Source organism: Mustela nivalis (assembly GCF_964662115.1).
Source record: "Mustela nivalis genome assembly, chromosome: 8".
NCBI classification, from domain to species: domain Eukaryota; kingdom Metazoa; phylum Chordata; class Mammalia; order Carnivora; family Mustelidae; genus Mustela; species Mustela nivalis.
In genome coordinates, this window is record NC_139027.1 from 5,349,493 (window position 1) to 5,419,679 (window position 70,187).

Genomic DNA, 70,187 nt, shown 5'->3' on the forward strand with positions numbered 1-70,187 from the left:
AACGCGGACCCCTGACAACACCAAGTGCTGGCGAGAACGGGGAGCCGCAGGAACGTCCCACGTCACTGGCAGCAACGCAGAAAGGGGCAGCCCCTTCGGAAGACAGTTTGGTGATTTCGTATAAAACTAAACGCACTGTTGCCATACGAGCCAGCAGTCGTGCTCCTCGGTGCTTCCCCCAAGGAGCTGAAAACTTACCTCCCCATGAAAACCTGCACTCGGATGTGTACGGCAGCTTTATTCCTAATTGCTTAACGGATGCTCCCAACATGCCCTTCAGCGGGCAAGTGGCTAAACGGCGAAACACCCAGACAACAGAATATTACTCAGCGCTGAAAAGAAACGAGCTACAAGTCCTACATGGGTACCTACATGGGTATTTCTAGGTAAATTAATCCAATCCGGAATGACCATATACCACATGATTCCAACTCTCTGACATTCTAGAAAAGGCAAAACTCTAGAGCGGGGCTTTAGCCAACCACAGCACGGGGGCCTGGGCCGGTCATGCCAGCAGGCTACACCCCACTGGGGACCTCAAGAGACAGCTGTTGAGAGCCCTGGGCCACGGCATGCACAGCCTGGGGAGGGACGCTGGCCGGCAGCCTCCGACGGTGGGGTCATCCTGGACGGGACGAGGACTGGGGACAGCGCAGGCCCCGGTGTCCGGCTGCCTGGGTACAGATGTGGCCTTCTGCCTCTTACAAGTTCGGTGACCTTGGGCACCTTATTTCACGCCTCCCTGCCTCAGTTTCTCCATCAGGAAAATGGGGAATCACACTTTCTATGCTGTAAGACTGCTGTGCCATCCACGGGGGTGACAACTGCAAGCACCCCACAGAGCTGGGACATACTAAGCCACCCATGGGGGGCTGGTGTTCTCACTATCAGCTGTCACTTCTCAAGCCCTGTGTCCCGCGTGCCGTGTACCTCGGCGCGCCTCGTCATCCCACCAGCATGATGGTCTCCACGCTCAGAGGATTTCCCAAGGCCACCGACGTAACGAGAGGGATCTGGACCGAGGACCCAAGGACTCTTGCCTTCAAAACTGCCGTGTGGCCCTGCGTTTGGGGGTGAACAGTCTTTGCGGCGGCAGCATCCGCCCAATGGGGAGCCGCCCGGCCTCGCAGACCGGCGCGTTTCTCAGGTGCCTGTGACCTGGGAACAGTGAAGTCTCGGCTGCAGGGGGCGGGTGGGGGAGGCTGGGCAGAAAAGCCCCAGGTAAAGTCAGTGGAAACTCCGACCGACAGGCCTGCACCTGGTGTTTTTGCATTTCCCAAAACAGCTGAAGGGATTGTGTCTGAAGCTTCACACCCCAGAGGAAACCAGGGTGTAGCCATCGGGGTGGCTAGACTGGGTCCCAATGCCACCTCACACCCCAGCCTGGACATTCAGAGCAGGAGCTGATTTATACGCAGCCCCTCGGGTCACTGGGAACCCGTCTTGGTCAGGGGCGGGGGGACCTGACCCAAATTCCAGCTGGGGAGGACGGGGGTGTTCTTGGTTCCAGGGAGGAAGCAGCAATGCTCTGTTCTCCCACAGGTTCCTGCAGCATTAAAGGGAGACCCCAAGGCCACTTGTCCAGGCTGCACGTGAGCTGTGCTGGGGAGGCCACCCCCAGGGAACCCCAAGGGTCTGGCTCCTTCAGGTGCCAACTGCGCACACAGCCTACAGCAAAGACGGGCGTCATGCGGGAACAGAGGACGGAAGTGGCCCCAGGTCACACCTAACTGGAAGAACCAGGACTCTGAGCTGGGCCCAACTCCAAGGCCCTGGCACCCTCCCTGGGCCAGTGGGAACAGGAACCTTGAGAAACTGGCCCGAATGTGTCCCCAGGCAGCGGCCACCCTCTAGCACAGAGCACAAGCCGCGGCCCTCGGGGAAACCCCGGAAGACACCAGAAGACAAGGTCTGTGGCCTTGAACTACAGTAAGCTATGGGACTGCGCGAGGGACCAGAGACAAATTCCTGCATCAGCAAGGCTGGCCCAGCTGTGTCGGACAGACAGACAGACAGGCACGTGCATAGCGGTCAGGGGCCTGGCGAGGCTGAAGGAGGCCTCTGCAGCTGGGTGGCTGGGGGATGTGGTCGGCCAGAGGGCACCCGTCTCTAAGGGCTGCTGCCCGCCCCAGGTGGCCACAGAGGACGAGGAAGTCCGGTGGCAGGCCAGGCCAAGACCAGCCCCCTCCCCCCATACACAGGAAGAAGGTGGCCCGGAGGCCTTCCAACCCTGGTCAGAAATTTTCATTTGAAACCAGAGACAGGCAGAGAAAGCCCTGCAGGGACACAGACCGTGACAGTGCTGGACAGACGGCCAGGGTCTCACGGAGCCCTGTGGGTCCCTGCGGGCAGCAGGCACACAGAGAGCTCCGAGGAAGCCCCACCACTGCCCCATTCTGGTAAGCTGGGCTGCAGGGCCCTGATCTGGGTCCAGCTCCCCACAGCCCGAGTCCCCCCAGTACACACACTCACCAGGCCCCAGAAAAGGTAGAGAAATATTTGTTCGACTTACCTATTTACCACTTCCTCAGAACAGACTCATGCCCGTCAGGCGTCCCAATTCCAGAGGCAGCTCTGACCTGAGTGGCAAACCTTGTCCTGCCTCCCAGAACCCTTTCTGAGAGGTGCCTCTCTGAACAGGAGCGGCCATGACAGCTAGTGCCCCAGGAACAAAAGGTTCGAGAGCTTTTTTAAAAAGGTGAATCAAGGCCTGATGCTGACTAAGGAGCTTCAAGGCTAAGAACCATCTCCAGGTCAACTCACAGCTGAGCTCAGGCAGAGAGGACCTCTGGCTGTCTCTTCCAACCTGTCCCCCTGAACTGTGCACCCCTTGGCCTCCCAACCCCCCTAGCCTATGCCTGTCCTATCACCAAGCACGCTGCCCCTGCACTCAGGGTCCAGGGTCACCTGGTGCATTCGGAGGGCACAGCTTCCAAGGTGGGGGGGATCCCAGCTCAGCAAGCCGCCTGGAACTTTCGCTCTGACACCAGCCCTACACCATCAGGCAAAATGCCAGGCGCAGCACCCACAGGGGAAACAGGCCAGGCGACATGAAAGCAAGAATAAAACCAGAATCGGGCGCGTTATTTTTATCATGGTACAGACTCGCAGCAGAGATCTAACAGCTAAAGGGGCACCCCAGGTGGCAGGCAGGTTTCTCTCCCCCTCTGCCTCTTCCCTGCTTCCGTGCCCCGAGCCCCCTCCCTCGGGAAACCGAGAAAGTGGATCGGGTCAGAGCGAAACATTCCTCATTCTGCCTTCGCCACAGGAAAAACTAATTAGTCGCCAAATATTCGGAATGGGTAATTGCTACCTGAATTAATAAGGGCGAACAGCCGGCGAGAAAACGGTGGTTTACTATTTCTGAGAGCTTGCCGCTCTGAACCCGGAGTCCCAGGCTCGGCGGGGAGGGACGGGCTCTGGGGACACACGTCTCCCTCTGGCAGCCAGCAGAATGGGGACACGGCAGCCTAGGGCTGTCCCTGCGTCTGGGGCAGTTCAAACACTCCTGTGGCTGGGGGTCACCCCTGTCTCCTCCAGCACACAGCGCGCGTGTGCTCACACACACGTGCACACTCACGCACCATCACTGCACACATGCACACAGCACACACAGGGACGTCCAAGGGGTCCAAGGGGAACGCACCAAACCAGATCCTCACCCGGGGGCTCACCAAGTTGCCCCAAGTTCCTCTGCTCTGACGGGGGTTATGTAGACCAAACTGAGGGGGTTGCCGGCAGTAGGAGGAGGAAGAGAGAGGAAAAGGGCAGTGGAGATGACCCTAAGGAGAAGAAAACAGGCGCTCGGGAAGGCGGGTGCAGCCCCGGTCCACTCCCACCCAGCACAGGCTCCGGGGTCCCACCCAGAGGGTCCTGGGGAGCCTGCTGAGCCCCACCATGACCTTGCTGTGTGACCTCGGACACATCGCTTTCCCTCTCTGGGCCTGGTTTCTCCCCCTGTAGAAATGAAGGGACTCCGTGCAATTATTTGAACAGTTCTGAGGTGCTGCCCCCCCAGGAAGTCTTCAGTTCAAATTTGGGGTCATCCCGGTCTCCCCTGCCCGCAGCCCCTCCCCCCACCGTGCCGGAGCACTTACTATAGGACTTCCCCTGCACAGGGCCGCACGCAACTTCCTCCGGGGCGGCCGTGGCTCTCCGGAGGCGTCCCAAGGTCACAGGGAGCTTAGGCCCGAGACATCAGCCACCAAAGCTGCTGTCAAAGCTGCACAGGGAATTCGGGGCTGCACCTCCAGGGGCTGCGCGAGTCCGGCGTGCGTCCGTGTGAAGCCATCACAGAAATCAAATGTGTCCACACGGTGCACAATGTGTCCTTCACTTTTCTTTATTTAATGTCATGTAAGCACCTGTCATGGCTGTACGTGGACGGCTCTTTTTCTAACAAACACCCGATAATGCTACTGAAGACTGTATCATAGATCCGACTGAGCCCTACTCGGGGACTTCAGAGCCAGGCTTTGGCTTTTATAAACGTTGCTCTAAGAAGTCGGCTCATATGTACTCGTTCTGTAGAAATAGAAAGTTCTCTGTATGTCGCTATCCACAGATATCTTTTTTTTTTTTTTTTTTTTTTGCATTTCAATGACTTTATTGAGAGGTATATCCCTTAGTACCAAAACATAATGGTAGTTGGTTAGGCCACCTCTGCCAACTCAAAATGAACACTGATGTAGTCAATTATTGAAATATATCAGCCTTTTGGGAAAATTGAAGTTATCCACAAAACACAGTTCACAAAAGTATAAGATATATTGTGGTTCTTTGGTTTATTTTCTAGTGCACATTTACCCACAACATGATGTCAGAACTGGGTCCAGCCATTATGGATGGACTCAGGCTACGTGCTGCACTGAGTAAGTGTCTGCAACACTTTTCATGCTGTAGATCTCCTTACAGTCACTGACTTAATAGAAAATCTTGAATATTATCCACCGGTATCTTTAAAGGTTCCTACTCGCCTAGAAACAACGTCTGGTGCTCCGCACACCGTGTCATCAGCTGTGGTCACTGCTGGCACATGGGATTGGGGAAGAAAACTCGAGCTTTGTGTAAGCAATACTTTATACTGTTCTGGAAATGCCATCAGTAAAGGGGAAAATAAACGAAATGCAGTCCATGTTGAAGCGCCTTCAGAAGGGGTTTTCTTAGTGGGCGTGGATCCGGCAGGAGCAGAGCCACAGAACCAGAGAACAAATGGAGGAAGACGGCAGAAGGAGCCGCCGGGAGCCCATCTTGTTCTACTGGGGCGGCTCTCCCCTGTGCCGACGAGGACAGGACCTGGGTTCAAACCCTGCTCCGTGCACTCACCCGGCCCCTGGGTGTTGTTTTTGTCTCTGAGGACTTCCCTTTCCCCACGTGCCGAATGGGACCCCCAGCCAGCCGGTCCCACGAGACCACCAGAGAGCACCAGGCACGGGGGGACCCACCATCAGCTCTGTCCTGCCATCTTCCTCCTCCCTGCTCCACGTCGTGAGAAAAAGAAACACCGAATCTCACGGCTGCTCCTCAAGTCCCCGTGCCTCTCCAGCCTCCCCCAGGGCCCCAGCCCAGTCTCAGACCACTGACCAATCCCAGCTCACCTAAGACCAGGGGACCTCGGGAATCAATAACTTGAGCCGAAAGCCCCGGCTTCAGAGGCTCCCATGAGATAAAAGTCAACTGGCCAGTGGGGTAACTGCTGACGTCACCCCCTTCCCACAGATCTCAGGGGGCTGTTCTTGTGGCCAGATGGGCTCATGTCTGTGAAATCATGTGAGGTCATGTGAAGTGGGGACTGTAGTCACCCCTACTCCCAGGAGCCAGCCCTGGGTCCCCAACTAGCCAGACTCCCCAGGCCTGGGAAGGGTTGCTGTTAGTCACCAAAGATCCTGCCCCCACCTCCCCAGAGGCTGCCCTCCTACCCCAAAAGCAGTCCGGGTTCCCAGCCCAGGAATCAGCCTTTGGCCCGCTCCCTAGAGACACTCTGAACACTGCAAGTGCCTTCGCTCCAGAGAACATCAAAGCCCACAGCATTTCCTACCGTGTCCTTCAACCCAGTGAGCTGTGAACGTCTGTCCCCGTGGCCCGGGTGCTTGGCTTTGACCAGGAGCCAGACCCCATGCCCAAATCCATTGCAGAGGTGGGTGATGCGGCTCCCCCAGTGGAAAGGCTGAGGTGGGTGCCTGGGATTTGCACCTTTAAGCCACTCCGTAAAGAGCTTGTCTCCATAAGCCTCTCCTCCACTTTCTTATGGGCTAATGGGTTAAACATCTTTAATTTTAGAAATAATTGCAAACAACTGTAAAGCACACACTGGTCCGAAATCTGTCCATGCATAGGGGACAACAACATTTTTATCCTACCGCAGTTACCCACCTTGGCTGCAGATGAAATGTTAATGAAAGGTTATGCTCGCAGCCTTCCAAAAATGATTACTCGAGACAGCAATTATATTTTCCCCCTTTCTGTGCAATAAAACTGTACCTCACTGTGCACTGAGAATTAATAATTTCAAACCCTGTTGTTACAGAGGCGGCATCAAAGCGGAAGGGAAGGCATGCCCATGAGGGAAAACACACACACGTTGAGACCCACAAAGAAAAGTGGGTGACTTCAAAAGAGTAGCATTCTATATTCAGGGCTGGGATCTTTTCTCAAGGTCATTAACGACTCTAGCTGACTGAAAGAGTGGCCCAATTACAAAGCACACAGAGAAACAGAAATTAGAACAGGACATAGTGACAGCTCCAGCCCTGGGTCACTCTGCACAGCCTGGCAAAGACCTGGAACCCATTGGCCAATTCCCCCAGAATCCTTCATGACTCAAAAACTCAGGACAGCCGGCTGAGTCCAGAGCCAAAGTTCAGGAGCTTCCTGGGTAATTTCCACGTGAGAAGAAAGAAGACACCCCGTAGCCCGGAAGAAGAACAGCAGCCATTTATTGAGCATGTACTATACTGCAGGCAAGAGCAGCGAGGCAGGAATGCCCAGCCTCCCTGGATGGCTAACAGAACGGAAGCTCAGAAAGATTCAATGATCTGCCCGAGCTTGCACAGTAAATGCAAGAACTGGGATTTGAACTGACGTCAAAGAGGGTAAGGGCGGTCTGTGTGTCTTCCCCGTTCACTTGGGTCCCCTCAGACCTACCTAGCAGGGTGCACAGCACAGAGCAGGTGCTCAATGAATTGTACTTATTTAATGAGGGCGATTACTCTGGCTTGAGCCTCTGTGCTCGGAAGGCAAAACTCTGCCCCTTCTCCACAGACTCCAAGAGAAAAACCAGTTGCAACTTTCAATGAGTCTCAGCATTGAGGGAACTGGGGTGGGTGGGGGAAAGAGCAGGCACGGGATTTGGCACACCCCGTGACAGCAGGCCCCCGGCATGCCCCCCCACCAATGCATGCTCGAACTTCACCCCTGGAGGTCCAATATTTTTCCTAAGATACATTATAATCATCCGCTACATTAGTGGGCTACGGTGTGAGGCAATTGGGGTTCCTTTTGTTCTGTGACCATGCGAAAATCAGAAATTTTTCATGACTCTCCCTTGAGGAACCTTGGGTGACCAGATAGTGCCCTGGTCCTTGGGGGTGGGGGGCCCGCCCACTGCCCTTCAGCCCTTTAGGTAACTCTGGGGCAAATGAGAAAACCTTAAGGCCTTAGAGAACAAGGTCACAGGTTGCAGGCGAACCAAGAATTGGGGAGCTGTGACGGAGCTTGGGATCATGTGACCCGGAGCCGGACCCAAAAGGCAAAGGAGAAAATCTGCTGACCCTACCGGAGGTGGGGAGAGCTGCTGAGGCAGGGGGAACAGAGCTGTCCTGGGGTCACCGAGGTGGGGGTGAGTGAGGCCTTCCCCTTGGACAGGGAAGAGCAGGGGTTCCGGAGAGTGGGTGGTGCATGTGGAGAGAAGGGCCCAGGGAGGCCAGAAAGTGGCCAGCGGTGGGGAGGGGGGAGACTGCCTGCCGGGTGGGTTCCTCGAGCCCCAGGATTCTTCTGGAAACTGCAGCAGTTCTGGGTACATGTGAGGAGCTGGGGCGGCCCTTTATGATGGGAAAGGCAGGAGGGGGCAGGAGAGGAGGTGATAGGAGAGTGTGAGAGACACTCGGGGACTCAGCTCCTCAAGCAGAGGCAGCGAGCTGGGCCGACCGAGGATGCCTTAAAGCAGATGGGCGGACTAACGGGAGCCCGGTCACTGCCCAGAGCCCAGGCTGGTGACAGGGCCGGCAAGCAGCAGCCAGAGGAAGGGACACCCATGCTGAGTGTCCTGTGCATGTGGCATGGCGCTCGGTGCGAGATTCAAGGTCAGAAAACATGAACGCAGCCCATGAGGGTCATGCAGCCGTGTGACAAGGCCAGCTCAGCCTGAGTGCAGCCGGATGCAGAAGTGAGGGCCCGAGGCTTGCTGGGGAATCGTGACGGAGCCCGGGTACCGCGGCAGCTCCTCGGGGGGCATGGCCTGCCAGGGGCAGTGTTTGCACAAAGGGCTCAGATGAAGAGTACCACAGTCCCCGAGACACCTGCCGACCGGGGTTCCATGAGACCCCCAGAAAGCCCTCTAGTATGGGGACACCCTGGTGGGAAGCCCGAAGAACACGACGGCCAGGGGCACTGCTGGAGGGAAAGACGGAAAGAGGGTCCCACCACCTCCGGAAAAGGACCAGAGCGCCTGCATTTTCTGAGCGGGAATGAATCCACTGGCACCATCCCTCTTAGTCACACGTGGTCCCAGAGCCTGGAGAGTCACTGCCCAGAGGTAGCAAGGCCCCAGCTTCCTCCTGCCCTTGACCTATGGGTCCTTCCCTGCTCAGCAGGGCTTGGCCAGAGAGGCCACCCAGAGAAAAGGCACAGGGGAGAAAAAAGAGAGGTGGCAAAGGGAGCTGGGTCCTGGGACGGAGCAGCCCCGGGATGTGGGATTCCATTTACAGCCTCAGAGAGCTCCTCAGGGAGCCTCGGGCGGGGCCTCACAGGCCTTCCTGACCTGCCTATGAGTGGGGGCAGGGGTCAAGGAGGCAGAACACAGGCATGAGAGAGTAGCCAGGGCCACCAGAACCGCTGCCGGGAGCTGCGCCAGGGCTGGGGTGCCTGTCGGGGGACCCACTCAACCCCGGCCTCGGCCAGTGTGGGTCACAGATGCTCCAGCCTTCGTGTGCAACTGAGCGAGGAGCACCTGCGAGAAGAAGAAGCGGGAATGTTCGGAGAACCAGATCCTCCTTCCCTCTTCCAGAAAATTGGGGCCATTTTCCAAGAAAGTCAAAGAAGAAGAAGTCAAAGAATCTGCTTTCCAGAGCCTGAGAGACAAGGCACTTTCCCAGTCACAGTTTCCAGCAGCGCCTACCTACTCCCATCCAGAGGGCGGGAAGCGGGTCGCCCAGGCCAGGAACACAGAGAAGCTGGGGGCTCAGAGCAAGCCCCCAACTCCCCCACCCCACCCCCAGCCCCGCCCAGATCTGTAGGAAGAGCCTCTCCTCAGCAGTGTTCCAGATTCTTCCTCCACCCAGGTCTCACCCAGCATGGGGACAGGAATGCCTGAGGATCCCTGGGACGCACACCTGAGAGGTGGCCCCCTTGAGCCCAGGGTCTACGGGCAGAGAAGCAGTAACGGCCCCCAGCGGGACTGAGGTGGTGCGGCCACCTGGTCTTAGTCATGGGGAGCGGGGGCGTTGAGAGGAGGGGGCGCTCTGCCTGGCTCGGGGAGGCACGGGGGCATCACAGGCTCACGCATTCATTCCGTGACACTTACTGGACGCCTCGCGATGCGCAATCTTAAAACAGAAGCGGTCTCAGAGGGGAGGGAGGCTTGTGATTCTCCGACCCAGCGCAGGGAGACGGCCCGCCCGGGTCGGGACAGGGACATGCGCGGGCACAGAGCGCGGGCTGGGGCGCAGAGAGGGAAAGGGAGAGAGGGTGCGCGGCCCCCGGGACCCGAGACTCGGCTGCGGGCGCCTCTCTAGCGCCTGGATGGAGAAGTTGGGGTCAGAGCTCCAGACGGGAGTCCCGGCTGCTGAATTCCCCTCCCAGACATCAGAGGCGAAGAGGAACACGCATTCGAGACCACCTGCGCCAGCACTTCCCGCTGGGTCAGAACGTCGGGTCGTCTCGTCTCCAGCGGGGCGCAGGGACCGATTCGCTTCGGTGGCGGCCCCGAAAACCACCGCTCCAGCGCGAAGGCGGCTGCCCCCGGGGACGGGCCCGGGGCGGAGCTCCTGGAGGCCCCGCCCACCGCGCGCACCCGGCGCAGCCCCGCCCGGGGCCTCCTCGCCGTGACCTTCCCAGCCGGGTGCGGGAGTCCCCGGCGCTCGGTCCCCGGCTCCGTGCCGCTTCCCGCTCCTGCCTCCCGGCATCTCTGCGAACTGTCAAAATCACCACTTTTTAAGTCCGTTTCATTGCTCAAGACTTTTTTTGGATGAAGCCTTTCCTTATTCCTGGGCCCAGATACAACCTTTCTTTCTTTTCACCACTCCACCTCCGGACCCCCCAAAACCCCATCCCCACCCTCCGTAATGTGGGCACACCTCTAGCCCCGCTGATCGTATCGTAGGGCCTGCTTGCCCCGGGCACCGCGAGGTCCTTCAGGACTCTGTGCATGGGAGGAGAGAGGACTTGCTTCCCTCACCCTGCGAGCAATCCCAGCTTCACCCTACGCCGGCGCCTGTGCACTGTCCGGGCTCAGAAGTGGAACCAGGGCCCTGCCTTTACGATGAAGTTTCCTCTGCCCTGACACGAGTTGTCCATCTGCAGGACTCGCCTGTGCCCCCTGGAAACCGCCAGGCTCCGCTCCCCACTGCAGCTGACGGCTCAGCGGGCTCAGTGCCCCTAATGTGCGCTGCGCGCCAGGCTGAGCGGCCGGACAGCGGCAAGACGCTGTGCAGGGGTGTGCTGCAAGGTGAGAAGAGTGTGAACCTCGAGGTCAGGGGGACCCACTTTCCAACTCCGCCTGCCTTACACGGTGGCTGTGCTTAGGCAAACTCCCCGTGGCTCCGTTTCTTCCGCTGCAAAGCAGGGGCAGTGACCACTGTCCGGCAGACCTCCTGTAAGCTCTGCAGAAAAGCAGGAGCACCTGTGGGCTCGCAGTACACATCAGTCGCTATTGGGCACCGAGGGGATGCTGGAGATGAAGAACGCGCGCTCCGGACCCAAGTCCCCTGGGTCAAACCCTGGCTCTGCCACGGGTTTGTTGTGCAACCTCGGACGAGTTTCCTCGTTTTTCTGTGCCTCGGTTTTCCCATCTATGAAATGGGGATAATATGCTTAACAGTGACTCCATCTCTGGGAGGGGGAAGAAAAGTTTGGGAAAGAGTGGTGGCCGCAGCACAACGCTGTAAATGTAATGAAAGTCGTTGAATTGTATGCGTAAAATGGGTGAAAGGGACACTTTTATATTATGTATGTTTTATCACAGTTTTACAAAGTTAATAATAATGGCACATACTAAGAAGCTGTGGATTATTGCCTGTGAATCATCCCTCAATAAAACTGCTAGTAAAAAATAAAAATAAATGAGGATAATAGTTTAACCTGCCCGGTAGGGTTGTTGGAGGGGATTAAGTGAGTATATAGGGTCCTGAGAACAGTGTCCAGGGCTGCTGGGGAGCCGCCAGCCGGTGCTGGCTAGCATATTAAATATACACCATCTGTATCATTTAATTTAATCTTTACAAGCACCCTACAAATTAAAAGGTATTTTTACTCATTTGATGGGTAAGAAAATTGATGATATATTAAAGCATGCACATCCTATCAGCTATTGGTTCTGTTTCTCTAGGGGACCCTGAGCGATACAAGCTGCAAATTCCCAGGTGCATTTGGAACCAGAATGACCCACTCACTGCGGCCACGAGCTCCCGCCACAGCCGGAGTACCTAAGACGTGCCGACGGCCATGGCCACACCTCAGTAGCAAGAACTAGAAATTCCAGCACTTTCCCGAGGAAGGAGAAGCACAACTCTGTTTGGGGATCTGTGAAAGTTTGGGTTTTCTGGGGCCTTTTGTATTTTGTTTTAGGATCCTTTTTTATTAGTATTATACAAACCACACAGAAATGTCTGAAATTTCCACTTCTAAGCTGGCTGTACGTCACCTGACAGGCACAGTGCTAGGTGACAATGGAAGACGCTGACACTTGAGAAGCCATCCTGCTCAGAAACGGAAGGAAAGGTCACTGTGTTGAAGGTGCCTGGTAAGTGGTTACACTCCTGGCTACTGAGTGTAGAACTTGGTCCCCCAGAGATAGCACTGGACACTTCTAGAAGCTTCTCCTCACGATGGCTGCTCCCCCCGCCCCTTCTCGTTTTTCCCTCTCTTTTGTTTTTTTTTCTTTTTTTGTGGGAGGAATTAGATTTCATTTTCTTGTAAGCATAACGTCTTTATTTTTCGACAGTGTTCTGTTAGTGTCAGGTGTACAGTGTCGTGACTCGACACTTCCATCCATCACCCAGAGCTTGTCACCTCCTTCATCCCCAACCCCCGAGTGACCCAAACCTCCACTCACCTCCCCTCTGGTAACCATCAGACTGTTCTCTGTAATTAAGAGTCTGTTCCTTGGTTTGTCTCTCTCCCTTTTTCCCTTTGCTTGTTTGTTTTGCTTCTTAAACTCCACATCTGAGTGAGATCATATGGTGTTCCCACACCCCTTCTTCCACGCAGCTCTGGGCTCACAACAGGAGCATAGCCTTCCACTGCTGCCAGAGCAGGAGAGGTGCTGGGCTCCAGGGAAAGGGCTGGCAGCTCTCAGAGGCCAGTGACCAGAGGCAAAGCTGGGAAAAATGGCTCATCTCGAAAATGGATGTCAGGCTCAGTCAGCTTTGCCTGCCTCTTCCTAAAGTTGAACTCACATTTGCCCCCTGATAGAGAAGGGCTTGCCGCAACGGGGTGGAGGTGGGGGGGGGGGGTGCCCGCAGGGCAGAGATAGACCTGGGCATGGTGGGGGCAGGGGGAGCCGTCAGTCACTTCCAGACAGAACTGGGTGGTGCCAACCAGGGGCCGGACCCCACAAAGTCAGCGAGGGTGGTCCTGGGTCAGGTCACCTCTCTGGAGCCTGAACAGCTCATTTCGAACCCAGACAGGGCATAGAAGAGCTCAAGCCAGCAGGCCACAAACCTTAGACTCACCCCAGATCTGGGATAGGTTTGCAATTAAACCCAAAGACTGGAACTTGGAAGATCAAAACACTTGTCAAGTTTACCCCAATTTGCTTTAAAGTGAGAACAATGACATTTGAGAGCAGATGGTGGGCTTAGGATGTTGCTGTGTGTATCGCGGGATTCTAAAGAGGGATGCACTTGAGTTCCAGGTTCCCTCCTCTCCCTGGCCACCCCAAGGCTCCCAAAGCACTGTCTCCTCCCAGGGCTGGGGGCCCAGGTGTGAACCCCAGACAAGCCCAGACATCTGCCCAGCCCAGCTGGAAGGGCACATTCACCCTCTGGGTCTGTTGGCTTTCCTCTGGGCTGACCCCAAGCAAGACCAGAGGAGTGTGGCGTGCTGAGTGAGCACCAGGCAGGGGAGGAAGTGAGCTGTCACTTCTGCTTCCCCTCCCCCACGGGCCTTCCTGGGGGGTGGGCCTTCCTCCTTGTGGGGGCTGGGGAACCTGGCTTTCCTCTAAAACCTCTGCCCTTGAGAAGGATGCCAGGCGGGGTGCAAGCAGTGGCAGCCCCAGGGCACAAGCCACCTGTACCCCCAGCCGGCACGTCCCGTGGCTCCAGGCTCCTTCTCTCCTTCCGAGTGGGCTGCAGGGACCACTGGCAGGAAAGTGGCCGGCGCTCCCTCACAGACCCCACTCAGGAGGCCACGGAACTGGGGCAGGGCTTTGCAGCAAGCCTGAGGGCTGCGGGGCCCTGGTGCAATCGCGGAAGCCCTCTGGCCCCTGGTTCCCCCCGCAAGCCAGGCTTTAGCCCTGAGCTCTGCCCTCTCTCCCAGTTCCAGTAGTGCGACCAGCAGCTCCCCGATAAATTCCAGTCGGGCACTGGGCACTAAGTGCCTAATCCCTCTGACCCTTGAGCCCACTCGGTGTAAGTGCAGCCGCACTTTACAGATTTGGAAACCAGAGCCCAGAAGGCAGCTAGTGAACAGCATAGCCTGTCAGAAGCCAGGTGCCCTTGCCCACAGCCTTATGCCCTCTCCCCTCGGGGTCCCTGGCTTTGACCCAGCCACCTCACCCTCCTCTGCTCGGGCCCACACTACCCCACTGGCTTTCCCAGAGCCTCCACGAAGTCCCACAGGCCCTCAGGTTAAAACCCTCCAAAACGGCTCAGCCAGAACAAACTTGCAACCCGAAACAGGACTCTAGAAGGAGAGAGGCAGAAAGGCGTGCGGGCCTCCCGCTACCTCCAGGCTCCCTTCACCCTCTCTCCCATCTAACCACCGCGTCCTGGGTGCGGGTGCAGGGGTGAGCCCTGTCTGCCTAGCCGCTGGGCGATCATTCCCCTTTCGCAGATGGAAAACTAAGGCACAGAGAGGCCCCATGGACCACCCAGGGTATTAGCACTAATAACTCAAATCCCAAGGGCTGGGACTTGAGCCCAGACCACGCACCTCTAGGCCTGTCTCCCCACAGGGAGCACTGGCTGGTGACACGGATCTCAGTAGAGATCCGGGCCGCACACACTGCTTCTCACAGGGAAGGGGAGGACCGTGGTGCAAAATCCGGAAAGGCCATGTAGTGCCTTGTGGATGCTAAGAAGTCTCCTCCTGTCCTGCCTTCTCGGCACAGCCCCGGCGAGCTGGCTCGTTGGTCTGTTGACTCACTGCTCTGGGAGACGAGGCTGGAGTAAGCACGTCACAACCTCATAGGGTCCGTTGGACACATGCTGCAGCCCGTTTCCTACAACCAAGAAGAAGCTCTCATATGAAGCCATCAGAGCAGACAAATCCAAACTAAGGAGACGTGCCTAGTAGCATCGGTACACGGGGAGAGCTCAGGGAGATGTAAGACATCGCTGCCCTGGGAGTGCAGTCGGAGGTGGCCAGTGCCCAGAGAGACGTTACCTAATGGGATAACAGAACACTTACAACATCTTTAAACATCTGCACGCCAAGAGGTCACAGTAAGGATGTGTCAAAGACTGAAAGTGGTAGGATGGCTCCCTGAGAAAGTGCTCTTCAGATGGTGGCCTCATAGCCTTCTCTCTCCCTCGCCTGCTCCCATCACAAGCCTGTGACAAGCACCATCTCTCCCAGCATCTAAAGCTTCCTGCCACCATTCTCTGGCGCTCTGGAAGGATTTCGAGGGGGTTGTTACATGTGTACTTCTGAACGTTGCAATTCTGTATCGTTAAAGTCTAGCACTTAATAAAATAACCATGACTGCTTATTTGCAAAGAGTCTTGATGTTCTGGAAGGTTCCTTCTTATAAATGGAAGTTGGTTCTTATAAATATTTGGTTAATTAGCCATGCTATCTGAAATAAATCATTTGTTCTCAGTTTTTACGGTGGTTAACAGTTTGTGAAGTAATTTTTATATACATTAGCCAGTGGCTAGACTGTTATCAGTGCATATAAAAGTTTATGGAATTGAGAATTGAGTTATCCCATCTGATTTTCTCAAAGGCCTATGAGGGGGTAGATTTTTGTTGGCAGAAGGGGCTGCCTTTTTTTTTTTTAAGTATTTATTATCTGAGAGAGAGCATGAAAGAAAGAGAGCAGGGGGGACAGAGGGAGAGGGAGAAGCAGTCTCCCCACAGAGCAGGGACTCGATCCCAGGACCCTGAGATCATGACCTGAGCTGAAATCAGATATTCAACTGACTGAGTCACCCAGGCTCCTGGGGCTCCCTTTTTAAAAGGAAAAACTCAAGTGCCCATAGTGAACAAATTTGCTCTCTATGAAAGATTATCCAATCTCTGGGGGTCCCCCCCACCTTTCACAGAGCCCCACACTCTCAGGATGTAACCACTGTCTACAGTTTTCTGTACATCCTTCCAGAAATTTTCCATCTACACGAACACATACTAATACCTCTTCGCAAACAATAGATGTATATCATCATCATGATGTTTTACCTTTCTGTTTAAATCAAATAACATACCACAGTCACATTTTCCATACAAAATGTGCCTACTCGTTTCAAGGGCAGTATAATATTCTGTTATAGGATGTATCATAATTTACCTAAACCAGCTTCTACTTTATCATGGAATGAATCTTGCTGTAAGTGAACAACCTTGCTCACCCATCTTTGCTCACATTGCCAGAGTCTATCTGCAGGATAAATCCCCAGAATTAGAAATGGAAACTTCAAAATACATGCACTTGTGATGTTGATATTTATTCAAATAAAATGAAATCTGGACCAATTTACACAAGTCTAGGCACCACCTCATGACTGTTCGAGAACCCTATTTCTCCACAACCTTGTCAATCCTGCAGATGGCTGGCCAAACTGGCTCACCCTGGCCGGTATAATTGGTAAAGAAAGGGCATCTCGATCTGATTGACATTTATGAATCGGTGAAGAGGAGCATTTTTTCATGTGTTCCCAAGTTACTGGTTTTTCATTTTGTAAAGTACACAGATTCGGAGAAGTTGAGAAGTGCAGTTTCCCAATGTTTCTCTCCATAGCTGAGGACCAGACACCCATACCTGATGTCGGGTCCAAGGTTATAACTCACGGAACTCGGATGGAGGGGTTCACAAACATCCCCAACTTCACCTTCGTGACGAAACACTTTCTACTAAATCCCTCTGCACGTGGGACAGCTGAAAGGAGAAGAAACGGCGTTGACTTGCCTGAGAACTGGACTTTGAACACCACCTTTCTGGGCTTCTGTTCTTCCCCAAAAGAGAGAAGGGGCCAGTCACCCAAATGTCCGCTAATCTTCATCAAAAGGCATCCACTTTGGGCAAGCAGAAGAAATTGGGTGGGAGATGGCCTTTAGAATCCTTGTGTCTTCTCAACCTGACAGTACAGGATTTGTTTTGTTTGTCCTGCTTCTCCTTTTAACATTTAGTCTTCACTCCACCTAGATGATAACATTCACGTGGTTTGAAACCACGTGTTCTCATGAACAACATAAGCTATAAAGTTTGAGAAATCTGTTTCCACCTCACCACCTCCTCCCCGCCACCTCATTCCTTCCCTCATAATTTCTCATCCCTTTATGGTTCATAGTTTATGTCATTATATAAGAGGGTTTTCTCTCATTTTCCAAATTTCAAAATATATACTGGTGCATTGGGTTTTTCAAATGATTTTGACTGCTCCACCCCACTGCCCCACCTAGAAGGCACTTTCTTTCTTGCTTCTGGAAAACCCTAGATGACACCCCACCAAAGTCCTGCCTAGAACAATGAGCATGGGATAAAAGAGAAGGATCCAGAGTCCAGCAGCTTTAAAACATTGGTTTAAGGGACGCCTGGGTGGTGGCACAGCTGGTTGGGCATCTGACTCTTTGTTTCGGCTGGGGTCATGGTCTGAGGTCATGGGATTGAGCCCCGCATCGGCTCCAGCTCAGCTCAGAGCCTGCTTAAGATTCTCTTCTCTCTCTGCCCCTCTCCCTTGCTCTTTGTCTGTCTGTCTCTCTCTCTCTCTCTCTCTCTCTCTCTCAATGGGTAAATAAGTTTTTAAAAAATTTGTTTAAGTGCCTGTATTTCCCAGTAGGGAAATTCTTCCTTGGTGAGTGGGAGCCTCATCTCTGACAGTCTTCAGAGAGATGCAGTCAAGGACATTGTAGAGATGTCCGTGCTTGCCTTCCATGTCCACGATTTCACGCTGAAATTAGTTCATCCATGTATTCAACAAACATATAGAAAGCTTCCTTTGTGCCTAGCCACACGCTAGGAATCAATGCACGGAAAACGGAATCCCAGCTCCTTTCCCACATTCGGGGGGTTACAGTCCGGTAGATAATACTTACCGAGTCCAGGGTTGTCCTCTCAGCTGGGCAGGTGTTGCGATGCGCAAATTTCCCAGCTATACGGAGCTACACGGAGGCCCTGCGGTAGACAGATAGCCAGTTAGAAGACCCCTGGTCCCTCTTCACCTTGTGCAGGTGTCCAAAATAGGCACAGGGCTCTAAAGGCCCAGTAAAAATCCAACCTCGGCTGATGGGTCATCACCCAGGCCCTGTTGAAGGAGAAAAAAAAAAGCAATAATTCTATAGGAATCATTGGAAAGTCAGAGGGGAGAAATCCCAAACCACTACAGGGCCTGCAGTCTGTCAGGACTCGCCGCATACTGAGAATTTATCCCAGGAGTCAGGAGAAGGCCCAGAGTGGACAGCCATGCAAGCAGCACCGGAACCATGCTGGACATTCTAGGCCCATGATTCTAAGGTAGAGGTTGAAAATAACAGTTCCGGGCTGCACTGTGTCAAATTCCTAACCCCCACCACCTCGGAATGGGACCATATTTGGAGAGGGAAGCTTTCAAGAGGTAATTCAGGTAAAATGAGGTCATCAGAGTAGACCCTTGTCCAATATGACTGATGTCCTTACAGTAAGGAGGTCAGGACGCAGACTCGCACAGGCCACGTGAGGACACAGAGAGAAGGTGGCTGTCCACACGACAAGGAGAGAGGCCACAGGAGAGACCAGCCCTGGTGACACCTTGATCGTGGAACTCCAGCCTTCCAGAAGGGTGAGACAGTCCTCCTTTGTGCTTAAGGCCGGCGTCTGTAGCTCTCAGTTGCAGCAGTGCTCGCAGAGTAGTAAACCATCATGTCTCACCTCTGAGTTTTGAATCTCCTTATTGAGCCATCGGTGTCTGTCCCCGTTGTAAGAGGAGATCAAAAGTCCTTAGAGGAGGAAGCCACAGGCTATGTGTCTCACACGCGTGTGCAAGCACCAACACACACACACGTCCATCCGTCAGTAAAGTTCGCTCCTACCCGTTGAAGCGCCGGTTCCAGCCCACAGGGAATCCCAATTGAGGCACCACCTTGAGAAGGGAGAGCAATCTCCGTGCCTTCCTCCTTCCCGCCTCGGTGCCCGCTTCCACCCGCCCTGCCACCCCAGCCCCGGGAAAGCTGGGCCCCAGGTCATGGCACACTTGACCAAAAACGGCCGTGGCTGCGCATTGGGAGGAGATAATAAATTTCCGTTTCCTTCTCAGTAACTAACGAAGTGGATACGACTTCAGGAGCCGGGTCCTGCCATGCACAGAATGTGTCCACGCTTCTGTTTCCGTCAACTCCGAGGACACGTGTCTGGGAGGCTGTGCTCACTGGGCAGCCCCCACGAGGGCTGAGGCCCTGACAGGGAGCTTGGACAAGGCCCGACGGAGTGGGGCGCCAAGCTGGGCCAGCACCGCCTCTGCAGCAGGGCGGAGAGCCCGTGGTTCTTCCCAAAACATGCTTCACTTCCTTTCCCTCACAGAAGAATACCTCAGCTGAGCCAGGCGGTCAGAAGGGTCATGAGGCCTTGGACGCCACGGTAGTTCACAGAAAAAGGCCACTGCCCCGCGAACAAGCGTTGAGATGAGGTAAAAGTGGGTCTACCTGCCAAAAACATTAAGACTTCTCATGCTGGCTTTTCTCCCTTTTTAAGGTTTCAAAAGATGTCATTTAGTCCCAGCGCTAACGTGGACTGCTTCCTCTCTGCACAGCTGTACCTGACGAAGACTGTTTCTCCATCCAGTGAAGACCCTTGAAAAAACCCTCCATAAACATAAATCTTTAATTTTCATGATGTTATCTTATCATAAAAACAACACCACAATAAAAAAATAAAATGAGAATCCAATCCAATAACGTTGCCCTGCGGTCCATACCTTAATAAAAATTAATGTTTCTCTTCATTCAAATGATTCATGTCCATATGCACCCTGAGTTTTTGCATATAAAAGATAAAACATTAAATAGTAAATAACAAGTCGTTTGTTTTTTTCTCTTTGTAACAAATGTGTTTGCCTGGGAAGGGCGTGCGGGGACGGATGTGAGAACGAGTGGAAAGCACGAAGGGTGAGGGTCATGGAGTCATCAGCTGTCATCAGACGGCCGGGACTGCAAAAGGGTCCCTGCTCTGCCCACCGGTCACACTTGAGGGACCCCCACCGGCAGCTCCAGGACCGGTCACCAGAGTCCCTTGCAATGGGGCCAGCAGCCCGCCGTCTGGGACACCGTGCCCTCCGTGCTCCCGCTGGATTACAGACTTGGGTGGGTGACGCGTGGTCCTATCTGAGAAAAGTTCACCGCCCACATCTGAAACGTCCCCCTGCATGCACTCCTTCTCTCCTCACCCGTATCCGCTCCGGACCGGTCATTCGGCCAGCAGGCCATTCAAGGGGACTAGAGGCTAATTCTCATCCTTTGCAGGAAAAGCGGTTTCCAAGTCCCCTTTTCTCCAGCCCGCGGTAGCCGGCAGCAGCTCAAGGCCCGGGATGGAGGGGCCCCGCGGATCCCGCAGCCTCTCCCTACGCTGCTTCTGGGCTGGAGCTTCCCTGGGAGAGGCTCCCTCTGGCCCTGTGCTGTGGTGTAGACAGCAGCCTGGCAGTGCGGATGCCGCCCGACACCCACTTACCCACTTACCGCTCCTCCCCGCTTCACCCCAGAGCCCAGCCTGGCTCCGTGAACGGTCCCCCATGCAGAGGGCGGTGGCCCGAAGCCTGGATCCACGCCCCACTCGCGGACCTGCTCCGGCCTCCTCCCCAGGGACTGGCCCTCGTCTCCTCTCCAGGCCAAGTCTTCAGCATGACTCACCCCCTCGCTCGACAGGGGCTCCCAAAGGAGCCCCCAGACTCCTCGGAGATGCGGGGAGAGGCAGGAGGGGGTGCAAAACAGGGAAGCGGTATAACAGTGGCCCTCAACCATCTCCGAGGCCCCATGACCAATTCCAGATCATCACAGACCAAGTCAGAACAGTGAAGCATTAGCCTCAAGAAAGGAGTAAACTTTCCACACGGCTCCAGAACCCAGAAATATCGCAGAGTGTTCTACAAGGACCTTTTCATTAGGCTCCCGGCACTCTAGAATCTCCCAAATAATGCTGACACAAGACACAAGACACTCAGAGACACACAGAGACACACACACTAACACTTTCGCCGGATTCCATGCAGTTATGTGTCTAGAAATTGCAATATTCCCTAAGCAATAAGAAAGTAAATGCTTCTGACTGAATGGAGGAGGCCTGAAGGGGTGGGGGGCATTCGCCCACATACGAGACTAAGTGTTAATTTTGCTCAAGGGAACCTCAGGCCCTGCCGTCCGCATCGCCCCGGGCGGCCCGCCGTCCTGCTTTCTGTCCCCTGCCATCCTCCGTCCTTCTCTCCTTCTCTCCCTCACCTGGAAGACAAGGGTGTCTCGGGCACGCGGCCATCAGTCTCCTCGGAAAACTACCCGACCGTCTTGAGACACAGCTGGCACTTGGGATCATGGGCCACAGAGGAGAGGAAATAAATCACAGGTGCTCACAGACACAGTTCAAAGCCCTGGGGGGCTGGATGCGGGGATGAGGAGTGTGGGTCCCCGGGAAGGTGCTCGGCTGGACCCCTCGCCCTGCTCTTCTGATTTCTTTCAGTTAATGAGAAAAAGTACTAATGTCCCTCCTTCATTAAGCAGGGAACCTCTGCACACTCTCCGACGAAAGTCTGCACCTGGAGGGCAGGAGCAGAAATGCGAGGGGTGTCGGAGAGACACGGCCAGGACAGGGCCACCGGCAGGACGTGGGGCTTCAGCGGTCTCAGATCTGAGAGGCAGCCAGGGTCACGGTGCCATCTGCAAGAATCAAGGGTGTGACTCTAGGAACAAGTCAACTGTCCCGGCAATGTTGAGTCGGCCTCCTCCCCGCAGCCTTCCCAGGAGCCCAGCTCCGTCTTCAGGCCACTGCTCCCACCACTGCCGGTAAGGAAAATCCACGGAGGCCTCACCTGCACACAGGTGAGCCGGGTGGTAGGAAAACACACCCTGCTCTTTTCCACTCCGGAGGAAGTGGAAAATCCCTGCCACCGCAGTGGGGGAGGGCCAGGTTCAGAGAGTCCAGCACTGGGCCCCAAGGGCTCCCCAAGGCAGACCACGTTGTGCAAGCCACAGTTCAAGGAAGCCACAGTTCAAGGAAGCCAGAGTTCAAGGCCATCTGGGGTGGCAGGGAGGGCCTGGGCTCAGACAGACACAGGTGCCCAGGTGGAAGGCGGGATGAGAGACAGGAGGAGCACACGTAGCACCTCAGCCCCGAAACTTGCTGTCTCCCAGACAGATGCCATTCTCACGGGGCCCAATCACGGGGCAAGGCCAGCTTCTGTGTTTCTGGGTGAAAAGCTTTCTTCCTCAATCAGGTCTGCAGGACCTGATCAGAATCCAGACTCCTGGGGCCGGGACCATAGAGGCCGAGGATCGGGGCCGTTTCAACAACAAGAAAAGGCAACATCAGGAACCCAACACGTGCTGGTTATTCTCACCGACTTCCACAGACCAGAGGCTGCCCCTCACTGTTACCAACTTTCCAAGAACACTGATTCCTTTCTCGAAAAGTTCCCCCAGGGTCAAGATTCTCCTTCAAACCCACCCAACCTCCTCACGGCCAAACTACCCTGACTTGGCGGGAGGGTCCCACAGTGACCACAGGAGAGCAGGTTTCCTGCTTCTGAGGTTCAGAGCACAAACACCCTCCTGGGCCAACCCTGCCCCAAGGCCAGCTTAATTGAAAATGACTGACAGAACATTCTAGACGCCCAGAGCTTTCAGGACAGCACTTGATTCTCATCAGGGTCTTGGGTGTTGAGTTCCCCCACCACGGTTGAGGTGGGCACATCATGAACTAGGTAAATCCATTTTCCTCAGGGATGAGAACCCAGGCCCCTGAAGGCATTTACCACAATAACGGAGAAACTGGACACGTTCGTCACACTCAGAAATCCCCAGAGACCCACGTTCGCAGTGGTGGTTCGCCATCAACAGCCATCAGGGTTGGGAGGGTGTGGGCTGGTGGCAAGTTTATGGTTACAGAACCATAAAATGGGTAGAATCTTCATGTCTGGAAGAACATTGCACGGAAAAAAAAAAAAATTGAATGAGTTTTGTTTTTTTTTTGAACTTGGAAACTATGTCATATCTCTCTGTGCTCTTTAAACATTTCACAATTCAGAGACCACGAGCATCAGTCCCTTCAATATAGTATGCCTCGTTATTGTTTTATTAAAGATAATTTTTGAAACTTCATTTTCTGAGAAGAAAGGGATGATGAGAAATATGCAGTCCACGTTGAGAACAAGGAGTCATTCTTCAATTTAATTCTAAAACTCAAACATAGCAATAAAAGAAAGTAACTTTACCCTCCCCTGACTCAGGAACCATTTACCTAGACCCTTTGCTAAGACATTTCAAAACGTCTGTGGGAGTGGAAGCGTGCTTGCCTGGTGACTGGATCTCCACACACTCCTGAAGGCAGTGCCAGTTGTCACAGACTCTTCCAGAAGCAATGGGCCCATGTGTATACCACACAATGTTCTAACTGTTTGACCCAGAAATGAATCTGCTGGGACCCTGCCCTAAGGAAACAGTTTGGAAGAACCAAAATGCTATACGCACGAATCCGTTCACATTGGAGGCACCAGGGTGGCTCAGTGGTTAAGCATCTGCCTTTGGCTCAAGTCATGATCTCAGGGTCCTGGGATCGAGCCTAGTGCTGGGTTCTGTGCTCAGCGGGGAGTCTGCTTCAGATTCTCTCTCTCCCTCTCCTTCTGCCCCTCCCCCTGCTCATACGCATGTGCTCACTCTCTCGCGCTCTCTCCAAATAAAAAACTGTATGTACCCAAACCATGGAACATTGTGCCTCTAATCACAACCGTGATGAAGATAAATGTTTCGAATATATTAGATGACTGAATCAAGTTACAAAATGGATCTTAGTCTGACTCCCGTTTTGTAAAATTAAATATTTTGTCTTTAATTTTAATGTCTTAATTTTTTTCTCTTATATAACAAAAAATATTTGAAAATGGAAGGTGAGCCTAATAATTTAAGGATACAAATATCTAAGTTTTAAGAGCTAGAACTATAAAGCTCTTAGAAGAAAACATAGCTAAACATCTTCGTGACCTTGGATGGGGCAATGGTGTCTCACATGTGACAGCGAGAGCATAAACAAGCAAAAAAAAAAAAGGTAAATTGGACTTCATCAAAATTAAAAATGTGTGTGACAAAAGACACCAACAAGAAAATGAAAAGAGAACCCACGGAACGGGAGAAGATATTTGCAGATGGTGCATCTGACAAGGGGAGAGTAGCAGACTATATGGAAGAACTCTTACAACTCAAAAGTGGGCAGAGGGTCTGAGCAGACATGTCTCCAAAGAAGACAGACAAATAGTCGCTAAGCACATGAAAACGTGCTCATTAACATTTGTCAGGGAAATGCAAATCAGAGTCACAATGATGGGCGGGCAGGTAACTGAGGGGTGGGAATGAGTCTAACAGAATGAATCATTCCTCGCAGGTCATTTTGACCCCAGATAGCAGATGCAAAGACTCCATACCCTCGTACTTTTGAGTTTCTCACTGACAGCCACAGGAAGGCCCGGAGCTGACCTCAGCAGGGAGTGAACAGAATGCCCTCTCCTTGGGTTAACACAAGGCAATGTTCGCACAGAGATTTCAGATCTCTTGACCTGGCGGGGGGAATCCCATTGGTGTAGAGAGAATGGGGACAAACACTAGGTTTAAATACTCTAAACGAATTAAAGACTGAGATATTCAAGTGGGAATTTCCAAATCTGATTTTTTTTTTTTTTATCATAAACCCACACTCTTGACTGGAGTGATTCTTGGGAGGACAGTACAGCTGCTGCGAGTGCGGGTCCTGACCCCCCCAGCCAGGACTCTGCGCGCACATGGTCCCCCGTCTCCCACTTGGAGCCGAAGATCACTTCCTATGGCCCAAGAAAAGGTGCAGGAGGGCTGTCCTCAGCCGCTGACCCGGGCTGAGAGCGCATGAAGCCCCACCTTCGCTCTGGGCTCAGTTCGTGCTCTGAAGCCTCCACTCAAAGCTGTCCTGGCCTAGTGTCGCGTTTAGGGGACGGTGCTGTATACGCAGGCTGCCACAGACCGGGGACAGACTTCACCGTGAACAAGATGGACTTTCCCCCAAGGCGCAGGGTCCTTACCTTCTCCCCAGATTAACCCAGAACTGACTCCAGGAGTGACGTCGGCTTCGGTAACCCAACCCCAGAGAGGACGGCGGGGACAGCCAGCAACTGAGACGGAGGGGACGCACCAGTCACTGATCGGGTCCAGCCTGCCACTCCCGACAGCAGCTGTGGCCCCGACGCGCCCCGCCCCGACAGATCATCCTGCCACCCCTGTGGCGACACCCAGTGTGGAAGGGGCCCACCCAGCACCGCGCAGGTGGTCTTCCTCGCTCCGGGGCCGGGCTAACAGACCAACGGATGGGACTCTTGGGCTGGGCTGAAAGTGACGCTGTGACTTCCCACAGAGGAGCGAGCCTTCTGCTCTGAAGCAGCAGGTACAATGAGTCTCCTCTCATTCCCGTGTAAGTTCTTCCCATACGAACACGTCAACCAGCCCAGCCACGGGTTCAGGGACACCGAGAGCGGATGAAACCGGGGAGGAGGGAGTGAGAGTTGCCAGATTCCAGCCTACATCGCCGTCATGGAGCCAGATGCCGGGATTCCGCGCTGCCCACGCTGGGCTGCACAATGCCCTAAAGAAGCCCCGTAAAGTGCAAAGCCCGTGTTCCTTGGTTTTGTTTGTTTGAGAGGGAAATCCCGATTGCAGACGTCCAGGTTAGCGAAGCTGCCTGTGGCCAAGGGTCCCCATGTTCCTACCCCGGCCCTGCAGATGCGAAGGTGGGGTCCTCTCCCGCGAGCCCTTCCACGTTTCCTGAGAAGGGGCCACCGACGACCGCATCTTGAGTACAAATCATTCATGAAGGACATCGGTGAGGTGTCCACCAGTGGGCCAAGTCCTCCGGCTGGAGTTCCTGTCGCGCCCCGGACAGCGTCAATGGGGGCCCCGGCAAGTCTCTTCTCCCGGAGCCCAGGCCTGGCGCACTCACCTGTAAAAGGGCTGGGATCTGAGACTCCCAAGGCCCCTGCTGTCCTAACGTCCTCCGCCCTCCCTGCCTGCTGACGTGAGGTCCCCAGCCTGGCCTTGGATGTGCCGAACACTTTCAACGATGACCAGTCTCGACGGCAGGGACAGACGGGTTCAGCAGAGCCAAACCCACCACGGGTCAATGAGGAGTTGCCTGGCCAAATGGACAACAATATAAGCATCTTTGTTGATTTAGCAAGACAGTCTTTTCCTTTATCTCTTGTGAAGATAAAATACCATCCTTCTTAAACTCATCTGACAGCCAGTCAAGAATTGTTCATTCCACGCGGGTCCTGCCACAGCGTCATACAACTCTGGAGGGAAACTGAGGTCTGGCGGGGTCAGGCCCCACTACACTTCAGTGTGCTCGCAGGAGATGCCTCGTGGGTCTGTGGGCTCAGGCCTGGGCAGCAGGTGGAGAGTTCTAGCCGGGGGCGCTCGGGGGGCCGGCAGCCCAGGAAGGAGCAACTGGACAGCAAAGCCAGGAGGACAGACTTCCCATCCTGGTCCTGCAACAGTTAGCCCTGTGCTTCTGAGTGTCGGGCACACAAAGTGGGGTGGGGGTGCTGCCGGGAGCCCCGAGGACACCAGCCAGAAACTTCTGCCACTCCTGGGGGCCCTTTCAAAAAACACCTGAAGCCAGTGTCATGATTGACTGAGAGTAATCACACTCTCCCAAAATAACTTCGAGCAGCACAGCCCCAAGATGGACAGCAGGGCAGGTGATCGGTACAGGCTGTTAGGACGGGAACTTGCAGGAAAAGTCTCCGAGTGTGGGTTACAAGGCCTATGGCAGAAAGTCAAGCTGGCCTGGCCCTCGGCAGCCGAGAGGGACCCTGGAACCCAAGGCAAAGCAAGAAGGGACCCAAGAGGAGTCACCATGGGGTCTGGAACACAGCAGGAAAGCTACAGAGTAGCAGGGCTATGGGTCGGGACGCGCGCTGGGGTCAGGCAAGGAAGGGGCCAGAGCGTCCTCACTGGAGGAAGTGGCTAAGCCGTCCAAGCAGAGCTGGACAGGTGGCCGGGAACCGGGAGCCCGGCCTGCCTCCCCTGGGATCAGATTAAATTGTCTGCACCAGCCTGGACAAAGTCACCGGCTCTCCGACACGGAGCAGGGGCTGGAACGGAGAAGGCAGCAGGGACACTTGCAGGAAGGAGGGTGCCAGGGTGGGCAGCGGCCAGAGCCGGCTCGGGACCACATTTCCCCAAAGGTCACTTGTCTCCAGAGTCACCTCTTAGGTTCTCCCTGGCCCTCCCTTTCTCTCTGCAGGCTTCCCAAAGCCTCATTCTGCTTCCCCGCCTCCGAGCTCCTGGAAATCGCCATCAGACACAGACGCACCTCAACCTTTATGCCGATCTCTTTTCTACATCCTCGACTGCATGTCAGCCTCGGAGACCCCCGCGAGGCTGGCCTTGCTCTCTGCATCTTTCCAGTGAGGAGGCTGAGGCTGAGCAACGTCACCAGCCTGCCCGAGGCCACCAGCCTCCCCGAGGTCACCAGCCTGCCCGAGGTCACCAGCCTGCCCGAGGCCACCAGCTTGCCCGAGGCCACCAGCCTGCCCGAGGTCACCAACCTGCCCGAGGTCACCAGCCTGCCCGAGGCCACCAGCCTGCCTGAGGCCACCAGCCTGCCCGAGGTCACCAGCCTGCCCGAGGCCACCAGCCTGCCCAGGGCCACCAGCCAGTAAGTGGCAGTGGTGCTAATGTAATGAGCACCTTACAGATGCCGTGTCATCAAATCCCGTCTCGTTCCCTTTGAGGCCAGCGTTTATCTTCCTCATTCAGCCTCGGGAAACTTGGAGAGACTGAATAACTTGTCTATACTCCTCCAGGTAGATTCAAGCAAGAATCCATTCAGGTCACGTCTGAATCCGAAGCCAGTGTTCTCCCACTCGACTATGATCACCTCTAGCCACCGTCTCCCTCCCTGCTCCCTGTAAGTTGTAGGACTCCCCACCCTCAGCCCCCGAACAGTTTCAGGGAACATTCTGGGTCTGCAGGCTTAGGCTGGGTACCACTGGCTCTTTGAGCCAACACTACAGGAGCCGAGTGCGCCCCCTTCGCTCATGATGATGGGGTCATCGACCCGCTAACTCTGCCACGCCCCCCACCGTGTGCCACCACCCCAGCAAGAACCCTAAACTGGGCCCTGCATGGTGACATGCATGCTGGAGCTTCTGTTTACCGGCCCTTTGTCATGGGAAGGGAAGATCAAGGGACAAATCCCTCGATGGCCTCTCCTTGGGACAAAACCGAGCACGAAATCCCTACTGATATGATAACTTTGGTGTGCGCACGAGAGAGAGAGAGAGAGAGAAGTCTGCGGAGAAAGAAGCTACCAGCCCTCCCTGACGAGGGCCCGTTGGAGGCCCTCAGACCACGTGTCTGCGGCTGCCTGAGCAAAAGACCGGCAGACCCCTCAGGCCCGGTCCCTTGGTCAACTCCGCATAACCCAGAATGTTCCACTCAGGATCACTACAGTAGGAGAAGGATACTGGACCTTTCCACATTTTGAAAATATGCCAGAACGTCAGATAATCGGGCCTGCTTGAATAACAATGAGGCTCCATTTTTCCATTTTAACCAGTTTCTTTCAGGCAGATGATGCAAACACGGTCTCACTCATGTGGTGAAGAAGAAGGTCAATAAAGCCACGTTTTTGCCCTAGCTTGAGATCCCTACCCAGCCGGTCCGTGAGGACCACATGCTGACGCACTCAGGTAAACTGAGGCCCTGTGGGTTTCCGCTCTGGCCATGGCAGCGCTCCAGTGTCTGAGGAGCGGATGCAGGGCTGGAGGTAGGGTTTCTGCAAGACCATCGTGAGCGCCAAGAGCAGGGAAGGAGCCTGGGCCCTGGGCTGCAGACACCCAGAGCTGCACAAAGGGGGCAGGCCAGGCACTTCCCGTGTCCTCTTGCCACCTGCGTGACCTTGGATGGGCTGGACTTCGCCTCTGTCCAGGATCCCGCAAGTAAACGTAGAGGAGGGAGAACATGCATGATGGACTGTGTGTCCCCCCCAGGTGCCATGCCCATGTGCACCGTGACGGTGACCGTGCTGAGCTGAGGGTAGCTACACACAGCATTTCCCACCGGAAGCTGCACCCTGATGTCTGGACTCACCCAACCTCTCCCCAACTCAACAGAGGCGCGCACAAAATCGATCAGCAGATTACTCCCGCGTCCTGGGCACTGGCTGTGTTCGTTCAAGGCTCTGGGGTGTCCCTCACGATGACTCTCCTGCGTCTCTGGGTTGCAAAGTCATGGGGAAGGAAACAGAATCTGGAAAGTTGGGTCACTTGCATAAATAGGCTATGCTTGAAGACCCACTTTTTCTAGTGAAGAGAGGAACGAAGGTCCCATTCAAGGTTGGAGAAGCAGGACCCGCTCAGAGAGCCCCAGTTCCTGCTTTTCTTCCCTTCAGCCCCAGCAGACGAGGCCAGCTGGTCCCACACGGCCACCACCCGAGGAGGCAGGCTCGGGTCTGGCACACACCATAGGACTCTGCCACATCGGCGCTCAGTAAAGAGTAGGCTGCAAGCTTCAGGCTTGTTCTGGAAGCACCGCCCATGCCAGCCAACTCCAGGGACCTGGGAAGTTAGGGACGAGCTCCGAGCTGGCCAAAGCCAGCCGTGACTGAGTGGGTCTGCCTCAGGCCCACAAGAAGGCTTGGGCTGTCCTGCTGTTTTTCATTCACCGGTTGGTTTGCTTTGGCTTTGATCTCTAACAGAGCATGTCTATAGTGTTACTCTGAAGAGAAAGTGTCCTTTTTCTGCTTAGAAGGCCCCAGACATCTTCCTTTTTGCCTCCAGTGCACGACCAGGAGGTCCCACCTCAGGACTCAGAAGACAGGAAAAGACCAGCGTTTCACTGAGGATGTTTCCAGCTGAGACGTTGCTCTTGTGGCTCTTTCAGATCCCAGGAGAAACACTCAGCTTGCTGCCGGAGATAATAAAGTCTGTTGTCAAATACTGAGAAATGAGAGCACTTGATCGCCAGAGCCCTGGTGCTGCCCACCGCCCAGAAGCAGTGCATTCTCCCAGCATGATTCTGTTACTGGTTCTCATGGAACCTTGAACTTCTAACGACCCAGGGTGACCCGGTCTGCCCCTCGATGTTGGTGATAACGAAACTGAAACCTGGGAAGCGGGGGCTGGACCAAGGTCACGGAGGTGTTGGACGCAGAGCCGAGAGTGGTTGGGCCTTCAGTCATTGCCTGTTGTGGGCTCCGTGGGGTCACCCCAGAGCTCACAGGTGGAGTCCTAAGCCCCAGTTCCTCTGACTGTGCCTGTATTTGGAGACAGGGCTCTCCAAGAGGCAATTAAGGTAAAATGGGGTCATGTGGGTGGGCCCTAATTCAGTATGACTAGCGTCCTTAAAAGGAGATGAGGACACAGAGCGGGAAGGCCCAGTAAAGACATGGAGAGAAGATGGCCGTCTACAAGCCAAGGAGAGAAGCCTCAGTAGAGCCAGCCCTGCCAACCCCTCAACCTTGGACTTCTGGCTCGTCTTAGTTAGGGCAGCCCCAGGACACAGCTACAGTGCCCTTCTCTGCTTCCCCATGACAAGGCAGCCATTTAGCGAGTGCTAGTTTAAAGTACATCACTTTGCACACTTACTGAAATTAATGAAATGTTGAGGGAAGCAGGTTTCATCAGTAACTTGTTCAGGAGAATCCCTGGGATGTTGCTCGTATGGGGCATGTGGTGGTGATAAAGTCATGGAAATGGCTCTTCTAGGTGACTGGTGAGCTCTCTATGCAATTGGTTCCCAAAGAAGTCATCCAGAACGTTCCAGGCGGCAAGGACAGCCCTGGAGCGACTGTCTAAGGGCAAGAGTGCTCACTGTTAGGACAGGATCATTCAATTGTTTGAACAAAATATAGTGAAAGTTTCATGAGTTTTCTTACCTCTCAAGTTCAGAAATAGAGCAAGAAGTGAAGCCTGGGGGGATTTCGGAAAGACATATGGAGGCAGGCGAGGAGAAGGTTGAAAAAAACCAGAAAACTGCCCCACATGTGTGTCCGACAGAACTTGAATGACCAGTGTTCTGCAGACGAAGACTGCCTTGAAGAAGAACGCCATCGGTGACAGAGGCCGCACACATGGGCTACAGGTCAACCCGCCTCCAACACGTGCAGGCTGTGCGGGTTTGGGCAAGTCCCCTAACCTCGCTGTGCCTCGGTTTCTCCATTATGTTTTTAAAGAAAACCCACAGTAGTGCTTGTCTCACAGGACAGCTGTGAAGACCCAGTGAGTTAAAACATGTAAAGCTCTTCTTAGCGCCGTGGTCGGCACATGGAAGCCGCACTCACCTTCAGTTGCAGGTCGGGTCAGTCTCTCGGAGAAGCAGTTACAGGGAAACGCAGCACGTGTTCTGATGAAGGGCTCTGGAGGCCCGGAGAAGAGAGCTTCCGTCTAGGCCACTACGAGCTGGCTCTGGCGGGCCGATCGGGGGCTGTGTTCTGGAAGAGAGACCATCCAGAAGACGGAGTTGGGGGACTCGAGAAAATATCACGCCGTTTGGGGAACCACAAGGAGTGTGTGGCCTCTAGAGCTGAGGAGGGCGCCGGGAGACGAGACCAGAGAGGCTGAGACGGGTCGGCCACCAAAGCCCACCCCCCCGCCCCGTCGTTGCCCAGAGAATGGACAGAAGGCCCGGGGCACGGGAGTCAGGCCTCAGCAGGTTTTGAAGCAGGACGTGGCAGGGTCCACAGAAGAGGGAGACATTCCCACGGCTCTGAGGAGGCCCAGAGAAGGAAAGGGACTGCCCGCGGGGACAGACGTCCGGGCAGTGGCCACAGGCCCAGGTAGAAATGACAGGGGCTGAGGTGAGGGCCGTGGCCGTGAGGGTGGCGGCCGAGGCAGAAGAACGGGGGCCTGGCAGAGGCGAGGCCGGGGGCAGCAGCTCATCTCCTCCCCCAGAGCACACAAGGCAGGCGGTGAGTGGGAGGGGGCAGAGGGGACATCAGCCTCTCCCAGGCTTCTTGCAGGATCCTCGGGTCCCTTCTCGCCCTTTGGCTACCGTCCGAGAAGGCGTGGGCTCGGGGCAGCACCGCCGTGGCCGGAGCTCCCTGGAGGACAGCTGCAGGCCTCAGGCCCAGCCGCGGCGGACGGCCGGTGGGCAAGACACCCCTGTTTACTGTAGCAGCCCCTGAGACCCGGGGATCTGTCACACCGCAGAGCCCACCCGAGCACGCGGCAGGAAGATCAGAGCAGCGGTTGCGGGGCCGAGGACAGAGGCGAGTCCAGGAGGGGCATGTGGGCCCTGGGGGAAGCTGGTGCCGCCGACTCGGGCAGGAGATGCCGGACACTAGGCCTCCGCTTGGACCGCAGACAGGAGCGTCTGGGAGCTCCCAGCAGGAAGCGGAGGACCACCGCGGTGCGTGTGTGAAACCCGTCGGGGAGATCCGGGTGTGTGTGGCGGACCGTGGGCAGGGAGCGCTAAGAGCTAAAGGGAAGAAGAGTCTGGAAGAAAGGCCATCAGCAGGGACAAGAGGGACCCAGCGAGGTGTCCCTGATGGAAAGACATTGAACACGAAGCAGGACAGAGCACGGCAGGAACGGGGAAGGGAACCAACCGACCCCCAGCACGGCTCCAGGGGGCTCTCGGTGCCCCCAGGTGGAGGCCCGCTGCAGATACTGCCCCCTCCCCAGGGCGCAGAAGGTGCCAGAAATCCAGGAACAGAGGGGCAACGCAGGCCGGGATTGAACCAGCGGATAACGCTCGCGCAGGGAGACGGCAGGTGTTTCCGACAGCCCCGCCCCTGAGGCGCTAGCGGGGGGAGATAAGGCAGGTTCAGAAATAACTCACTGGAGGCAGACAGACGGGAACAAGTGCCCCCGAGCCCGGCAGATAATGAATGCACCAAGGGGCTTCCAAAGGGAGATGACCTCCAGCTGGAAGAGATCGGGAAAGAACCCTTTGAGGCAGGGCCCGTGGGGTCCAGGCCTAATCGCTGGGGGCCAGCGTCGCCTCCAGGTTCAGGAATGACGGTGTCTCTCCGTGGTCTCGCTCTGCTCAGCGGCTGCCACCGCCACAGTGAGAGTTCTGTGGCTGAACACCCTGTGCTCCTTGCGTGAACGACAGCATCGCGCGTGGAGTGCGGTCAGGAGAGCGGACTGGGGGGTTTCCACGGGTACTCCTGGATGGCGGGAGCAAAAGGGGTCCGAGCAGGACCCCAGGGCGAAGTGAATATTTATGCCACATGCAGTGGGCCAGACTGGCAAGGACCACCGTACCGGCTTTGGCGATTACAGGCCACGCCCAACACCACTGCCCAGGCCGCTGTAGCCGGACACCGCGAGCAAGATGGCCTAACCCAACATCTGTCTGCTGCTGGGCCAGGGCGGGAAGAGATGGGGCACCCGCACAGCTGGGTGCGGGTGAAGGCCCCTTCCCGGCTTACACACGCCACTTCCTTGCCCTGTCCTCACAGGGTGCAGGCAGAGATCGCCTCAGTAGGTCTCTTTTTATAAAGGTACTAACCCCATTCACGGGGACCCCACCCTCACAATCTAATCTGCTCCCAAAGACCCCAATCCCACTCCACGAGGGTATGAAATGAGGGGAAGAGCGGGACATAAGCCTTCAGTCCCTGGCACTCCCTGATAAACCCCCTACTGGATAGTGAGGACTCCAAGACATAAGCGTCACTTCCTAGATCTTCTGAATAATCAATCAGTTCAGAGCATGAAGGACATAATTTTTTCTAAAAAAGAGAAACAGTTCACATAATGAACAGATAGCTGTTTATTTAGAAAAAAATATAAACTTTTTAAAATAAAACGGAAATGGGCACAAAAATCAATAACTTTTTTAAAGTCTTTCTTAAAGGTTTATTTATTTTGGGAGAGAGAGAGAGAGCATGTGAGCGGCGGCAGGGAGGGGCAGAGGGGAGAAGTCTCAAGCAGACTTCCGGGGCCTGAGATCACAACCTGAGCCGAAATCAAGAGTTGGACGCTCAACGGACTGAGCCTCACAGGCACCCCAATCTCTAAAGGTATTTCTGCAGGACGCCTGGATGCCTCAGTCCACTATGCATCTGCTCAGGTCATGATCCCAGGGTCCTGGGATCGAGTCCCACATCCAGCTCCCTGCTCAGCGGGGAGTCTGCTTCTCCCTCTCCTTACCCACTGCTCGTGCTCTCTCTCACTCTCCCTCTCTTTCCCAAATAAATAAATAAAATCTTTTTTTAAATTATTTTTGCATCTCTTAGCTTGATTTCTTCACACTACCTTTTGGGGTCTCGGGTGAGAAAATAGAAGCATAAGGTTTGGGATCGACCTGAGGTCACAAAGCCAACTATGGAAGGACAGGCTTGCTTCCGATACAGCGCTGCGGGAAAGATGCCCACCATTCTAGAATCATAGCTCTAGCTGACTCTTGGGGAAGGGCCAGAGGAGACAACTCCTAGGCGTTACTGCTTTGCTACTGTGTGCACTAGCCTCCCAACACAATGACCACGTCCAGGGTTGAATCCTTGAGCCACAGCCTCAACAAGGCCTGCGGGCCAGGAGTGAGGGAGGAGGGAGCCTTGCAGATCGCTCGTCCTCCACCTGCCACCGTGGGAGCCTACCGGGGTGTCACAGAGGGAGCTGAGCTCGGCACAAGGAACTTCTTAGAGTTGGATGCCCCAGTCCCCAGCAGGGGCTGCAGGTCTCCCCAGTAAATCAAACCCCGCTTTCTGCCAACGCAACCTTCCTGCTTTACCCTCCCTCGCCCAATACCGAACTTCTAAACTTAGAACTCCTGTTGGCCTCCTCCTCCCCAAGCACACACACATCACAACCTGTGAGGGCTGCTTCCAGCCCCTATTCCTTCCATCCGCAAGAGCAATTTGCCCAGAGGTTACTCTCTGGAAGCAGAAGCATGTGGCCTGGTGTCTTTTGATTTGGGAGCCGATCAGCTGGAAAAAGGTATTTTGCAAGGCTCAGCGGAAGGAGACCCTCCCCTCCGCTAGCCACTTCGCAGACATATGGCCTGCTTTCCCACCAGTTAGGAAGTGATTATTGGAGCAGCACAAACAGATTTCTTTGTCAACGTGGAGGTGTGATTTTCTCAGGTTTTGTGAGAACACACACGTACATATTTTTACCAACCCAATCTGTTTTCCAGCAACCCAGTGGCCACAGGGTCTGGGAGACCAACATGAATATTTGGGAGGCACAGAGGGTTGCCTGGAGAAGTCTCTAGAAGCTTCAAGCACACCTGAGCTGACAGGAGTCTGAACCGCCACAGAGGAGGCCCTCGGGTCAACAACTCGTGAGCTGGGAGGAAAGGTGGGCTGCCACGAGAAGCACAGGCCTGGACGCAGGCGCCCCACGTCCACTCTGGGTCCGCGGACAGCCTCTTCCCTTCCTACCTGCCCAGGCTCTCACCTGTGACGGGAAGGACCCCACAAAGCTGCCTCGTGCACACAGAACCCTACCACAGGGCTCCTCGGCGACATAGGGCCAGAACTTTTTTTTAATTCACTATTGCTGGTGTAGCACTAAGATCTCTTTGAAATAAAATTTAAGGCTTGCAAGAGACATTAGGGCAAAGAGAGCAGATGTGTTAAAGATACCACATTCCTTTATTTCCATTACATCCCTAATTACCTTGACAATCAAAAACTTTTTTTGTGTTGCTTTACAGTATAGATCTGTGCTATCCGATATGGTAGCCAAATCACATGAGTTACGCTGCATTTTTATTAAACAAATTCAAAAATGTAGTCTGTCCTTTGCACCAGCCACATCACAAGTACTCAGTAGTTGCACATGACCGGCGGCTCTCATACTGAAGAGCGGAGATAAAGAACATTTCCATCATCACCGAAAACTCTACTGGACAGTGCTCGTAGAGACCCCCAAGGAGCAAAAGCTATTGGGGAAAGCGCAGCGGGAAAATGCTGGAACCTGGAGGCGTGGGGTGGGTGGTAACTGGCTGGACCAGTCGTAAAAAGCTAAATCCTAAACCAGAATTGGTAGGCGCTATGGAGGCCGCTGACCCTTGACATCTATCGGGTCTGGGCAGCCGTTCCAAAGCAAGGCACCTGCCCAAACTCTCTGAAAAAAAGGCTAAACCAAGGTAACAAACTCTGTTGAAAGGACTAAAAACTACGTGTCTCCTTTACCTTGACAAACATGCCTTCTTGATAACATAAGAGGACAGTGTATTAGCTTGCTGGGACTGCCCTAGCAAGCTACCAGCAAACAACACAGTTCTGGAAGCTGGAAGTCTGAAGTCAAAGTATGGATGAGACTGGTTCCGTCTGAGGGCTTTGAGGGATAAACAGCCCCATGCCTCTCTCCTAGCTTCTGGTGACAGCCAGCAAGCCTAGCATCCCATAGCTTATAGATGTCCCCTTCACCATGTGGCGTTGTCCTCACATCTCTGTCTTTACATGGCCCTCTTATGAACACACCAGTGGCATTGGCTTGGGGACTCTCTCTACTCCACTATGACTTTATCTTAACTAATGACATTCTACAAGGACCATATTTCTAAAGGTCACAATTTGAAGTGCTGGGCATTAGGACTTCAATACAACTTCCTTGGAGGACAAGGTAAGCCCTAAGAACCAGACTGAAGTTGGAGTTTGCAGACATCTCCGGGTGCTGCATCAGAACGCCACAGCACGAGAAGAGCCCCTGCTCCGGACCCTTCGGTTCCTTCCCACCTCCCCACCCCCCGCTCTTCCATGGTTGAGAGGCCTTGTCATTGTTCCCTCCGGACCTCCCACACACCGACACCTCTCATTAGAAAGACCAGAGATAAAAGAGAGGAAATAGAGCAAAACTCAAAGGCTTAGTTCAAGAAGTCCCATGTTCGGAAAGAGAGTTTCAGAGATAGAGAAAGAAATCAAGGGAAACGGAAGAAAGAAAATCATCAAGATGTAATTTAAGAGGGGCCTGGGATGTTTAGTCATTAAGCATCTGTTTTTGGTTCGGGTCATGAGCCCAGGGCCCTGAGATCGAGCCCTGCATCAGGCTCCCTGCTTCTCCCTCTTCCACTCCCCCTGCTTATGTTCCCTCTCTGGTTGTGTCTTTCTGTCAAATCAATAAATAAATCTAAAAATTTTTTTAAAAAGATATAATTTAAGAACACTTCTGAGACCCGAGAGACACGAGTTTCCAGCCTAGGACCCACTGAGTGCCTGGCATGATAGATGAAACAGACTCACCCCAAGACAGTAGCAGGACATTTAAGAACACTAAGGATAAAAAGAAAATCCTACAAGCTGTCAGGGAGATAAAAATAGGTCCCATACAAAGGATCAGGAATAAAAATGGCTTTGATTCTCAAGAGTAACCCGAATGCTAGATGACAATGCGACATGGTCTTCAAAAATCTGGGAGGAAACTACTTCAAAACCAGAAAGTACCAACTAAGCGTGAGGTACAGTGAAGATAGTGTCAGTCATGCAAGGTGTCAAAGTATTTACCTCCCACACACCTCAAGAAGCTATTAGATTTGTTCCACCAAAGGAAGAGAAAGAACTATGAAAACAGACATGAAACCCATCCCAAGACACAATCTAAGAGTAAACTTGGGACTTCCAAGCTTAGCTCCAACATGTAAATAGCTTGGGAGTTGTCACCCGCCACTCTTACAACAGGAACAATCTGGAAAACTGAAAAACATGACTTTTCTGGGACTCCTCAGAGGCTGGTGTCGCAGGGCAAACCACCACCCCTGAAATGAGAGAGACAAGGTATATCACAGCCAAGATCTTACATAGAGAGCCAAAGCCACAAACTGGAGTCATAAACTGGGAGGAACACGTAAGTGGTCATTTTGACAAATTGCTAGAGGCTGAGTGTGGGCTAGCCTAAAAGAGGGAAACCCCCGGGGGCTACAGGATTGGTGGGCTTTCACATTGTGGGGGAGGGGGAGGCTTAATCTCCAGGAACCCTACCAGGTTCTCATAATGAGGAATTAAGGAAGATCCATGCCATGGTTCTGGCAGGAGGAGGGAAGGTGGTCAAGTGTGATACTCCCCAAGCACTCTCCCTGAGAAATGCCAGTTCTCCAAGGAAGAAGACTGCCAGGGCTCTCCCAGCTGGGGGAGGGGCGCGCCCCCCAGCACAGCACCCTCTACGCTAGTCTCTCCCTACTGCCGGCCAGGGGAATGGTGGGGGAACACTGTTAACAGTGATCCTTGCTTCACAGAAATAGATTGGGGACACAGACGTAGCATGCTAACACTAATCGAAAGAAAGCTGGAACAGCTATCTTAATTTCTGACAAAGCAGCAGACTTCAAAATAGGGAAGATTATCAGGGATAAAGAAGGGCCTTACATAATAATAAAGGGGTCAATTTGCAAGAAGACGAAGAAGGCCCTAACATGTATACCCCTAATAACAGAGCATCAAAATACAAAAACCTACAGAAATGCAAGAAGCAAATACATCAACGGTCACAGCTGGAGATTGAATGACAAATACAACAGCAGAAAATCAGCAAGAGGACAGATGGCCTAAAGGGTGAGTGTGAACTACTTGACATTTATAGAAGACGCCATCCAACAAGAGCAGAATACATTTCCTTCTACAAGAATATAATTCAGTTTCTAGGAAGGTGAAAAACAGCAAAACTGATCTGTGTTATTAGAAGTCAGGACAGTGGTCACCTCTGGAGAGCAGGAGAGGGACAGAATTAGGAGAGATATAAGGGATGCTTCTAGAATACTAGGAAAGCTCCCTTTCTTGACAACTGCATGTACACCTCGTGATAATTCATCAAAATATGTATGTATTACGCTCTGTGTGCTTTTTTCTTCACAGATAATGCTGCCGTCAATTTTTCCAAAGAGAAGCAGAGGACTTCCTGGGGACGATGGAGTTGTCTGGAGGACACACAGTGCAGATGCCCAGAGCGCAGCCAGCCCACTGCTCGGAGACTCCAGAATAAGTTACCCCAGGAGGATGAAATGGACCTGCTTCAAAAACATCTAGACTCGGAAGGAGAGGACAAGTGTCTCAAAGAGATGGAAATGGAGCCGTGTCTCCACAGATCGCAAAAGAGTGCAGATGCTCTCATAGAACTTTCTTCTCTCATCAAGGAGAAAAGAGCAGGGCTAGGGAGATGGTTGATGAGTCTGGCCAGTACTCAGGGGATGCGGCAGACACAGGAAGAACTCCCAGGCTCCCTGGCGTTCTCTCGACCTGTAGAATGGAATCGAAGGAACAGAATTTTTTTTTTTCTTTAACACACTTCCTTTTATTAGGGTGTATTACCGATCGCCGTGTGACTGAGTGGGGCTCCTTTCAGGAGAGAAAACAATGTCTCTACTCAAATTTCTCCAGTTCCTCAAGACAGGAGTTAATTCCAAAGTCGGTTTCAGTACAGAGCTAATCACACCCATAACCCACTCGCTTTCTCTTTGCATTCCTCCCACCTCTGTGATGTTATAAATGGCTTATTTTCCATTTCTATAACGTTTTTTATAATGGGCAGAAGTCAAGAGAGCAGAGAGAAATGAAATTATTAAATGGTCTCGACCCTCTTTCTCCATGTCCACATGTACTCATTCATCCGTCTTTTCACTAAAGGTTTGTTGATGACTGTGAGAACGAACCAGTGAAGAAACAGACGATTTTCCTCGGAGCTGCCAGCTCCTAACAAAACGAAACGCCTTGACCTGCTTGCTGCACCTTTGTCCCTGTCAGCGGCTGATGGCAAAGAACCCTGAAATAGTCTAGCCGCCTACATCCAAAGGACGGGAGAGATACAGGCAAGGGAACTCAGCAACTACAGAAATCAACCATGAAAAATCAGGAGAGTTTTCCTTTTCCTGGAAACATTTTTATAATTAACCTACAAACCTAAATTCTGTGGAAAAGAACCCAGTGCAAAATCCCCAAGTAGTAATAAAATTCCCACTTCTTAGGTTCACATTTCAGGCCCGCCTCAATATTAACTTCTCATTTCCTCCTCTCCTCTGCTCATCAGGAGTGAAATAAATACAATCTTCAAACCCGTGACCTTCAATTTAATCCCAGGTCTCTAGGGGGCTTTCCTGCTTTTGTAGTCTGGCCACCTCATTACACAGATAAGAAAACCCAGGCCCAGGGAGACAGCAAGTTGCCCAAGGTCACCCAAGGTCAGAGGTGCAGCTGGGACCAGAACCCAAGCCTGCCTGTACCTACATTACCTCCATGAGAGGAAACCAAGTGGCTCGTGATGCCCGTGTCCTTGCAGCAACGTGATGACCCGGGACTCTGCGCTCGCCCAGCCCCACTGCCAGCCCCGAGAGCTGCAGCAAACCTCCTCCGCCCCTCCTCAAAGTTCAGAGCTGCCCCTCCCTCTGCCACCTGCATTGGGCTTCACCTCCGGAGGAAACAGAAGCCCCCGCCCTGCTCCACGAGGGCCCACCTCTGTCCTCCTCCCCGTGGCCAATCCCCGGATCCCTCCGGCCCTGACCTCCCCCCTTCCCACTCCTCATGGCCCCCATGGATGAGTCACCTGGGCTTCCACCAGCCTTTTGCAGCTCACCTGCAAGCGCGCTGGCTTCTCATCCTAGAACAGCACACACGTGCTCTAGGGCTCTCTGCCCTTCCGGGTCGGCCTCCGGTGAGAGCTGCCTGCCCCTCCCCGACCTCTCCCCTGCCTTCCCTCCCACCCCACCTCTGCCCACTGCCCCTCCCCACCCCCTTAACTCCAAAAGACACTCCCTAGTTCTTTGCCCCTAACCTGTCAGATGAATCCCACCCTGCGGACCAGGACCACCTCTTCCAGGGAACCCTCTCCCCCCACTGTCGCCGGAAGAGCCCCTCTCGGGGTCTGCTTGCCCCTGGGTCGTGCTCCCTCAGTGCACCCGCCCAGCTTCATCTGCGGTAACCCTGCAGCTGGGTCCGGGCCCTCCTCTCTCGTTTCACTCTCTCCCTGGAGGTGAGCGCCCCCTCCACGGCCCCAGTTACTGTCCCGTACCCCAGCCCCCAACGTCCAGCCTGAATACACCTCCCAGATGCCACACGATCACCCCCCAGAAACTTCACACTCACCTTTTCCATACCCTCCACACACTCTCCACTTCTCCCTTCCCTACAACCTGTCCCTCAATTTCCTCCCCTGCATTGCTCACCCCTCCCTCCCTTGCCCACCAGTCTCCCTTTGTGCCGAACCGTCTGGACTTGGGGCTTCACACACGCTGTTCCCTCTATTGGAAACACGGTTCCTCCTTTGCCATCCCCTCCCCCAACTGTGAAATGATGAGGCCCTAAGTCCCAGGTCTCAGCTGAGATGCTACGTCTTCCACGGACCTCTGCCATCTCCCCCAGGTGAGCAGTAGGAGCGCCTGCCCCGGGTCCGTACCTCCCCCCACGCCCCCCATCCTGGAGCTGACATCTGGGTTATTCAGTGCAGGAGAATGTGAGACCGTGTCTCCCTTGCTTGTCATGACATTCTCAGCTACAAACACAGACCTGGTTCAGAAATGTTCCGGTTGGTTCAACCCTTAGTTGCACAAAACAGATGTTCACTCACTGGGTTGGCCTCTAAACCAGGAGCACCTGGAGGACAGAGACTCGTGTCTCTCCGTGTCCCAGAGCCTAGAACACAGCAAGCCTTAGTGAACACGGCTTCTGGGCCACTACGGCTGGAGGGAGCCGGGGTCTGCTGGGCTAACCAGGGCGCCATGATCCACCTGTGGCCAGGGGAAGAAGAGCAGCGGCGCTGGGTGACGGCGATTTGGGCCAATTTCACATGGGTCCCTGAGCCCCAAAGAAATGAGTTCAGACTGATGACATCAACTCCATTTTCAGCAGAAACGCAGCATCCTGGCTGCAGGGACAGCGAAGTGCCCCAGGGAGGATCTACTGGAATGGAGCCTTCCGTCATCAGACCTTCCCGTGCTGCCGGCAACAGGTCCCTGGTGAACGCCCGATGCTTTCATGAGACCAGAGTAACAGGGGCCCGACTGCCTGCCTGGCTGACCTTCAGAGCAGCCGCCAGCCCGGGCACCGGGGCAGAACCCTGGCCTCGAGCCCCAGCCACACACGCGATGCCGCAAACTGTGAAGAGCTGGGTGATGACCTTCGGGCCCCAGGCTTTGCCGGCAAATTCTGCCACCATGTCCCTGGCCACAAAAGGCTGCCCCGGTGGGGACCCACCTTCAACTAGCTGCCCTGAAATCGAATTAGCCTCTGAGAACACAGCAAGCAAGCCCCTTCGGCAGAGTCAGGACACGGAGAAACCCTAAAAATCGAAGGTGTGATCCAAGCCGCTCAACCCGAATGTGTGCACCTGCTGGAGGGGCCGAGCGCGGGCTGCTGCCCACCAGCCCGTGGATGGCTCCCAGCCCCAGCTGCTGGCTGTCCTTGCTTCCCCTCCCTGTCACCTCCCCTCACAGGCAGCATTAAAGCATAGGGGTGAGAGTCACACTCACCCCAGCGAAACACCATGTCACTCTCCTGGGAGCACGCAGCCCCCTGACGCTCTGGAGGGGGCGACCCTGGCCTGGAGAGAGTGGAGCGCAAGTAGCAATCAGACTTCTGGAGTTGGCAGAGCCTGACCAGTGACCTCGATTTACAAGCTGCTAGTCCCGGCTGAGTTACATAACCTCTCAGATGATCAGGTTCTCATCTTTAAAATGGGGGTAAGGATGGAACCAACTTCACAGGCATAAGAAGGCGGGCACATCGCTTATGCATGGCAGGGGTGACTTTGCTCTTCTCTTGGTATATTGGCCGTATTTTTATTGTCCCAAACAAACAGAATGGGTTGGTTTCGTGTCCTTTTGGCAGACCCAGTATATTTCCATCAGTTGCACGCTATCTCCTGCCCTGGGAGAGGCCAAGGGGAGAGGAGGGCCCCTACCTGCCACAGCCAAGCTTAGCCCCAGCGAGTCCCTCCTATTCACTGAACAGATACTGGTTGAGGTTCTGCAATCTAGTAGAGAGAGGGAGATAATGAACGATAAGCTCAAGACATAAATAAGTTATGTAGTAGGTTAAAGGTCCCGTGTATTCTGGGGGGAAGGAGCGGGGAAGGGGAATGGGAGGAGGAGGTGGTGGGGGCAGGTTGTACATTAAATGGATCAGTCAACATGGACCTCACTGAGAGATGAAGTTAGAGCAAAGCCTGGAGTCAGTCGGAGAGAAACCTGTGCAAAGATCTTTCCAGATGGTGGAGGGAATTGCTGGAACAAGGCTTGGAGAGGAGAGCGTGCCCAGCACGTCTGCAGATGCCTCCTCAATACAGACATCTGGTCTACTCCTTGACCCCTGGTTCTCATTCTAGGCATCTTCTTGCAACCATGATAGGGCTAAGCCCTGTTCACGATAGTCCAAGCCTGGCCATGTATAGTTGCTGAGGCCTTGCCTCCCTGACCTGCCCAGATGTCTCTGTATCACCTACTCCTGCGGGGAGATCCCTCAAAGGGACCTGCACTCCAGGACATGCCTCTTTGCTATCGCCGGCCCCGTGCTTACACCCTGATCAGCCTGCGGTATTAGACCTCCTCCTCCAGCCTCCAGTGGAGTTTTATCCCAATGGCCTCTTCAGGTCCAGCAGGAGGTCCCACTGCAGTGGTCCGTGCACCAACCTCTCCTCAGATGCTGTGGTTAACGAGGTCATGCAGCCAACTGTCCCCCATCACAGCTCACAGCCACCAGGAGTGCTGGGTGCAATGGAGGTAGCCTTAGAAAGGGAGGGCTCATGGGTAGTGAATGGAAGTGGTTGGGTGGGTGGAGAAGGTGTGCATGGACAGATAAAGGACAGATGGATGGCTCACAGATGAGCTGACTCCAGCAAAGAAAAACAGCCCTATACTTCCCCAAAAAGCATTCCGAAGAAGAATGTTCTTTCATCCCCAAAGCGCTTTTTCCAGAAACCCCACCCCCACAAATACAGCCGCCTCGGTTCCCAGCCCTCCACGCCAGACTCACAGCCAAAGTAACTTCACCGACCTCCCTAAGCCATTGGTTGTGGAGCTGGGGACACTTCATATATACTCCTCTAGCGTCTTGGTCCCAACTAAGGTGGGCCAGTCATCTTCAGATCCTTTTTAGTACTAGAATTATTCCTTCAAAGAAAGTTCGTGAAAAACCCCAGAAGACAAAAAAGAAATGTGAAGCTGGTCTAATCAAAGAGTAGATAAGGAACACGGCTAGAGCACCAGCCCTTACTCCATCCAGTCTACCCCTCTGCCCTGGACTCCACAAAGCAGCCTTTACAAGCCAGTCAGGAGACCCAGGGGGCTCCAGGAGAAGCAAGAGCTCATGGTGGCCTGTGGCTCATGGCTAGAGCAGAGTTACAGGAGATGGCTGGAGACTGTGGAGAGTGGAGTCTACGAGGAGTGTGTGTGTGTGTGTGTGTGTGAGAGAGAGAGAGAGAAGGAGAATGTGTGTGTGAGAGACAGAATGTGTGTGTGAGAGACAGAATGTGTGCAAGGGAGATTGTGTGAGTGTGTATGTGAGAGATGTATGTGTATGAGAGACGGAACGTGTGTGAGAGAAAGAATGCATGTGAGAGGGAGAATGTGTGCGTGTATGTGAGGGAGATTGTGTGTGTATGAGAGAGACCTGTGTGTGAGAGAGACCTCTGTGTGACAGAATGTTTGTGTGAGAGAAGAGAGGGGGTGTGTGTGAGAGAGAGAGAATGTGTGTAAGAGAGAGTTTGAGTGTGTATGTGAGAGACATATGTGTGTGAAAGACAGCATGTGTGTATGTGTTAGACTGTGTATGAAACAGTGTGAGTGTGAAAGGGTGTGTGAGAATATTAGTGTGTGAGTTGAAAGGATGTGTATGTATGTGAGAGTGTGAGTGTAAAGTGTGTGAGTGTGAAAGGGTATGTGGAAATGTGAGTGTGAAGGGGTCGTGTGAGTGTGCAGGTTATGTGTGACAATGCGCTTGAGAGAATGTGTGTGTGTGTGTGTGTGTGTGTGTGTGAGAGAGAGAGAGAGGTTGCGAGTCTATGGGTGTGAAAGGCATGCCTGAGTGTGTAAGACCGTGTGTGAGTGTGGACGGGAGCGTGTGCGGGCGTGTGAGAGCGTGGGTGTGCGTGAGAAGGAGGGAGCGGGCCCTTCAGGGTAGAGCTTCGCCGTCCGGCACCCGCGGGCGGCGGCCGTAAACCCGAAGGTAAACAGGCGGCCTCCGTCGCAGGAGCCTTCCGGGCCGGGCGCGGCGCCATAAGCGCTCTCGCAGCGCGCTCGGGCTGCGGCGACCCCAGCGCAGCGGCCGCACACGGAAGGGCTGGTCGTCCCGGCCGCGGCCCCATAAAAGCTTCTCCAAGGCCGAGCGTCCGGCTGCCGGCGCGGGTCACGGCCGGGTCTCGGTGACTGGAGGGCGGGGAGCCGCCCCGGGGGGGGGGGGGTCGCCTCGTGGGGAGGGGTCGCCCCGGGGGGGGGGCATCCGTGGGCTCGGGTCCGGCCAGCGGCCGCGCAGCCTCCCCCGCGGAGCCGAGCCCCCGAGGCCGCTCCCCCCCCCCCCCGGGGCCACTGGCCGGGAGCCCGCGCCTGCCTGGGCCGCCCTCAGGCCGCGCCTCCTGCGCCCTCAGAGCCGTCGGGACTCCGCGGAGCCGCGAGAGTCTGAGCAACTTTCTAGAAACCTCCTCAAGCACGCGGTCGGCCGTGGCCGCGCCCCGGACCAGCGCCCCCGCCCCCGCCCCCGCGTGGGGGGACCCGGGCGCCGGCCTGGACCCGGGGATCCTCCGCCGACGGAGCCGCCGACGGAGAGTCGGAGGGCGGCGGCCGCCACCCGTCCGCGAACACGACGGCTCGGGGCGGGAGCCGGGCCGCGCAGGCAGCCCCCGGGGGCCGGCGCCGGGCTGAGCCGCTCTCCCCGGAGCAGCCGGAGCTGGGGGCGCTCAGCTGTGTCCCGCGGCCGGGACCCACGAGGGGCGCTGGGCGTGGGGCTCCCGCGGGGCTGCGGCAGGGGGGCCTCACCGGATCGAGCCCGGGACAGCAGCCCCAGACAGGAAAGCGGGTGGCGGAGGAGTAACAGTTTCCGTAAAGATAGCAGGAGGGGGTGGAGAAGTGACAAAGTGACATTCTCGCGAGCACCGACAGACGCCAGGCCCCGGGTCAGATGCCTAGCACCTTCCTAAGTGTCTTCTGAGCGAGACCCTTCGCACCCGTTGGACCGATGAGGGAGCGGAGGTCCAGACAGGTTAAGACACTTGCCTGCAGCTACCCAGCTCATACGTCCAACGCTGGGACTGAACCCATCGAGACCATCAGTGGACCAGTTCGGGGCACAGAAGACGGGCACAGAGAGCCACAAGGGCCTGTCCTTTGTGGCCCAGGTGTCCCGCTGAGTATGTGAGGACCTTGTTCCCCATGCGGGAGCTTCCCCAGCAGAGTGGGATGGAAAAGCACAGAGCTCCCTCAAAGGACACCCGAGATCATGCGGCGGGCCAGCACCCAAGGTCTAAGAGTCACGGGGCCAAGTTCCCAGTGTCCAGGACACAGTGGGCCTCCACTCTGATAACATGCTCTGTCCAGCGAAGGACTGCATCTGCCCACAGTTATCCTGTTTTCGTTTTGTGATCATGAACTCACTGAGCTCTCGTCCAGTCGCGCCCGGAGAGCTGAACTTCCAGAGCCCCGCGGCCTCACCCACGTCGCACAGAGTGTGCAGACACTGTCAGCCGCAGAGCGAGGGGACCAGAGAGTGGGCTGGCCAGGGCGAAGTCAAGACTGGAGCCCCAGGAGCTAGCGATCGGCCCCTGGGGCCCAGGAAGTGGACAGGCATCAAGACCCAGTCTAAAATCTCTACGACCGACTCAACATCAGCCCCTCACGAGGGACTCAGAGCGCTTATCAGAGGAACAGGGGACACGGAGGTGGGCGGCTGGACACTCGTCCCGTGGCCAAGCTGGCCACTCAAGGGCGATGAGTAAACCCTCCACAAAACCGTTATCTCTCATAGGGAATGACGTTTGGGAGACAAGCTCTTTTTGAAAAAGCCCTAGGGCTGATGCTTTGCATCTGATTTGAGAGAAAGACATTTTCCCCAAAGTGTTTCTGAAATAGAGACAAGACAAACACCTTCACTGTGATTCAGTCATGTTCTCTGTGCCTAATTAATGAGCACGTACCCCAAGAGGTTGAGAAGTGTCGCCTATCACCTCTAGATTTTTTAAAGTGTGAGAACATCCAGACACCAGCGTGCTTCTAATTTCTGCTTGACACGTCAGGGCAGCAAATTTTTAAAATGAAAAATGTGTCACAGTCAAACTGCCGTTCCCTCCCTCCACACTAAGCACTGGTAGTCTTCATGAATCCGGAGTCCCACTCTCTCCGGGCACACACTGGCAGGTGCTGGGACAGCCCACCCATCAGACCACATTTTGCCACAGGCACAGCCAATGCCCGGCAGGGAGCCGTTTGATAAATGTTGATAGAAAGCCGGCTCTGGCCCAGGGTAAGCCCTTCACTGTCCTTGGCCTCCCTGCCACCTGCAGAAAGGGGACAGCCCAGCACAGGGACGACACAGGCCTGGATTCCTGCCCACCACACACTTGCTGTGTGGGAATAAAGACACCTCGCATAAAATGCTGATTTTATCTCTCTTACCTTAATGGTCATTTTACAGGAATACAAAGGCAGGAGGCAAAACATGTATAATTAGTGTCTCTGAACTTCATACTTCGATCTAGAATTCATGTTAAAGGATGCGGGACTGTCCTTATCACGGATTATGGCCTTATGGCGGGGGGCTATACTCCCCTGTAAGGATCCAGGGAGCAAGACTCGTGACGGAGTAAGTGCAGACGACTGTGCTCTCTCGGGGACGCTGGGATGGGTTTCACTGATTTCTCCACTAAAAAGTCTCAAAAGTTTATTTTCAAAAACGATTTACTTTTAGAAGTCCTCATCTTTGGCTGTACCTAAAAAATGATCAGCTTCATCCAAAATGATGTATTCGTTGTTCTAGAAGCTGCAGGTGCCCAGGGACCCACTGTGAGATGCACGGAATGGCCCCCGAGAAAACAGGTAAAAACCCAGAGCAGGATCAGGGGACACTTGGGAGAAGCTTCCAAGAGTGAAAAGTGTTCTCCCAAGGAAGCCGTGCTGCACCGTGGCCGCTGCTCCGCCTCGCTGGTCCTCGCCCCCATCCCCAACCCCGCCAACTCTGCAGCTGCTCCCTCCACCTCCCGCAGTACTAACCTGTCCTACTCGTGTTCTCCAGCCGCACACAAGGCACCTTCTCAAGACCACGGGGCTCTTTCTAAACCCCGGGTGCTCTACAGCACTGGTGGTCGTGCCCAGATAAGAAGGGAACCCAGGAATCTCGAGGCGTCCCAAACTGAGGCCACACCTCGCTTATACCATGAGTCCACGGGGGGAGGGGCTGGCCACACAGGTTCCAGGTGTGGAACCCAGCCTTGTCAACACGTGGCTTCCAGGGAGTTCTGCTGGACGGTGAGAAGAAAGCAGAGACCACATGTCAGCGCTGCTCACAGCCTGCTTGCTGGCTGCCACTGCCCCATGTCCCGCCTGGGACAGAAGACTTCTCGAGTCCCCAGGGAGAAGAGAGCCGGGAAGCTGGCCCACGCCGCTCTGGTCCTGCCTGTGAAGCTAAAGCTTCTGAGCTTCCCCTTCTAGGTAGGCCCTTCCCTCTGGCTGTCCACCGTCGTGGCCTCTGTGCAGACCTGCCTTCTGCTCCTGCTTGCCCCTCAGCCTCAGTGGGGCTCCTCCTCATCCCAAATGCCCTCTGCCCACAGGCTGGGCTCCATAGCCCACACCCCTGCCGCCAGCACGCCCTGATGTGGGATCCTCTCAGCACCGCCCCGTCCCTGGCTGGACTAAAAACGCTTAGGACAGACATCAGACCTCCCTCCTGCCTCCTCCAGCCCCAAAGCACTCCTCCCAGAGCCTGCAGGCCTATCTGTCCAGCTTCCGGAGCCCCGTAAACACGCACCTGCTGCACTTGTTCCCGAGAGTCTGGAAGGAATTGTCCCTAAGCTGGAGGGTCACGCGTTCACTGGACAGGCAGGTGCAAGAAAGCCATGGCTCTACGTGGAGCTGCTGGAGTCCTGCCACCGGGCACACTGGCATGAAGGCTCCAGGACCTGCCAGGCTACAGATTCTCCACTTCGTGGACACGGGCACGTGGAGAAGCATTCCCTGAGACATGTCACAAGAAAAGATGTCACCCGGTCTATTCATTTTCAGTTGCTGCTCTCACAAATTATCACAGACCAGACGGCGTCAAACAATACAAATTTATCACCTTACAGTTCTGGAGCCAGAAGTAACAAAAGGGTCTCCCTGGGCTAAAAGCAAGATGTTTACAGTCTCGTTCTCTCGAGCACTTCCAGGGCACAATCTGTTTCCTCGTGTTTCCCAGTTTCTGGAGGCTGCCCACGCTCCTTGGCCTCTGGCCCCTTCCACCGTCAAAGCCAGCAGTGGCCATCGGAATCACATGCTCGCTCCCGCAGTGACTGTGACAGGCTTAGGGAACCTTGTGACTACACCAGGCCCATCTGGGTAATCCAGGACAATCTCCTCATCCCAGTATCCCTGACCCAACTGTATCGGGGCCATGTCCGCGGACTCTTAAGTTCACGGAGCTTAGGGTGTGGGTGTCTTCGTGTCTGCCGACCTCGGTCCAAGGAAGGTGTGCCCCTGGGACATGCCGTGAGTCAGGGGACTCCCACCGCTCCCGGCCAATGGGGTGGCCTCTGGGCCCACCCCGTGTCATCTTCGTGATCACTGAGCAGCACCGCCTGGCAGCCGTGGGCTTAAGGACCTTCCCGGGAACTGGGGTCCCATGCGGCACAAGCAGAAAGACGGGACGGTCTGGGGGAGGCAGCATTTCTGCTGCTCTGTGAATCACATGAGGGAAAGAGCTGGAAGGGGTGGGTCTGAGGAGTGGCCACAGCTCCATGAGGGAGAGGAGGCTGGAGGCCCTGCGCGGCTCTGGTGGCGGGAAGCCGCGGGCAGCGAGGACATCCTGGACATAGAGGGTCTCAGAAATGGAGGAGAGGCTCAGAGTGGGGTGCTGAGCCCTGGGGGCCTCCAAGACGCCAGGCCTCTGTCAGATTGATGGTGGGACAGACTCTTGCCGCACACCCTGGAGGGGGGGGTGGGGGGGCACTGTGGGCGAGAAGCAGAGCGGCCCTCTGCAGGGGACGTGGGAACAGCACGGAGCTGGACGCACCATAGTGGCAAGCAAGGGAGGCTCTCGCCTGAGGCTCGGCCTCCGCAGGACCAGCTCCTGGCCCAGAGTCCAGACCCTCTGAACACAGAGACATTCTTTACCATTTCAAGACTCCAGGAATCCAGAGTCAGCAGTGCCGGGATGGGCCGGCATCCTGCAACACCGACCAGGCCGCCCCACCGGCCAGAGGAAAGCGCCGTCCTCTCGTTCACAGAGCCCGCGAGGCCGTCCAAGGCCACACTGCCGGGTCACTGTGGTGTGGGCTGGCTCCCCTGCTCCTGCTTCGTCCCTGATGACCGCCTGAGAGGGGCAGACCCAGAGGCGGGATCTAGGCCCCCTGTTTCGTGCCAGGGCCTGCAAGCCTCCTCTCCAGCAGCTTCAGGAGGCCCCGGGGGAGGCATCAGGAGCCCCATGCCTGGCTCAGCCACTGTTTCTAGCAGCAAAGCGTCTGCCGGCCAGTTAACCTCCCTGAGCTGTGGCTCCCCCCGCCCCCCACCCGGAGACTCGGGTCGGGCAACTCCCACCTCCCAGAGGCGGCAGGATGTCCCTGAGCCCTCCCTTCCCCTCACCTTGCTCCTTCTCCTTACCACCAAGGTCAAATCACGCCAGACTGATCTTCCTGATCAGCCCAACTAATTTCCCGTCCTGGCAGTTTCCAAAGCAAAATGCCTTGTTTCGGGGGCCGCGATCTGAGCTTCCTGTGGTCTTCCCGTGTGGGCCGCACAGCAGCGGGGGCGGGTGAGGAGCGGGGTCAGCCCGAGGACCCTGGCTGGCTCGACCCATTGCAGTGGCACAAACAGCGTAATGATTAACTCCCGTCCAGCGCCGTCAGCCTCCCACACACATTCATGAGATGCTAACCGCTCCGGCTCGCTCCGCAGAGCTGGCCGCTCACATTACAAGAGGACCGACATACTTGGCTTCTGAGTCACTCACGGACACGATCTTTCATGCCTTTGCAGGGCGATCTCTCACCAGGAATCACGGATGATGTATGTGTCAACAACCCCTGTGCCAGCTTGACTTCCCTGGGCCTCCCGTGCACCCCTCCTGCCCCGGGGCTGTCTCTGCTTCTCCCCTCTCCCATCCTTGCCTCTAACCCAGATGCCCTGGTTCTCCTTGGGCACCGCAGCCCCTCCCAGAGAGCAGCCCGCAGCCACAGCCCTTGACGCCAACCTGGTCCTTCCCTTCCCCCACGGACTCCCTCTTAACACCCCTGAGTCCTAAAGGGACTCTGCATTTTCTCCCTCCTCCAGGGCGCCCGGCTGGCTTAACAGGGAAAGGCTGCTCACCCTCATGGATCCCTCAATGAAGCGCAAATACTCTCAACCCTCTCCGCTCGCTCCTGTGCTTTTGCCTGCACTTAGGCTTTGTAAGCTCCCCCTACGGGTGGCCCCAAACCTCAATCCCTCCTCAGGTTCTCAAGACCTTGCAGCATCGGGGTCCAGCGGGATGCGGACAGCAGCCCTCACCTCTTCAGCCTCCCCCGCGAACCTAATACGGAACTGTTCAAGGACACAGCCGAAGCAAGGTGAAAACTTGGTGTGTTCCATTTCCCATGGCTCTCATGGCAAGTTCCTACACACGGGGTGGCCAAAACAAGAGATTTACTTTCTCTACAGTTCTGGTGGCTAGAAACCCGAAATCGAGGTGTCAAGAGGGCTCTGCTCCCTCCAAAGAATCTAAAGCAGGATCCCTCCTTGCCTCTTAGCTTCTCTGGTTGCCAAGAACCTTTGACTTGAAGGCCAATCCCTTCAGCCTCCACCTCATCACCACACGGGGCTCTCCTGACCTTCCCTGTGGACGTGTCCGATGTCCCCTCTTGTCATAAAGACACCCGCGGTTGGATTAGGAACACCACCATGACCTCCTCTTACTTCGGTTATATTTTCAAAAACTCTAGGCCCAAGGAAAGTCACGTTTACAGGTACCAGGGGTTAGGTTCTGAACTTACCTTTTTGAGGGACACAGTTTCTTCCCGCAACACTAGTCCCATATCTGCCTAAGCCTAGTTTTCTTATCTTGAAGATAACAACACCCCCGACATCCCTCCCCGCTCCCCACCAGGAGGGAAGAGTGAAAGCAAGAAGGTAGAGCCCAGATACTTCCTGGCACAGATTTCTCAACCTTTTTCCGGCAAAACCCACAAGACTTTCTGGCAGGAATAACTGCGGGTCCACCAGCTGCTTCTCCTTCTTCCGTCTTTCTCTCTCCTGAAAATGTATCAGAGCGAGAGTACACACTAGACAAAGCCTGGAATTGGTGCTTACTTCTACATTTTTTTAATTAAGGAATCATTGGCAAACTTGGCCACTTTGCAAGGAATAACAATTTTCTTTGAAACATGGATTGTCCTGAAACAATCCAGAACCATCCGTTGGGGTAGAGCACAGAGTTATTCAACAAGCGTCCGGCTGCCCCACCTTCCACAGGGCCCACGGCAGCAGAGCGGTTCCTTGAGGACTCAGGTCTGGGGTTGGACGGTCCGGCCGAATCCCAACTCCCCGTGAGTCGGCCCCACCACGGCAGGCCAGTCCTGTCAGCCATCTGAGCCTCGGTCTCTCGCCCATGAAACACGAGCACCCGCGTCGTGGCGTAGAGTCTGCCTGGGAGACAGGACGCACCTGCAGACACTGAGCGCCGACCCATTTGCTGCTGGAGCTGGGCAGTCCCTTCCCTGCCTGGTGGAGACCCCCGCATGGAACCCGAGGTCAAGGCCAGAGGTCTTCTGTTCAGTACTTGAAGGCCTTGCTCAACTCAACAAGAGGCCATTGGCTGAGTGTTTGCTGGGCCTTGGGGACTCCAAAAAGCCACCTGGGGTCAAGTCTCTGCAGAAGCTGGAGATCAGGGACTGGGATCTCGGAAGACTCTGAGCTGTGGTCAGAGCCGACACCCAGCTAAACAGAGGAAATGGCTCCCTGAGGGCCCCTCCTCTCCCAGACATGCCTCCCTCCCCCACCGCTGCTCAGAGGGTACTGAGATTTCGGGGAGCTCTACAGTAGAAACCCTGTCCTGGGATTCCTAGTGGGGCCATGACTGCAACCATGTTTCTAACTCCAGTGAATTCAAACTGATTTGTTCTGAAAATGCCACGGGAGGATTTGAGAATTCGAAGACTCCGGGTGGTTGGGAATTCAGACCAGCTGCCTTGGGCCCTCTGCGCGCCCCAGGGTCTCTCTGTGCCCAGTTGGCCTCCGAGGGTCCCCGGGCCCCCAGGGTTCCTCTGCCCATATTCCCTGTTTTTAAAGCATGTTAGAGACAAAGCTGCCAACTTCTTCCTTCGCTGCATTCTCCTCCCTCGCATTCCTAAAATGCTCTCTGCGTCTCCGTGGCCCGCACTGCTTCTGTTGACACTGCACGAAACTGGAGGCTTTGGGGAAAACTGGTAAGAACAGACAGACAGACGCACCAAGGAGAGAGGAGCTAAGGTCTTGGTCGGACGCTGGCGCGCGGCCGGGGGGAAATGGTCCCGCAGCACAGGGCGCGTGACCCGGAATCGCGGCCGCGCGGTTGCCGACCTCCTCCTTCGGTACCGCTCGTTCGGCGTCTCCGGGTCCCGATCTTTCCTGCGTGGTCCGGTCCACTTCATTAGCCGCGTGTTGCTTTCTCCATGCGGGCAGGGCTGGGTCTTGTTTTGTTGGTGAGGGAGTTTGTTCCCTTTTATGGAAAAAAAAGTTTTTCTCGCGCGGTAGATGGGAAAGCGAACAGACGCAGTAAAAGCAAGTTTCTGAACACGGAGAGAGGCGGGAGCCCGTTTCAGGTTGGTTTCCACACAGGGACCGCCCACCCCATCATCCCGCACGGGGAGGCACAAGAGGAAACTTGTCCTCGCAGGAGGGGAACAGCTCGGCTGGCGTTTTGCACCTGGGAGCATGGCCACGCTGCTTTCTCCATGGAGGTGTCTGGCCTCCTGAGCCCTGGTCAGTGACCAGGGAACTGACACAGGAGTCCCCCAAAGGTACAGGAAGGGCCTCTGCCTCCGAGTGCCCAAGTGCCCCCTTAGTGGGGTGGTGTCCCTCACAGCCGCGGATTCCTAGCAGTAACAGGCACCTTCTAGGGGCCCAGGCAGGTTCTGGAAATTGATTGCCTTCTGCTCCTCACTGACCAGTGTTAAACCAGAGGTGCTGATTTTTTTTGTCCCGTATTCCTGATTTCAGAATCAAAGAACTGACAGGCTAGATCCTCAGGGTCTGTCAGAAAAGGGATCCTCAGCTCGGGTATCGCCACACGCTACAGCTTCTCTGCCCCACCCCCCAACACCTTGAAGTCCCCTCCTCGGTAAAGACTTTCCAGGGCTCAAGCAATCCTGGGAAAACCTGACCCCTCACCCCCTTTCCCTCCCTCTCTGCACACTCCCCTTCTGTGGGTGCAGACATGCCTCCCTGAAGGGGTCCCCTAGAAAATGTCCCCCGGAAACAGACCCCTCTGAAGCCTCCAGGGGCTCCAAAGCCTGGCTTTTAAAGCTCTCCAAAAACTGGAGGCCCGTAATCTAACACTCCTTTCTGATAAGAGCCCCTGCCCTGTCCTTTGCCCAAATACAATGGTCCTCATTAGCTTTCAGTTGGGGCTTTGAACTCCACACAAAACCCTGGCCTCCCCACCCTGGCCTGCCTGCCCGCTGCAGCCGGCCTGGGGCCCCGCTGCCCAGTCAGCATTTCCTTTGTGGCCGCCTCTGAAGGTGTTTATAATGGAGCCTTTTTCTGCCCCATACGCAGCCCCATAGGTGAAATCTCAGCCGAGTACGATGTTCTGCTTCCCAAACACCAATGTCTGAGACGAGGTTAAGCCGCTTTCAAGCAGGACCAGGTTCTGGCGGTCGGGAGGGGACAGGTGAGCTGGGTGGAGGGCCCATGAGCACTTGGAGAGGCCAGTGGGAAAGAGGCTGGAAAGGGGCCTCCGGCACCGTTTCTCCCTCTGGCCCCAACCTACAAGCTACAGGCCGTGTTCCAAAAAATCACCAGGAAGTTGCATGACTCGCAGGTAAAATACCCTTGTCCCTCAGAAGCCGGGCGTAGATGTCCTGGGGGGTCCCATTCTGCCACAGAATTTGATGTGTCCTTGGACTCACTGGCCTCTCTCACTCATGAAGTCATCGTGCCCGCCAAGTCCCAGAAAGGGGGTGGTGTGGCTCCAGGGGGAAGAGGGGCCAGACAGGGTCGCCCTCCCCTCTAGACTCGGGGCACATGGGAAGGCGTGCAGGGCGGACCGCTTTCAGTTAAGGCTCACCCCTCCCCGCCCGGCCCCCCCACCCGCAGGCCTCCGCTTTCCCTCCCCTGTCCCTGGTGCTCTCTCCTCGCTCCCTGCAGCCTGGCCCCGGGGGGCCGGTTTGCTCAGTGCAGTAGAGGAGCAGCAGGTGCATGGCCCTGCCCCAGGCGGCGGAGGGACAGCAGGCACTAGGAGCGTTGCCTTCGTGGACATTTCTTCCTCGGTGAGACGCAGCACTGAGGCCCTAGGCCAGCTCGAAAGGTCTCCTGTGCACGTGTGCGCATTTTTTAAAAGAAATTCTTGAGAACCCAAATGAATACCTACCTGATAGACTTTCAGGCCGCGCCATGGGGCGTGATGACATCACGTGGGAGCATGATGACATCATGTGGGGCTTGATGGGGTCAGGTAAGGGGTGCGATGTCATCGCACATTTTCCAAGAAGATACCCAAGGCCCGCCGCTCCATAACACGCTCTCCTCAGCTGTCCCCACCGCTCCCCCCTCCCACCACCGCACATCCCCCTACATCCCCACCCCCCACGCCCATCCCCCCGCCACCACAGACATTGCAAAGCCCCAGGCCTTACCTGATGCTTCTTAGGTCGGCGCTACCCCAGCGCTACCCCAGCTTCCTCGGCAGAGGAGGCGAGAGCGTCGGAGTGACTGCCTGTAAGTCCGTGCGCTGTCCCAGCTGGGACTGCCGGGTTCTGCGAACCCCCGGATTCCCAAACCCCAGATCGGCACACAGCTGAGGAGGCACCCCACCCCTCCCCATGTCCTGGGTTGGGGGACACCAAGTACTGGTCTAATCAGTGCAGCCAGCCCCACGAAGAACTCTTCAGAACTCGCGGAGTCCCCCTCCACGCATCGAACCGACCCAGTGCCCTCCCTGAGCTCCCGTCCAAGCCAGTAAGCGTCCTGTAGCGTCACCCCGACAGGACCGTGCTACCTCCGGAGCGCACCTGCTATAGTGACCGCAAACCTGGGCCCGGGAGGAAGACCTGGGCCACGACCCAATTAAATTCTCCACAGCAGATTTTCTCTATTCTTTAGTAGAAAAGTACATACAATGAGTGTGTAACACGTATTTCCTAAGTGAAGGCTTATCCTCCTATATACGGACAACTTTTCAGCAAGTCGTTATCCCAAAACGCAAGGGTCCCTGCAGGGATCATGGAGCATAATTTAAAGCATGGCAGGGCCTCACCAGGACATCTTGCAAGAGGTCAGACCGGGCAGCCGCTGTCCTCTATCAGCAGGGCCCAGTCTGCCCACAGAGCTAAGCACACCCAAGCCTCGCCCTAGAGCCTGGCACGTGGGCATCCGGCACTGAGCTGGTCCCTCCGGCTACAGAGTGTTCCAGCTTTTTCCTCCTCCTCTCCCTGCCCCCTGCGGCCCAATAGCCTGAACTTGAGAACGTCACAGGGAAAGACCCTGAGAGCAACAGCCTTGCCCGTCATCTCCCAAGTCCTCAGCACCATCACCAGAGCAGCAGGCGACCCCCCGAGGCCCCGTGCCCTACCAGCCTGCACCCTGGGCAGCGCCCATCGCCGGGCTGGGGACTCGTCTGGTTCAGTGGTTCTCAGCCAGGGTGATTTGGGCCATCCCAGGGGAAGGAGGCTGCTCTCGGCATGGGAGGGGAGGCAGGGATGCTGCTGAGGGTCCCACAGCGCAGAGGCTCGCCCCCTGCAGCACAAAATGATCTGTTCTGGCGGTGGAGATGAGGCGAGGTGGACACACCCAATCCCAAAGGGAACCATGTCAGGCGTCGGTCGGGCTTGGACCGTGGCTCCGGGACTCTGAGAGCCCCCGTGCCTGGGGGGCTGGGGGCAGACGTCCCAGCCGCTGGTCTGCCGGAGAGGTGAGAAGCGTGGGCTACCGCTGCAGTCGGCAGGGCTCTTTCCACCCCTTCCTCTCTGAGACATAAAACCTCCTGCTTCCACAGCTTTAAATTAGGAATATTTGGTGGCATGATCATGTATGTTTAAAACCAAACAGAAATTTCCTGTTCCCCGGCGCAAAATAAAATTCAACTTTATAAAAGGGCCTGTGAAATCTCATAATCAAGCCCATTAGCCAAGCAAAATGCTTCACTTTGATTCTGTGGTGTTTAGCTTTCTTTTCTTAGCACTGCCTCATTAGCCCGCTTCTCCAGCCTGCTTCTCAAAATTGCTTAAAAAGAAAACACACGACTTGAAAGGACAAGATACGAGGGAAACACCCCTCCCCCTTCCAACGTGGAGGCTTTGGGGGAGCGGGAAGGTGGGGGCACCGGGAAAGGCCACATGGCCCCGGACTCCACGGCTTGCCCCGGCGCTGGGGATCTTCTGCATTTTTGCTCCCTGGCCTCATGGCTGGCCTCGCTAATGTCCAGCTCTTTGCTGCTTCAGAAGACCAGATTTTCTTGATTAATAACAAAAGGTTTTGTTGGGCTCGGAGCTGTTTCCCACCATCTCTATGCAAACCCCGGCAACACAAACTGTGTACATTAGCATTTCAAGGCACTTCCTACTACGGATGGCCAGAAAAGCCCCTCTTGGTGGGTAAAATCCATTTTGTCCTCTCTTGTGACATCTGTTCGAACTTTTAAAGCCAGAAAGGAAACTAGATAATGCCAGAGCCTCTGATTTACAGCCCCGGCCCTTCGCACGCCGCGCGCTCTCCAAGCACCAGCCGTTCCGGCCTCGCGCGTGTTCCCTGCACCTGGGCGGGGGGACACGGACGCGACTCCGGAAGACCTTCTGGGCTTCTTCAGACCTTTCGACGTCTTTTTCCCAATTTCTTAATGACCCCGCCAACGACTCCCAAAACTCCCAAAGCCACCAATCTTAAGGCGCCACGTTTTTTCCCAAGAAAATGTAAATGCTGATGGGTGCCCCTGCCCCTGGGCTGCTTGTCTCTTCCCCCTACCCCCCCCCCCCGACGCTGCGCAGGCTTCAGGGACGCGAGGAAATGGAGCGCACTCGCTCAGGCGGTTGAAATACGTCCACCGAGGTGGAGGAAAAGCCCCACAAGCGATGGGATAAAAAGGGAAAGACAGAAGTCCATCAGATGGCCGCCGCCTCCTCCCATCTGCGCCGTGAGCTCTGGGGTCCCTCACACTGGTCAGCCCCGAAACAAAGCTGAAGGCAGATTCCAGCCGGTTTCCCATTCACTATTCATTCAGGGGTCCGTCCGCTCCACACGCATTCAGCCAACCGCTGGGTTAAATCAGGGCCTTCTCCCAGGATTGGCATGATAATGAAGCCACGGGCGCTGCTCTCTGAAAAGACCGCCTTTTCACCCCGTGGAGGTCCGAAAATCATCTCATAACATCACAACATCTGTGCACAGGGCTCCTGCCTTTTGGAGCCTGGTATCCTCATCCTGCGTTCCAGCCTCCCAGGAGCCGGAAGGGTCCCGCTCCTTCCCCCGGCCTGACCTGCGGTCTGGAGGCTGAGTCTCCCCAAAATTGCTGTTTGGTCATTTCTGGGGTATTCGAGGTGGGCTGTAGAGGTCAAGCCTGGCCCTGAAAGTCGCTCTCCAAGAGCCTTATAATTAACTGGGTAAAAAAGTCACGCCAACAACAGGGGTGCTTGGTGGAGGACGGGGAGGAAGGAGAAGTTGGGATGCATTTTGTTGAGATTCTAGCAAATGACATTTGCTCAACTAATAAGTATATCTGAACTTCATTTAAACTGGCCCAGGTCAATAAAATCTAAGGGGAACTGGTGAGGTTGGGGGGATCATAGACAGACTAGACCATCTGCAACTTATATGTGTTCTGCCTGATACAATGATTTCATTTAATTTGATTTGACATTTAAGAGGCTTTTTGGAAGAGAAAATGAATATTTCTATATTCTATCTGCAATAACCTCACCTGACTCCGCACACAGCCAAGAAGAATAAATGTCACATTCGTGGCAAACAGTCGTGGGCCCTCTTGGAGGCGGCGCCTGGGGGCAGCAAGCCGAGGGCCCTCAGTGAATGTTCCAGGGGCCGATCTGAGGGCCCGCCAGGCTCTGAGTGCTCTGGTTGATTTTTTTTTGTTTTTTCCCTGTGTCCAAATTCAAGTGATGCCTTGGGGAGAATGTTCTTGACCACGTATGAGAGAGACAGAGGGCGGCTTGTGCAAACAGGCAGCCAGGAAGCCAGACTCGCGGAGACACGAGGCCAATGTGACCCCAGCCCCTCACTGATGCCCCGTTCTCTCATCAATACTTTTCAAAAGCCCGTAGATCAAGTTCGAACTGCTCTGACATCACAAGACCTGGAAATGCAACTGCGGCAGATAATATTCCTTCAGCCATCCTTGAAAGAAAAAAGCTATCTGCTTGCTGACCTCTGGGAGTCACAGGCTCAGGAGACAAGAAAACAGGAGGCAGAGGCCCCTCGGGGTGACAATACTCCTCTGGGCCTCTGCCCAGAACACGGGGATGAGATTCACAGGATGCGTCTCAGAAACATCTCCGAACCGGGCCCCTGCTCACCCCTCCAGTCACCAGCTGGGCTCACCTGGGAAACCACACCGACCCCCTAAAACCAGATTTCCTGAACCAGCCGTCCCCCGATTCAGCCTCCACTGGGCAGCCCAGCCAGACCCCCGAAGTCGTGCCCAGAAGACTCGCAGCCTGACAGGGACCTGGATCACACACCTCCTGCCCCGAGAACTGTCCAAGATTCCTCGCTGTTACACAAGCGCAGTCTGTAGTTACAGCAGACCCAGCAACCCCATACAGGGTCTGCGGGGTTGAGGGGATCTGCCTATGGGGGCTCTTGCCCGAACTTCAAAACCATGTTCTGAGCACTTGGGACTCCAGAAATCCCACTGCAAGTGGCCCAGCAGGCTTCCCACTGGGTGTGTCCCAGGCAGGAGGACCCCAAGACTAGAGGATCTGTAGTGGGCTGTGGGTCTGGAGTTTGGTTCAAGGACTGCTTGCCAGGCCCTTCATGACTACACAGACCCAAGGCCAGCAGAAGAAGGGGCAGGGGGCGGCGGGGGGGACTGTGGGCCAAGGGCCTCTGCTACCCCCTTGCCCTGGGCCCCAGGAGCATCAGAGGTGGGTCTGCCCCTGCTAGTGGTTTGTCCTTCTCCTCAGGGCAAGAGCGTCAGGGCCGAGGGAGAGCCCGTGGCGGCCTGTCCTGGGCCTCAGAGGCTCTTCCCAGGGTGACAGGGACCTGCGGATCCAGAGAAATATCCTCATTCCCTGCTTGCCTAACTCTCTCCAGGACTTGCTTTCCCTCACAATAGAGCTGTGCCCTCAGGCAAACAAGCTATTGTGGTCATGGCCTGCCGAAGGCCTCCTGGACACCACCTGAGAGTCAGCAGCCGGGCCGAGCTGCCCTCCTTGAGAAAGGCCGGCAAGCACGAGCCTCGTTGTGGGGACGGGGGCGCCCCCACAGGACCTTCCACACCGCACCCTCCTTGCCCGAGTCCAGTAACTCCTACCACAGCCTCCACAGGCAGCAGCCACCGGAACTGAGATCTGTCTCCTCACCAGCCCACCCCAGCCGGACTCTGCCTGCCGGGGCCGTGCCCATGACGGCCACGTGGCGGGTCCCGCAGGACCGGCGGCAGCCTCCTGTGAGGCCACGAATGGCACGGGCTTTCACCAGAAGCCGCCGCCGCCCTGCCGCATCTTGCCAGCAAGCCCCTCTTCCCCTGCATGCCCCCCGCGGCCTGCCAGGCCCCCAACCCACCTGGCAGGAGCCACAGAACTGACCGGGGCAGGGTCGGGGCCAGGGCTCCACAGGGGGGGCCCCTCCGGTCATCCCAGCGCAACCATGTCACCTTAGGCGGGAGAGCTGGAGCGGCTCAGGCACCAGCTCCGTCCCGCTCCTTCCCGGGCCTGACGGCTCCCGGCGGCGGCCAGCCCTCCTGCAGGAGCCTCACCCGCGACCACCTTCCCCGGTGAGAGAAGCTCACGCCATCCCCAGTTCCAGACTCTGAGCCCCCGGCCCGGAGGAGGGCGTTTGCTGTGGTCGGCATCAGGGGGGAGCACTCTGCGGCCCCGTGCTCCGTAACCAGCGCGGGGCGGCGCCGGCCCCAGTCCTTCTTGGACGCCGACTGACCAGTGTTTTTGTTTTCGTTTTCTGCTTTCCCATTTTATGACCTTCCGAAATCATTGCTCACGACTTCTCCAGAAGTCCAGCTTATAAAAGCCAAATGGTCCGTGCCCTATAGTCTCATTATGAAACCTATTTCTCTTCCTTAAATATCCCAGAGCAGTAAAACTAAAAATATGATCCAGTTATTTTGGCTGGAATTGACAATGGACTTTCCACAGCATTTAACTTCCTCACTCCTCTGACCTGAGTTTAAAGGAAAAAACATATGTACAGATCACCCCGAAGTTGTACTTTCTGGGAAAATGTCACATGATCATTATTTCCCTGCTTTCTGTCGGTATCTTCCCTGGTCCGGGGCATTCTCATTCCCGGGTCCCCTTCCCGAAAGTGCCCTGCCTTTCCTGACCGAGCGCTCCCTCCCAGTGCAACTCTACCTGTGGTTTGCAGCCCCTTATCTCCCCACAGCCAAACCCAGGCATCGGTTGGCAAGTATTGGTTGAGCGGGCCGTCCGCGGTCTGTGCCCTCCAGAACGCCTCCGGCACCCCCGCCCCCGACCCTTTCCATCCAGCCGCAAGACCTCCTGTTAGGACATTCCCAGTTTTCCGAATTCCTGCCCTCCCAGGCACGACCACCTCTCCCAGCCTCGTCTGCTCCACAAGCCGCCCGTCGCTCACCCCCTGCAATGGTCCTCCGGTCACAGGAACAGGGAAAGGACTCCCACGTGGCCAGTTTCTTTTGTCAAACTCACGGTGTGTTAATACTTAGCAAAACCATGTTGGCAACCAACAACTCCATTCTAAGCATCCACTGCGCACCCACCCACCACGCACTAGGAAAACCATGCAAGACAGGAATGGAAAAGCCTGGTGCCCGCCTTCAACGAGCTCCCCACCTGGTGAGGAGGACAGATGTGGGTGTGGGGAGAATTCACACTCGGGGAGAACAGGGTTGAGCACACGTGTTGTGGGGGTGTGGCTGGGAAGAAGATTCTCCAATAGGTGGGAAGAACTATACAGGCTTCATAGTGAAGGACACTTCTGAGCCGGCCCTTGAGGGACAGGGAAATGGCACCAGAGGAGGGAGCAGGGGGACAAGGCAGAGGGGTCAGGGGAGGCCTAAGTGAGGCTATTTCCTTTCCCTCCATCAGGGCATCTTGGCTAAGGTAACAGTAACAGTTAAGGACACAGTGGCTCGGCCTCGGGTCAGGACTAGAGGGAGGGTTTGGGAGGCGTTGAGTCCAAAATTGAAAGGGATGTCCAAAAACTTAGCGGTCAAGAGAAGCCATACTTAATGTAGTATTTAAGAAATCAAAAGTAATACAAAATCCAGGGTGAGCAAAACATTTTTTATGTAAAGACAGGATCAGTACTGCCTAGGTCTCCCCTGGTTCTGGCTACTTTTCACTATAAAAATGCAACTGTGTTAGTGTCCACAGTATGGCTCTCAGTGCACCTGCTTCCACCAAGAATTCCCTTCATTGTATTTCTGGGGAAATAAGAGAAAGGGGGGAAAAAAAAAAACCAAGAAGACAGTTGGAACTAAAAACTCATTCTTTTCTGTCTTGATCTCCAGCAAACTCTTCTGTTCCACAGATTCCCTCCACCTTTCGTAAAATCAAAGTACTTTTAACTGTGTACTTCAGTTCAAGACCTGGGAGCTTTCCTTCACATGGAATATTGTTCAACACCCTCTTCCTCTGTTACCCAAGGAACAACTAAATGCACACGCCAGAGGCTTCAAGCTGGCCTGGGACCCAGCGGATATGTGTGCATCCTGCCAGAAGCTGCCAAGCTGGGCAGGAAACTGCAATCACCAAGATGACTGGGCTTCTGTAGAAGCTTCTAGAAGCAAACCAGGCCTTATCAAAGGAAGGTGCATGGGGGTGAATCTCGTAATTAATTGCATTGTAGGTTTCAAAGGAAAAGGAGGAGGCCACCCAGCTCTGTTAGTGCCTCAACCTTTTCCCTAAAGGTACAGACACAAGTCCGAGAAGCAGTCACTGGGCAGGTCCACCAAAGCCCATCCCTTTGGGAAAGGAAGACACTGCTCAGAAAGCCTGCTCAGCACTTACTCCTGACAAGTTATGGTCCAAACCCCTCCTCCCTTCCCGGGACTTCTTCCTCGATTTTCCAAAGAATTATCATCTTGGATGAAGTTTCTCACTCTTGGATCCTAGCCAAAAAGTGTACTTATTTTCAGAGTTTAAGGAAGATTTTTACATTTTTTTCTCATAGGTTCCAGTTTCAACTCACTCTAAACAAAACTTAGCAGAAGCAACTAAATATTTTAAATGTGCGTTTCAGTCAAAAGTGAATCAGTGCCGTTCTGCAGGCCTGACAGTCCCCCACGGGAGAGAATCGGGGCTGCTGAGAGCCGCACCGCCTCTAGCTCTGCCCTGAGGGAGGACAGGGACGCACCTGTCTGCCATTTACCAGAGAGTTCTCTTGGGACCCTGGCAGCAGCGGCCGTGGCTGGCCACACACATGAGCTGATTTGCTTTCTGGACCGCTGGTTAACTCGTGTGAGCCAGGAGCCTGGGCTCTCTCCATTCAAAGCCCACAAATGCCCACTGAAGCAGAACATAAAGAAAAAAGCTCAGAGGAAAAGGTTTCTCCCTTCTGTGACCCTGAAAGAGACCCCATCTTAGCCCGCGGTGCTGGATGGAAAGATTTAAACAAAAATCACAGAACTGGGGGGGTCAGAAGGTCAGGCTCAGTTCCCATGGCGTGATGGAGAGCCCGTTCCTCGCCAAGTCAGTAGAGCTGCACTAGAATCCTGCAATGTACCTGCTGTATTTCTGAGGTCCACTGGGACCGTCAGCGTCCTTGTTGGGACAAGCACTGGGGCTGAAGGAGTGCCCGACGTGCCCTCCCTCCCGCCTCCGGCTCACGGCATCCCCCATTCCCAGGCCAAGGCCTCTTCTTCAACTCCTTCCAGGCAACCCCTCTATCCGGGCCGCACGGATCTCTCTGGAGAGCCAGCCTTCCCTTGTTCCTCGTCTGCTTCAGAATCACCCCCGAGAACATCCCTCAGTGCCAACCTACACGGAGCACCGGAGCCCAAGGGGCAGGATCCACACTCCGAGCCCTGGAGGACACTGGTGGGAGCGGCCAGCTCTGCGATGCCCTCCCCGCTTTCCTCTGCTTGAATCCCCCTCCCAAAGCTCAGACCACCCCAGGGACAATAACAGTGCTCCCCTGTGGAGCAAGGAGCACATTAGGTCTTTCCGACAGGCCCCTGGCAGCGGCCGTGTCACCCAGGACCGCTCCTCCTGCGCATTGTCACGGCTGCCCCCCAGGCCCACCTTCTGGGGAGGTCTCGTCCCCCACCCCACCCGCTCTTCTCTGGGCTCCCCGGCCCCCAGCGAGCCTCTGGCCCAGAACGCAGCACCTGCATCCCAGCTTACGGCTCTGCCCAGCCGCCTCTGCCGCGAATCTGCATCGTCCTCTCTTCTCCAATCCCAGCCGTCGCCACAGCGCTGGTGCTCCCACCGAATGAATGAATGAGTGAGCGAATGAATGAATGAATGAATGAAAACATCTGTCCCACGCGGGCGCTCAGTGGTTGGTTTATTGTTGAGTCTCTTCTTAACAACACCCGACAACGATGTAACTTCTGGCTTCTCCTGTGGCTCGGGCACTCGCAGTTTCCTCCAGGATGACTTGTCCAACCATGTCCTCCCCACCGCAGCTCTGGCTCACGCCCCTCTGACCACAAACACAGCGGAGGGGTGACTCTGGGTCCCGCTTTCGACTCTCTCCACCTGCCCCAGAGCCCCAACCTTCTCACCACATCTTAGCACTGACGCTTCCCACCAGCTTGTTCAGAAAACGGGAGGCCCGATGTTCTCTGCAGGTAACGTCTTACGCATCCCCATCAGAAAGGAGGCTTGCGCCTGGCTTCCCAGTGGCCCCGCACGGCCCCTCTGCTTCGGGACCAGCTGGCTCGGGCTCGGAAGTCTCTGGAGGTAGTGCACCCCCCACACTTCCTCCCCTGGATGGAAGCAGAGTAGCTCCGTGCAGAACAGGAGACGGGCAGGCAGGTGCCTTTCATGATCCTTGATGTTTCCCGATCACTCCTGACCTTTCCCCTATTACATAGCCTCAATTCTTCATCTTCAAAAGGGTCATGAACTGAGCAGGAGGAGCACGGAGAAGGCGAGGAGAGAACTGGCCTGGTCCTGAATGGAGGAAGAACCCGCAGGATATGTGAGCAGAGCTGCTTTACTGGGGAGAGGAGAAGCCAAGCATGAAGATTCAGTGCAAATGTCATTTGAGTGCACATGTCAGGGGCACGGTCCTCCCGGGGCGAGTTCCCAACTTGCTGATCAATCATGGACCAGCTCTGAAAATGCTGACTTCCATGAGGAGATAAATCAGAAATTTCAGGGCATCGGCGGAGAGTTCCCTGGGAATAAACTTCTGAAGGAGTGACATTAAAACTAACAGAAAAGGAAATGTTTTCTCCCTCCCTTTTGAAATGACAGTGATAACGTTCAAAATTTAACGAGATTTCCAGCAGCATAGCAGGTATAGGCCATAAGACGAGAGCAGGCACGGACATGCGGTCACCTAGGCGCTCACGGTGTACCTGCTTCCCTGCCCGGCGATGCTGTCCTCTTGGGACATGAGTAAGTCAAGAGCCCCAGCAACAAGCTCACTTTGACCCCTGTGGCCTTATAAAATCAGCTGGTTAAAGCAACAAAAGGGGCACCTGGGTGGCTCAGTTGTTAAGCCTCTGCCTTCGGCTCAGGTCATGATCCCCAGGGTCCTAGGATCGAGCCCCGCATCGGGCTCTCTGCTCAGCGGGGACCCTGCTTCTCCCTCTCCTTCTGTCTGCCGCTTCCCCTGCTTGGGTGCGTGTACTCGCTCTCTCTCTCTCTCTCTGACAAATGAATAAATAAAATCTTTAAAAAAAAAAAAACTTCTCTATGAATTAAAAAATAATAATAAAGCAACGAATTACCAGCCAACCTTTGCACTTTTCTATCCCTGCTTTCCGGGTACCCCGAATCCAGAAAGGACATGTGTCTCCCCAGTCAGGCCCTCCAATGGTCCAAAGGTGCCACATGGCCAGCAAACCTGGTGGCTCTGGACCTCTCCAGGCTAAGGCAGAATATTCTGGAGGTAAAAGATTTGTGTCAATTAAATAAGTCAATCAGTGTTTGACATCTTTTCTTCATTCCAGAGAAGGAAGTAGACACATCTGGGTCTTTCTGTTTCTTATGATGGATACCAGCGAGTGGGTGATGTTGTCTTTCATTTGTTTTCATTTTTATTTCTACAGAGAATGAAGTAAATTCTTGCATTTGTTCATTCGATGAATATTCATTGAGGACATTTATGTGTTTGGCTGGGCTAGGTGCTGGGGTCACAACAGTGAACCAGAAGCGGCAAGCGGATCTGGAAGGAGCTCCCTGTGTCTGCTGTGTGCCGAGTGCTCACCCAGAGGCTTCTTCACCCTGTGGGGGCACCCCACATGGGGGGGTGCGTGACACGGGAAATGGCCTCTTCTGATGGAAGGCTGAGAACACAAAAGGTTTTGCGGATCTCAGTCTGAAATTTCTTAATGTCCTCCTCCCTGAGATTTCTTAATGTCCTCCTCCCTGTCCCTGGAGGCCAATGGGGGAGTGGGAAGGATCTCGCCCCCCACCCCGGAGATAGAAAAGTCAACCAGTCCAGTAGCTAATCTGGAAGCACCTAGTCTGTGATGGTCCCTGAGGGGGGACAGGAGATGAATAAGAAATGGGTCTCTCGCCAGGGAGTCCATGCTGTCTAGCCAGGTGGGTGAGACCCCCGGAGGTGTAGGCGCAAAAGAGGGTGCGGCCCCTGCCTGACGATGACCCGAGGGGCCTCTCAGAGGAGGGGATTTGAGAAGCAGCTCAAAGGCCTCCTGTGAACCGTCGGGGAAGAGGTGTTCCAGGACCTTCGAGCAGAGGTGCAGGGTCACGGAACCCAGTGACCGAGACCGGAGGTGACAGCAGGATGGAGGTTTCCAGAGGAAGTCCTATGTCTTTCTGTCAGCTGTGGGGGGCTAAGGAGAGGCTCAGGGCAGGAGAATGGCCAGATCCCAGTTTTGCTAGAAGAAAACGCCACCCTGAAGACCCTATCTGACACTAAGATCCCAGCCTCCCAATACCATTGCTCTGGAGCTTCGGGCTTCAACACCCAAATCCGGGAGGACACGAACATTCCATCTGTAGCAGGAGAGATGTGAGAAAGCTCGGAGCTGACGTTGGTTTACATTTCCAAAGGGCTGCAGGAGGAAAGAAAACACCGATTTAGGAAAAATCATGACTTCATAGAGAAGTCCCATGCTGTCGGTCCCCATCTATCAGTGACGCTCCTTCTGGTAAAGCCGGACATCACCCCTAAATACGATTTTCTCTCCAGAAGCACACGCAAGGGAGTTGCTGTCAGTTAAAAATTAAACAACAAAATGGAACACAGACCATGTGAGTGTCACCGTTTTTTTTTTTTTTTTTTGAAAAGCAATCAATTACTGGTTTTTTCTTGATCTCTATGAGATCAAATCACACTTGGTTTCATTCCCTGATAGTCAATATCCACTCGCAAACGGTTACACTCGTCTCTGCCTGACACTGATGTCCTGCCTTTCTGTACTAGCTTCGGATTCTCCAACCTTCCTTTTCTCTCGGGATTCTTCGCTCTGCCAGACATCTTCCAATACACCCTCGGCCCTTCTCCCTGCCCCTTTCCCTGTGATTTGGGGCCAGCTGGAGCCACTGATCTCTCATTTTAAAATGAGAGTCGCTGGGGCACCTGGGTGGCTCAGTCGGTGAAGCGTCTAACTCTTGGTTTTGGCTCCGGTCATGATCTTGGAGTCCTGGGATCGAGCCCCGTGTCAGGCTCTGTGATCAGCGAGGCGTCCGCTGGAGATTCTCTCTCTGCCTCTCCCCCTGTCCCTTCCTGCCCTCCTCCTCTCTAAAATAAATAAGCAAACAAATCTTTAAAAAGGTAAAACGAGAATTACTGAACAGAGAATGGAGAATTTTCATGATGCCAACTTTTGACGTCATCCCTGTGTGTGAACCCTTGAGCTCCGTGCCACACACAACATACTTAGCTGGGTATGGGGTACAGGGGACACGCGGGGCCCTGCTCTCCCGGCACACGTTAGAGGAGAACATTCCGAGGGTGTGAGGGCTGTACAGAGAACCAGACAGGTTGGCAGGAGGGAGAATGAGTGTGTGAAGGCCTCAGCGCTCACCCTGAGCCCGAGGCGGAACCTTCCTTGCCCGCCCCCCATGACAGGTCCGGCGCCCCTGGGGACCCCTCCGCGCGCAGACCTGTCGCTCTCCTCCCTTACTCCCAGACCCTGCGGACAATCAGCACACAGTCAAGACATTCAAACAAAACAAAACCAAAAAACCCTTTTCCAGTTTTCAAAGCTCCACTTTATGACCTAAAAAGCAAAATCTTTCTGAAGCACAACAAGCCACTTCAGCTGGGAATAAAAAAAAAAAAAAAACAAAACTTTAAAAGGCAAAAACCCAGTGTGCGTTCTACATCATGTGAAGACCAAACACTGAGAAACCAGCCTGGGCCGAGGAGGCCAGCGCAGACAGGCTTCCGTGAGGCGGTCCTTTCCCTGAAGGCTTAACTCGATGGCCCCAGGAAGGCTGAGGGGGAACTGGCAGCGAGCTCCCCTGGGCTTCCCAGGAACCAATGCCAGCGTGACCCTGTGACCCTTCTCGCAGGGTCCACAGCACTAATGTCCCCTTGTAGAGATGGCCCCACGTCAGAGCCTCCGTGTCCTTCTTAAATCGCCATACTGTCTGTTGTGCCACCGACAGAGAGAAAGGACAGAAGCTGAAGGTTTGCTGAGCTTAAAAAAAATTGGGATAAACTGTACCTTTCCCCCCAAATAAATGAAGCTGATATGACCACCGAGGCGGCTGCACCAAGCGTTTTGGGCTGTTTTCCTCCTCCCCAGCGGGCCGCTGGTTTCCAGCCAAGGAGGACATACCTCCCTCAGCCCCTTTCTGGGGACACGGAGGCCGCTTGTCCCGCTTCTCTGCTCTCTGGGCCCCAGACCACCTCAGAGCCGCAGCTCCCAGCCTCGGCCTCAGGGAAACAAGCGCCACCTGCAGCCTCTAGTCCGGGGGTGAGGAGATCCGGGCCTTCTTTTCCCGGCGCGCTGGATTTACAATGATTTTGCTCAGCAGAGTGGAGGTTTACTGAATACCGGCTGTGGGCTCTCTTGACAAAAGTCAGGCTGCTGAGGCCAACCCGGCCCTCAGAAATCCTGGGGAGGTCAGGGTCACAGTTGGCAGGGCCAGAAAAGGCAGGCCAGGGCCCCACAAGTGGCTGACACACCCCAACTCTTACAAAACAGCAAAGACTGTACTTGCTAGCACTTCGTCTACAGAGAACAGCAGGAGGAACCAAAGTGTGGCTGGAAAGGGTAGGGATGAAAACGAAAAGCAGAACGTGATCACCCTCCGAGCACAGACATCACCTCAATTTGTTTTATTTTGTTTTGTTTTTATTGATTATGTATTTAATTTAGAGACAGAGACCCAGCGAGAGAGGGAACACAAGCAGGGGGGGTGGGAGAGGGAGAAGCAGGCTTCTTCCGCCCAGCAGGGAGCCCAAAGTAGGACTCGATCCCAGGACCCCGGGACCAGGACCAGAGCCAAAGGCAGACGTTCAACGACTGAGCCACCTGGGCACCCCTCAATTTGGTTTTTAAAAATTTCATTGTTTGATCTGTCTAGTACTGTGTGGTTTGTACTCAAAAGTGAAAGAATGAATTGATTTTGATGCTGAGCGGCGGTGTTTTTCAATGGGACATGCGTGAGCTTGAGTGGTTATTTCCTGGAGTACCTTCAATG

General features: G+C 55.0%; 4 long non-coding RNA genes across 6 annotated transcripts; 2 read left to right on the forward strand and 2 right to left on the reverse strand.

The window, feature by feature from the left end:
* Nucleotides 1-6,695: 6,695 nt before the first annotated feature.
* On the forward strand, nucleotides 6,696-15,312 carry LOC309870732. Of its 3 annotated transcripts, none has more exons than XR_014314777.1 (3): nucleotides 6,696-7,091; nucleotides 10,738-10,882; nucleotides 11,762-15,312. It is a non-coding gene; the product is annotated as an uncharacterized lncRNA (long non-coding RNA). The 3 variants fall into 3 exon arrangements; XR_014314778.1 differs by lacking the exon at nucleotides 6,696-7,091 and adding an exon at nucleotides 7,584-7,837; XR_014314779.1 differs by lacking the exon at nucleotides 6,696-7,091 and having other exon boundaries at nucleotides 9,185-10,882.
* A 922-nt stretch (nucleotides 15,313-16,234) lies between these two features.
* On the reverse strand, nucleotides 16,235-51,226 carry LOC309870736. Its single transcript, XR_014314784.1, has 11 exons — nucleotides 50,641-51,226; nucleotides 48,830-49,035; nucleotides 48,157-48,323; nucleotides 47,482-48,112; nucleotides 31,289-39,130; nucleotides 30,594-30,799; nucleotides 25,940-29,913; nucleotides 25,710-25,864; nucleotides 22,740-25,118; nucleotides 17,848-18,056; nucleotides 16,235-16,690 (listed from the first exon to the last, which is right to left on the reverse strand). It is a non-coding gene; the product is annotated as an uncharacterized lncRNA (long non-coding RNA).
* LOC309870738 lies at nucleotides 41,029-57,324 on the forward strand. The gene is made up of 2 exons (XR_014314786.1): nucleotides 41,029-45,043; nucleotides 51,328-57,324. It is a non-coding gene; the product is annotated as an uncharacterized lncRNA (long non-coding RNA).
* LOC309870737 lies at nucleotides 52,331-55,412 on the reverse strand. Its single transcript, XR_014314785.1, has 2 exons — nucleotides 55,050-55,412; nucleotides 52,331-53,728 (listed from the first exon to the last, which is right to left on the reverse strand). It is a non-coding gene; the product is annotated as an uncharacterized lncRNA (long non-coding RNA).
* Nucleotides 57,325-70,187: the final 12,863 nt, after the last annotated feature.